This window comes from Ischnura elegans, chromosome 13 (assembly GCF_921293095.1).
Source record: "Ischnura elegans chromosome 13, ioIscEleg1.1, whole genome shotgun sequence".
Taxonomy (NCBI): domain Eukaryota; kingdom Metazoa; phylum Arthropoda; class Insecta; order Odonata; family Coenagrionidae; genus Ischnura; species Ischnura elegans.
Window position 1 is genome coordinate 7,954,608 of NC_060258.1, and position 61,072 is coordinate 8,015,679.

General features: G+C 37.7%; 1 protein-coding gene across 1 annotated transcript; it reads right to left on the reverse strand.

The window, feature by feature from the left end:
- Positions 1–15,210: 15,210 nt before the first annotated feature.
- LOC124170142 lies at positions 15,211–41,651 on the reverse strand. Its single transcript, XM_046548833.1, has 4 exons — positions 41,562–41,651; positions 21,961–22,322; positions 19,963–21,119; positions 15,211–15,353 (listed from the first exon to the last, which is right to left on the reverse strand). Exons 2-4 carry the CDS (start codon positions 22,130–22,132, stop codon positions 15,336–15,338), a joined length of 1,347 nt encoding a protein of 448 aa, XP_046404789.1. The 5' UTR covers positions 22,133–22,322; positions 41,562–41,651; the 3' UTR covers positions 15,211–15,335.
- Positions 41,652–61,072: the final 19,421 nt, after the last annotated feature.

The following is a 61,072-nucleotide window of genomic DNA, read 5'->3' on the forward strand; positions in this document are numbered from 1 at the left end:
GAAGTATACATAGTACCCAGAGAAGTGGGACACTTTGAATTCATGGTCACACAGCAGGATGAGAATCTTTAGAGTTATGTTTTCCCTTTTTCAGAATGCAAAGAGGTGTGCCTACCAAACAAGATGACCAACCACAGAAGTCGTACTTATTTATTTCTTTAATCTGATGCATGTGTCTTTAGAGACACTGCATGAGATGAAACCAATAACACTTTTGTATATGTTTAGTTTATTTTCTGTTTTTAATTTCATTTGTTGTTTGTTTTGTTTGTTTGTATATTTGTTTTTATTTTGATTTCTTTTATTTCTTTGTTTGAGACAATGCTATGGTGATAAAAGATAAATAATGGATTGTTAGGGAGAGAGCCATCTTGAAGTGGATGTAAAATACAATTGAGAATAAACAGAGTGTCAAGTGATATTTACATTGAATTTAATCGCTGTGATACGTTAAAGCCAAGAGGAATTTAAAATGCACAGGACAAGTCAGTACATATGAGGATATTATAAATGGGGATCACAGCATAAATTCATGCATGGAGTAAAACAATTTGTTTTGCAAAAACACTTCTAATTTTTTTGCAAAAGTCATATAACAATCAATCCTTTTCAATAGGGTGGTTTCCTATTATTTTTTTATTGCCTAAATCGAAAGATTATTACTCCTGGAGTACATATTTCGCTTTTAGAATTTTAAATGATGATATCTATTTTTTGCGATTAAGTGAAAAGCAAAAATTTTCAAGCGCCCGAAAACGCAATGGCTAAGTATGAATGCTGGGTAAACCCCGTGCGACGTCGTTCTGGTTCCCGCTGCCACAAGTGAGGTGACCTTGGGGAGAGGCTTTGAGCGCTGATACGACGCAGGATGCTAGCAGGTGGCAGAGTACCCTGCTAACTGGTAGCGCTTGGCTTAAATAAGAATTACTAATACCTTATCAAACGAAGAAAACTTTCCGACCTTAGCCAGTTTTAATAGGTTTTTATTAAGACATGTTTCTCTGAGGTCTGTGCCTCATGCAAGCATTGGTAATCTCAGACGATGCAAAACTACTATCTACTCGTATAGAAACTAGGTCCCATATGACGTCACGTGGAGTGGCATCGCATGGGCGCCAATCTAGCCTTTTTCAAATGAGGTTAAAATTGACCATTGCCATTCGTCTGAACTGGGGTTTCTAAAACAAAATAATTTGTATATTATGAATACACTAATGGTTGGTAGCGAATCGCAATCAATGCATTTCGTTTTCTTTGATGAAGGAAACTACCCTATTCAAATCGTTCTTATTGAACGACTAGACTTTGGAGGATTTGATCCTTGCATCTTTCATTTTGAACGATGTGGATTCGGCAGATCTCAATCTTCCATAAAATCGTCCATTTTGAGCGATTCCAGTGGAAAACGTAGATTCAATTCATTCGGTGAAATAGGCCAAAGCTAAAATGCTACAAACAGCTTTACTGATGTAAAGCTATCTATCAGAACTAAATCGATAATAAAAAAATGATGTGCTGCTGTACTTTGCAAATTTATATCTGGACTTTAATACATGCCACAATAATGAATAATACGTCATATTAAATGAAATTTTATTCTTAATTCAGATTTATTTTTTCTTTTTTGAAAAATTCAAAAATGTAGACATGCCAGTGCAATAAATGACTCCGAGAACAATAAATTTAGCCGTTTTGTCAAGTTCATGAACTTTGAAACTCAACCTAGGGAAGACTCCAAGTCTACAGCAATCATCTTCCACAATAAGTTACAAACATAAATGTAGATTAATGAAATGGCTTTTGCGTATTTATAACGCATATTTTGCTGTAAGATAAGAAAATGTTTAAACATCATCTAGTCCTACAGTGTACCACGTAAAGTAAATTAAATTGATAGAAACACCTCTTAATTTATTCGAATTTTTTCTATGATCCGAAAATGCATGATTTTTATGTAGTATGGACAACATGTTTGGCAACATGACATTAATAATAGTTATTGAAATTCGCAAAAATCTATATTTTTCTTGATTATGGTTACAAATTTGACCGTGGGACACCGGATTAATATTATATTGCATACGAGCGTGCTGCGAGATGTGTCCCCCCCTCTTCCCCCGCTCTTTTCAATGCAGGTCCACAGAGGGATAGGCGCGTTTCTAATTTTAAAATGTAGAAAAAAAAGGCAGGGTCTTATGTACAAATTTAATTGGAATGTTCACGTACAAATTGAGGTCAGAGGACCTCTTTAAACACAACATTGGATGTAATTACACTATCCTCTGTTAAACGCACATGATGACACATACTTACGTATCAACAGGAGACTTGAATGTGAAATCAGCCGCATTTTGATAATAGTTATTTAAAGAATGCGAGATATTGTTGCAAATGAACAAATTTATCAGTTTTTGCGCCGTTAACGTCAGGAATATTTACCGGTTTTTTGTTTTTTTTTTATTTAAAAACTAATTTTAGGATACAATAGCAATATTTAGGATGTAAGATATTCCGTCGCATGTTCTCTGATAAATTCTGTGCATTTCGGTACCTCATTTGTAGAGTTAGGTTGCATATAAGTTGAGAAAAAGGTATCTATACAGTAGAAATAATATAGAAGATATATGTTAGTGCGAAGGCTTCCGCGGTGCGCTGGTACTGTAGGCTGCATTTTCCGGGTCTCACCGCGTCGTGGTTGCTTTGGTGACAACAGTTTCTCCTGCATTCCAGCAGACGTCTTTAGGTCAATACCGGATCCGATACGTGGACGATACATTTGTCATCTGGCCACATGGAGAGCAAGAATTGGATAATTTTCTACGACATCTCAACAACCAACATGATTCAATCAAGTTCACCATGGAAGTGGAAAAGGACGGCTGCCTACCCTTCCTAGACGTACTCGTGACCATAGGCGGATCCAGGGGGGGGGGCACGGGGGCACGTGCCCCCCCCAGACCCTCAAAAATATGCAAGATTTTTAATACGGTCCCAATATCATTGCATTCGTTTTGTATTGCGAGGTATCCTTGTGCCCCACCCAGAACAAAATCCTGGATACGGCCTTGCTTGTGCCCCTCCCAGAAAAAAATCCTGGATCCGCCCCTGCTCGTGACGAAGAAACCTAATGGAAAACTCAGGCATGGAGTCTACCATAAGGCAACACATACGGACCGATACCTGCATGCCTCCTCACACCACCACCCTACTCAGAAGGCAGCTCTAATCTCGACATTAGTGCACAGAGCATACTCCATCTCTGACCGAGTATTACTTCCGTCCAAAAAACGACATTTGGTGACGGCCCTGGCCAGCAACGGATATCCCAGTGACATGGTCCTTAAAAGGACCACAAAGATAGAAAGAAAACTCAAAAATGAGACACCAAGTCCTAAAACGAAGAAACCCAAGGCAGCGGGTTATGCGACAATCCCCTATGTGGCTGGCACCAGTGAAAAAATCGCGTTACTCCTGAAAAAATTCGACGTTACAACACACTTCAACTGTGTTAAGAAGACTGAAGAACTTCTTCCCACTCCTAAGGACCGTATCTCACCTCACGCCTGTGAAGGAGTTTATGAAATTGAATGCATTAGCGGTATGTCATACATCAGACAGACCGGGAGAGCTGTGAAGTGCCGCATGTAAGAACACAGAAGAGCGGTGAAAAATAAACAATTCCATCTGTCGGCTGAGGCTGAGTACACTCTGAGAGAACCTGGACACGAAATCAACTGGGAAGAAACAAAAGTTATCGCCAGAGAATCCCGATATTTTCGGAGAATCATCCGAGAGGCGATTGAAATTTCTAAACATCCTCATAATTTCAATCGAGAGGATAGCTACCAATTCCACAGTACATGGAAGAGACTCTTCGCCCCATACCCCTACGATATTGGCCGCAAGGCGACCAATCAGGGAGGACCTACACCACTGGGCTGCCTATATAACGGCGGCCAAAACACGGCATAATCACTTCGACCTGAAGACGCCTGCTGGAATGCAAGAGAAGATATATATTTCATCCTGCCGTATATGCAACACGCAAATACAGATTTGTCCCGCGGCGCTGTATGCAACACAGGATAATATTGTCCATGCATATTCGTTGCAGGCCGGCCAAAACGCATCGAAGGAAAATAAATAAGTCTCGCTAATCCGAGCGAAATTTTCGAACTGGAAACTATCAGGCAATCAGTACGTTAAGGAAACGCTATAATAGGGTTTTAAATAGCGAAAAATGTGTATCATAAAGTACTTTATCCTACCCATCCTCTTGCAAAAATGCACAAAATACATGAATACATTACGGGCAAGGGAGTTTGGTACCAGTGGGAATAATCATGACGTCTGTTACTGAATAATAGCACGCAATTTACAAAACTTCTTTAACGATAATTTTAGAAGTAACATTGTTGATTAACATTTTTCATGCTTCTTAGATTATATTTTTAATATTTTTGCCTGCTTATGATACGTTTCTTTGGTTTAGTTATGGATTTCACAGGCTAGTAAACTTTTTTTCAAGTATAGAATAGAAAAATGTGTGGATTTGATATACCTTGAGCAAGTTATTGGCAAGAAAAAAATCGATACTTTTAAGTGAAATTAATGGGTAATAAATGGGAAGTCAAATTTGAGATTGAGATTGTATTTTTCATCAAAAGCAGTTATTCAACGTTTAAAATGGTACCTCAGGTGTAGGTGCAGTATTAATGGAACACATGTGAAATGACAGAGAAATACCTTTCTGTAATAATACATAGGATTAGGGATTTATTTTGCGTCTTAACTTAGAAAGAGACGTGAAACAACATAAACAATACTGATGGTCGTCAAGGGGACAGGAAGCAAGAAACGCTAAAGTTCACGCATTTATATGTTCTTTTTTCAAACTTCACCGTTATTTACTTGGGAAACAAACCTCGAATACAAGAATAAGAACGTGTATATATATTTCTTTCCAATGGTATATGTTTCAACTACATGCTACCATTATCACTAATATAAATATGCAAAAGAAAAAAAGGTCTACAGGCATTATTAATGACCTCTACATGTATTTTTTATCGAAACTTTAAACTCGAAGCGAAAACGCAACGGCTAAGTAGGGATGACTGGAAAAGTCCGTGTGACGTATTTCTGATTCAAGCTGCCCGCGTGTTAGGTGACCTTGGGGCGAGGCTTGAGCGCTGATACGACGCAGGATGGTAGCAGGTAGCAAAGTACCATGGTAGCTGGTAGCGCTTGGCTTAAATAAGGATTATTATTACCTTATCAAACAAAGAAAACCTTCTGACCTTAGCCACTTTTAATAGGTGATTATTAAGACACGTTTCCCTGAGCTATGTGGCTCATGCATGCATTGGTAATCTCAGGCGATGTAAAACTTCTATCAACTCGTATAGAAACTAGGTCCCTGTGATGTCACGTGGAGTGGAATCGCATGGGCGCCAAATGTGGCCTTTTTTAAATGAGAATAAAATTGACCATTGCCATTCGTCTAAACTGGGATTTCTAAAACCAAATAATTTGTATATTATGAATACACTAATGGTGGGTAACGAATCCCAATCAATGCCTTTCGTTTTCTTTGATGAAGGAGACTACCCTATTCTGCAGCCGTTCGGCAAGTTTTCTGGCTGTCTCTCCGCAGTGCACACTAGGCGGGAGAATCAATAGAGGCAATGCAGTTAATGAGATTGCAACTAGCCTTAAACTAACAACTAGACGTCAGAAATGACTTGAGCGTGTGGTGTGGAGGAGGTGCAATTACCCTATCTGCTCAGTACCTGCCTGTCGCTTTTATAGTGTTTTTACTGAGCTATTGGGGGTTGAAAATAAAATCTCCCTCGTAAATTTTGTTAATCTACTTCAGGTTGCCATGTTTGTTCGAAACAATCCTCATCTTTTCCCTGTTAACGCCAATCTACACAATCACAACACACGCTCTAAAAACAACATACACACCCTCCAATACTCCTACAGAGTCTGTTTAAAAGGTCCATACCACTCCATTGCCACTGTGTACAATAAGATTCCTATCACAATCCGTTCCATTTCCTCATCAATCCAATTCAAAGCCAAACTGAAACATATATTTGTTGAAAAGAGCTACTACAATCTAAATGAGTTTTTAACTGGTGTTGTGTATTAACCTATGAACTCAATCCCACTGATAACTGTGTGTTTGCATAGCTCATTTGTATCGTATTTTATTATCTATTAGTATTTTATGCTGTATTATCTTGACGAAACTCATGGATGTATTATCCCAATGAAGTTAATAAATATTATTATTATTATATTATTATTATTATTTATGAAAAAATGGAGATTATTTTTCTAACAGCCCTAGTATATTGATCAGTAGCTACATCTGGTGCCAGCATCAACCAATGTCTGAGCGAATCACGTGAATTAGATGTAAGGCGAATTAAGAATGGAATAGCCAGGGGAATTATTAGACCTTCCTATCTCTCGACATCTTTAATAAACCAGAGATAGGAAAACGGATGAACTGCAACATTTTGCATTCGTAAACATATGAACCTAGTTTCTGCTTAAAGGATAATGCAAATAACAATAACTAGGGGAATTGTGTTGCTTTCAAAACAGTTACACAGAGAAACGCGCAGTTACTTAAAAATCAGTTATGAAATGCAGAAGGAATGGAAATTAAGAATAACCTTTCAATTGTGATACAATGGAATATAATGACAAATGAAAAACAGCAATACACAGTCATAAATAAAGTGAAAAGATCACAAAAAAATAGTTGGGAATAAGAAACAGAAGCATGCTATGCTATCAGAAATACAAGTCCTATGGTGGGAGTTTAACTACTGGGTACATCAGTATATCAGCCATTACTTACCTATGGAGCACATTCATAAGATTTTTAATGACTGGAACTATTAGAAGAGCTTACGCAATCACAAAGAAGAATTGATGAAATTATTATGCTAAGGACAATCACATGGTCTGATGCAATCAACAAAAATAAAATTCGTATACTTAATGTCAACAAACAATAAACAAGTCCATACAAGAAAATCATTCACGTCACTTGGTGAAGCTAGAGAAGATCATGGTACACAGCTGACTGTTGTAATTAAGAGTAAAGCATCAGAGGAGAGGGTTTGACAATACTGATGGCTTTTATAAAAAGACCATTGAATACAACCATAAAACAAGTTATGCATGTACTTGAGCTGCCAAATAAAATATTACAACAATCACAAATCTTGCTCATGCCCATAGTAGATGCAGAAAATAAACATTACTTATTAAAACATTGCATTACAATTTGAAATAAACTAGCATCTTGCAGCATGGGCATGGTTAAGAATCTGAATACAAAATACAAAACAATTAAAAAAAAAACAAATTGATTCATTATTCTCAGGAAGTTAGCAAGACCAATATGAACTATAGGCATGCAGTAACTCCAAGAGGAAGACGATTATATAAAACCCAAAAAAAGAAATTGCTTTAAATAATTAATGCATAGCAATAACATGCAAAATGATTAGATTCACAAAACTTCGGGAAAAACAACGCTGGCGCGAGATGTCCATTGACATTCACTGTCGATTATAAATACAAGCACACTCATTAGTCTTTCTACTCAACTGACCAGAGAGAAAAATAACAACATCGAAACTGTGCACTTCTGAAAGAACGCATTGCTCCACTCAAACACTATCCAAATTAAAAAAAAAACACTTCAGAAAAAACAGACAGCAATATGGAGGAAAACAAAACATTATCACATGCATATAAGAGTGAATACAAAGATGGGAATTGCCTTAAATGACTGAACAGTCTTCTGAACGAATGAATAAAAAAAATTTAAATGAAATATAAAGTCAACAAATTATAAAATAGATGAGTACTTTGGATTATAATACTTTTCTCAAATAGATTTAACAGCAAAACTTTGTGTTAACACTACAAAAATTAACTAAGGTATACAAATTTGATTTCGTTTCTACGGAAGACTTGCAGAGGGGAATAATCAACATAAACATTATGCAAATAGCAAAACCCAGCATGACACAACAACAGAGAATGTTGCAAATGGATTTAAAAATAAAATGCCATATTGTGATTTGATGCGTAAAATTAAATTGCAGGGACAAAATATGCATAATGTTTTCAGTGGCTTTAAGTTCAGGGTCATTCCATGTCAGTTCATCCAGGCATGACACCCACCGACTCGGATTTTGATGAAACTTGCCAATTTTCATCCTTCCATGCTGGAATGAAACAGTGTAAAATATTTCTTGGCTATCTCTAATAGTTTTTTTTTTCACGACCATTTGAAGTTTGGGTGAAACTGCAGTTTTTCAATGAATGCGGTCTCCAGAGGCACTTGTACCTCCAGAGGGAAATAATTTGTCTCAGCCATAGTTTTCATCCGATTCTTATGAAAATTTGCAGGTTTACTATAGAAGTCATGAGGATTCCAAAAACTAATTGAAAAATATCCTAAGGAATATTGGAAATTCTCTAAACTCGTATGTTTCATAAGATTTTAGAAAATTTTGCGTCAAAAACATGGTTCTATAAAACATCAAATTTTTACCTGAGGCAACATCTGAATCAAGCTAAATTATTTTTTCTAATATTCCTTAAGGTATGACCCACCACCTGTAAAAATAAAATTCATGGCTTTTTGCTTGCTTTGTTGCTAAAAAAAATTTTATGGAAAAAAATCCCTTTTCACGACTCTGGTCGTCAGTGTTGGGTCCTCCTTCAAGTGTGATGAAATGCTTGTGTTAACTGTTTTCTATATCTAAGAAAATATTTACAACATGTATCTAGTGCATAATACATTCAAAAATTAAAACATTTTTTATGTGCAGGTTGTTTTTCTCCCGATAAGAAAAATATATTTTTGAAATAGAATATTTTAAGGAATTCATAGCACTTACCCATCATTGCTGGGGAAAACTTGATTGTTGCTATATAAAACACATCAAAATACGGGATGCATGTCAATACAAGTTAACTTTCTCCATTCTGTATTGACAAAAAACTTCACGAATGTTTTTTAACTCATGAATGTTGTTCTACTTTGAACAAAAAGGTTTTCAAAGTACTGGATAAAGATTTCCTTCCAGAGCATGATTCAGAAGTTCTTGATAAAGCGAGTCATATGGATGTGCTAGTTGGGTTACTAAAAGAAAACTGGTGACAGCAGGCAGTCAGCAAGAGATAATTCAGCTACTAACACTAGCTCCGGCTTCGTGGATTATGAAAAAAATAGCCACCAAAATTAATGTAAGTGAATATACAATTCGGCATGCTAGGGAATTCTAGGAATGAAAGGCATCATAGCCATACTAGATCCAAGGAGGGGCAAAAACATAGAACAAACTGCAGTGGACTTAGTTCAGACATTCTACCAAAATTACGAGTATTCACGCCTTATGCCAGGAATGAAAGATAAGGTGAGTGTGTCCAAAAATTTCCACAAGCAAAAGAGGTTACTTCTAAGTAACCTAATTGAGCTGTATGCAGCTTTTTAATTTGAATTCCCACATGTAAAAATAGCGTTTTCAAAATTCTGTCGGTTGCGGCCTAAATGGTGCGTGTTGGCAGGCTCCTCTGCAACCCATTCTGTGTGTGTCTGTGCTATCCATCAGAATGCATCACTTCTTCTCCACGGATGCTCTATAGAGGAGACCTACAACAACCTATTTGACTACTTGGTATGTTCCAAAGATAACAGGGATTGCATGTTACGGCACTGTTCAGAATGTATGTCTGACAAACAACTTGAAGGAGCATCTGAAAAGTAAATTCGAGGAATGGGACCCTGAAGATCAAGTGACATACAATGGGTGACAACAGATCAGACCCAATAAATTACGTTAACAGTGACTCTGGATGAATACATAAATAGTCTGGTTAACAATCTCGAAAAACTTCTCCCACATTCCTTCATAAACAAATCCCAGGCGAGATACCTAAAAGAACTAAAAAATAACCTACAGCCAGACGAAGCCATTGTTTTGCTGGATTTCAGTGAAAACTACCATTATGTAATACAAGATGAGGTTCAGGGTCATCACTGGAATCAGGATGGTTGTTCCCTACATCCAGCGGTAATTCATACTCGTGGACAGCTGAAGAAAGATCTCTGTGTGTCAAGTTTGTGTGTATTTTGTGACCTTCTAGAACATGATGTAGCTTTCGTATTTGAAGCGCAAAAAATAGTCATTCAGTTTTTAAAGGAAAAGTTCCTTGAAGTAAAGAAAGTGCAATATTTCAGTGATGGTTGTGCTGACCAATATAAGAACTGTAAAAACTTTATAAACCTGTGCCATCATCACCTAGACTTTGTCTTGCATGCTTCTTAGTCTTTTTTTTCAACTAGTCATGGGATATCTCCATGTGATGGGATAGGTGGAACAGTTAAGTGCATTCTTACAAGAGAAAGCCTTCAGCAGGATCTGGGTAATACAATGACTTCCATTGAAAAGGTGTTTGAGTTCTGCAAGTACAAAGTGGATAAAATTTCATTTTACGTTTTAAAAAAAGAACATTTATCAATGATTCGGCAACAATTAGAAACTCACTGGTACCTCGTAAAAACAATCCCAGGTACTCATAGCTACCATTCTTCTATACATTATTGTGACAAAAAAAAATAGCTTTGACACCAAATACAGTTCTGTCCACAATTTCGTGATAAAGCCAAGTTGGGAAGAAATTTTGACAAAAACTTGTACTAATTCTTTTGTGGCCTGCTTGTATGACAATCACTGGTTTTTTGGGCTACTTATGTCAAAGGATGTTGACCCATGTGATATAAAAGTGAAATTCTTTATCATTTTACTGGCCAAAAGAGAAAGAAGATATTTGCAATGTTACTGTAAATAATGTCATTTGTTATGTGGAAACTCCTACCACAAGAGGCTCAGGACGAATGTATTACTTCTCGGAGAAAGACATTGAACAAAAACAAGAACGTGTGAACCGACGGCTGTAGGATTTAAAAGGAAAACTTGGAATTACCATTACTGGAAAAAAAATGTAACTCTAGTGTAACTGAAATATTAGCTTTCTCAGAGATAGGCCTCATTGAAGACCTTGGATACTATCCTATTTAACTACAAACTGATGCACAGACAAAAGTGACTATATATTGTGATTATTCATTTATAAGTTGTGCAACATTAATGAAGTAAAACACATTCGTGAAGTTTTTTGTCAATACAGAATGGAGAAAGTTAACTTGTATTGACATGCATCCCGTATTTTGATGTGTTTTATATAGCAACAATCAAGTTTTCCCCAGCAATGATGGGTAAGTGCTATGAATTCCTTAAAATATTCTATTTCAAAAATATATTTTTCTTATCGGGAGAAAAACAACCTGCACATAAAAAATGTTTTAATTTTTGAATGTATTATGCACTAGATACATGTTGTAAATATTTTCTTAGATATAGAAAACAGTTAACACAAGCATTTCATCACACTTGAAGGAGGACCCAACACTGACGACCAGAGTCGTGAAAAGGGATTTTTTTCCATAAAATTTTTTTTAGCAACAAAGCAAGCAAAAAGCCATGAATTTTATTTTTACAGGTGGTGGGTCATACCTTAAGGAATATTAGAAAAAATAATTTAGCTTGATTCAGATGTTGCCTCAGGTAAAAATTTGATGTTTTATAGAACCATGTTTTTGACGCAAAATTTTCTAAAATCTTATGAAACATACGAGTTTAGAGAATTTCCAATATTCCTTAGGATATTTTTCAATTAGTTTTTGGAATCCTCATGACTTCTATAGTAAACCTGCAAATTTTCATAAGAATCGGATGAAAACTATGGCTGAGACAAATTATTTCCCTCTGGAGGTACAAGTGCCTCTGGAGACCGCATTCATTGAAAAACTGCAGTTTCACCCAAACTTCAAATGGTCGTGAAAAAAAAAACTATTAGAGATAGCCAAGAAATATTTTACACTGTTTCATTCCAGCATGGAAGGATGAAAATTGGCAAGTTTCATCAAAATCCGAGTCGGTGGGTGTCATGCCTGGATGAACTGACATGGAATGACCCTTCATGCATCAAAAACCCGATGTAAAAATGGAAACTGTTATCAAAAATACAAATATCGTAGCCACTAAGAAAAAATAATGATGTGAAAAGGATCGCAAACGTTATGTATGCACGAGATAAGGGTCATTCTAATTTCAAATCAACCAGGCCATGACACCCACCGACTCAGATTTTCATGAAACTTGCCATGGTCATACATTCTGGTATGATTAGAAATTTTGTACAATTTTAGCCTCCAATAGGGTGGTTTCCTATTATTTTTTTATTGCCTAAATCAAAAGATTATTACTCCTGGAGTACGCATTTCACACTTTTAGATTTTTAAATGACGATATCTATTTTACGCGATTAAATGAAAGGTGAAAAATTTCAAGCGCACGAAAACGCGACGGTTAAGAATGAATGCCGGGAAATCTCTCCGTGTAACGTCGTTCTGGTCCCCGCTGCTGCAAATGAGGTGACCTTTGGGCCAGGCTCTGAGCGTTGATACGACACAGGATGCTAGCAGGTAGTGGAGTACCATGCTAGCTGGTAGCGCTTGGATTAAATAGGGATTATTATTCCCCTATCAAACGAAGGAAACTTTCCGATCATAAGCAGTTTTAATAGATGATTATTAAGACATGTTTCCCTGAGCTTTGTGCCTCATGCATGCATTGGTAATTTCAGACGATGTAAAACTCCTATCTTCTCGTATAGAAACTAGGTCCCTGTGGCGTCACGTGGAGTGGCATCGCATGGGCGCCAATCTGGCCTTTTTCGAATGAGGATAAAATTGACCATTGCCATTCGTCTAAACCGGTATTTCTAAAACCAAATAATTTGCATATGTATAATGAATACACTAATGGTGGGTAATGAATCGCAATCAATGCCTTTCATTTTCTTTGATGAAGGAAACCACCCTATTGTCAAGTAAACAATATTGGAGCATGCAATATCTCTCTATAGCGTATGCTACTGGCTCTTAGAGTACGAAACACATTAGCATCCATGTGAATGTCCTCCCCCACGTACTGCTAATTTCGTGCTATCTGAACTATTCCAGCAGAGGGAGTTTTACTTAAAAAAATTTTATTTAAAGAGCCAGTAGCATACGCTATAGTGAGATAAGGCATGCTCAAATATTGTTTAATCATGAGTCTAACTTATATCTCCTCTAAATTGTGTAATTTCTATGTGCCTTGAAAAAGAGCCATTTTTCCCCATGACCATGAATGAGTATTTTTTTTACTAAAAGGAACGTCGGACTAATGACTTTTTTTCACCAGGATCTTTGCTCATGCATTAATGATTACTTTAAACCGAACCATGAGTCTGTATTCACATTGCCTTTCCCTGCGGATGCTGACAATGAAAAATGGTACCAGCGAGATTTTTTTGTGAACTTAATTTTTTTGCAGCTGAATTACTTCATGCAGTGAATATTAAATGGTAATCGTGGGATCATTATGGATCAATTATCTTTAGAAAAAAAATCATGCCTTTCCATCTCAAAGGAAGGGAGTTATGGATGAAAATAAAAATCACCATGCATTGTACATTGAGGCATTTTAGGGGTCACGCCCAAATTTCAATTAATCATATTTCATTAACAATTGACAATTGGGGGTCAAAATTGAACACAATCTCTAATTGTACCAGAATGTATTACCATGGCAAGTTTTATGAAAATCCGAATCGGTGGGTGTCAGTTGATCGATATATTGGTTGATTTGACATGGAATGACCCCATAGTAAGACTCTGAACACGTTTCCTTACACACAAATAAAATCACAAGCCCCTAAAAATCTAAAAAGTATTCTGATTTATTAAATGTCATACCTCAATACTTAAATCTGCAGCACAGCACAAACATTAAAGTATTCAAGGAACAGAATTTATAGCACTAATAACACAGGTCTGCGACATAAAAATTGTTTCAAATTTATTTGAGTGATTTTCATAGTGTTTTCAACGCTGATTTAGGGAAAAAAAAAGAAAAAATTCCATCACGCACAGTCATTGCATAACCCATAATGTATAACAGTCATGAGCACTACCATGGACTACAAAAACACAGCTGATCAATGATCACACGAATTATCCAAACATTACACTAAGTATAATAACAAACAATGAATATTATAAATACAAGGACACGTGTGATTTAACAATTTGATATGGCCGCTGTGCAAAAGTAGAAAATGGACACAGGCAAAATGGAAATATGTAAGGAGAGAGAGGGCCCACAAGAGGTGAGGAGATCATGAGAAGTTCTGAGTAATATACAGTGCCATATAGAAGAGAGAAGGCATTAATAAAATGTGCATGGATATAACATAATAAACTAGGGTAGCATAGGCAATTGCAAACTATATAACATGCACTCAAAAGACTGATCAATACAAAAATATAGCTCAACAGTCACTCCTACAGCTAAACTAGATAACAGAATACACATTGGAAATTAATTTTGAATAATAATGCCTACAAATACAATTTGGCATACAAAATGCAATGGGGTAGCCAGTGGGTGAAGTCCAAGGGGTCCAGATGCTCCCCAAAATATAAAAACACAATTTTCCTTTTCTTTCCCTGGTTTTGGACCCCCCCTCCCCTTTAACTAAATTTCTGGCTACGCCGCTGACAAAACATGAACGAGAAGAGAAAGTCATTTCAAACAGAAAGAAGATGAAATGCTAAAGTTTGATCTGAGGTTTCCACGGCATTTCTTCATTTGAGTCTTTTGGCTTCCGGGCGTTCTTCCGCGTTTAGATGTCCATAAGTGATGACAGTTTCTCCAACCATCCCGCTGACGTCTTCAGGTCAGAAAGGGTCTTCCAATGGCCACACTGTGGATTTCGATAAGCCTAAAGTCTTGTGTAATGAAAGCCATTACTACCCTAGGCTATTCCGAGAAGCTATAGAGATAGCAAAGCACCCTGAGAACTGCAACAGAGAAGACGGCTACACATTAGCCAACACATGGAAAAGGGTCTTCACAATGAACGACCAATAAGAGCCCACCTGAATTCCGACCAATCAGAATCGGCCTCTTTATTCCCATAGGTACCTATATAAGACGGCCAAATTTTATGCATCGCTACTTCTGACCTGAAGACGCCAGCAGGATGGCTGGAGAAACAGTCGTCACTTATGGACATTTAAATGCGGAGGAACGCCCGGAAGCCAAGACCCAAAGGCTAAAACGATGGAGATGATCCTCGTCTTTGGTTCTGGAACTCCCTCGTTATCTCTTCTGCAATGTCCATCAGGCCACATCATTGCTCTGAAAGAAAAAAATAGAGATTGAATACAGCATTCTGCCGATTATCCTAATGGCTAATGATGGGGGAGAGATGGTACGAGTAATCAGAAAATACGGACAATCCACACTTTCAGTTTAATGTCTTAACGGTGTAAACAAGCTGCCATGTTGTTTATTTAAATGAATTAAAATTAACATTAGTAGTGAGGAAGCAATAATGGGAGGCAATAATGGTAGTGAGGGACGCGGAGAGGAAAAGGGAAGTCATGTATGGAGAGAAGGAAGAGATAGACGTGTTGTAAGAGATTGGGAGATAAATTAAAGTAGTGGTGTATTGAGAGACCGGAGGAAGAAATACGACAGAATTCAAGATCGGCAGAAAGAAGAAGAGGACGCAGCGAAAAGGCAGGCGCCTACGAGAGACAAAGAGATTGGAGGAAAAGGGATGCGGCAGAACTCAAGATCCCCACTGGTGCAGTTCATGGCAGTGGTTCAGTGAGTGGTTGTACGGATAGTGCAAATGGGATTGTGATAGTAATGGCGGCTTGTTGATGTTGTTTATGCTCACGAGTTTTAAATTGTAAAATTTCTTTATAAAGTGTTATAAAAATCATTTGTTAAGTAAGAGAAGTGGAAAATTAAACAAAACGTTACAATGGGCAATATATTTTTCTGACGTAATCGGGCAAGGTGAGTCCAATGGACTCTTTTAACTTATGCTTTTAATTTAAACTATTAAACAGTGAAAAATATTTCTTTTCACATCTATTTGTACGCATTGTGCACTATAGAATCATTTAACAGAAAATTGATTATTTTTTGTTTAACAAAAGTTTTACATTACTAATTAATTTCATACATAGTCAAACAGCGAGTACAGTGGACTCTTTTGACTAATTCTTTCTGTTTTCACTGCATAAAACACCAAATATTTATCGTTACATGTTCATAGTGATAATTTTACATTATATTGACAATTCAAACCAAATATTTGTAAAATGCACATTACTTTTTACATTTCGTGCAAACAGACTTACCTTGCCCGGATTTGTGGGAACTCAGGGAAAAAAATTATTTTTTAAGTTACTTTAATTCCAAAAGAAGTTTGAATTACTCTAAGTCATAGGAAATATACAATTAGAAGAAGTAAAAAATTTACAACATGCTGACATTTCAATAACATAATAAAATTCTCAAAAATGTGATATGCGATGAGTCCAAGAGACTCACCTTGCCCGTATTAGGGTTAACGTGCATATATAAAGCTGCAATTCCACAGTTTCATCAAAATTCACGGCCCAAACTGTGATAGGTGTGGATATTTGGCTTATTGGACGTAAAAGTAAAAAAATTTCATCGGGAGGAAAAATCTGAAAACTTAAAAAAATTGATTACTTTTCCAGATATATTGACTTCAATTAACATGGGAGCCTTACGGGACTTAAACTTTTCCGCTTTTATTATGTACTTTTAGACGTCTGAGGAACATGATATTCAATGGACATTAACTAGATTTTTTGGTTAATTTTTTGGTATGGTTGTCATTCCGACAAATTGATATTTAGTATTTTTTCTTATGTTTTAACGTTTCCAATGCTTTTCTTATGGGAAAACTTTAAGAATTTTTGGAGCATCTTGCAATAATCGTACGACAAATTCCTTGACATATAAGGTGGAGGATTTTTTGGTCAATTTTTTGGCTATCTTGGAATTTTCATATGTCGAAACAATTCCGAGAAATAAACGATTTCAATTTTACATTGTCGTGATGGGCGAATTTTCAAACCCGGATTTCGGCCTTGAGACATGTGCCATACGAAAATTTGGAATCTCCGCGAAAAACCGTAAAGAGTGATTCACACCCTAACGAACTACCCCATTTTCCCCGTAACCCTTTTGGCTGATTCATAATAAAATTCCGAAAAATATCCTGCATGCGAAAAATCATTGTCGGGTCATTTCATGTCAAATCAACCATTATTTTGACCAAATGACACCCACCGACTCGGATTTTCATGTTTTTGATGGGGAGAGAACGAATGATCGGAAAATGTTCACTATTTACACAAAACTTTGAATTAGCCGGGATTCAAACCCAGGTCTCTCAATAGGGTGGGGTTTCTTGATGAATCGAAACTTGCAGCATTTAGGTGGTGGACGGGCTCCATATTAATAATGAAAAACACTTTGTTACTTCCACAAAATTCACAATTTCTATTTCATTTCCGGTTTCACCTATTACACCATTTTCAAATACATCTACATCAAATACATACGTGTATTTGAAATTGGTGTAATAGCCGAAACCGGTAATAAAATAGAAATTGTGAATTTCGTGGAAGTAACAAAGTGTTTTTCATTATTAATATGGTTTCCCATTGTTTTTTACTGCCTAAATCGAAAGATTATAACTCCTGGAGAATTGGATTGGGCATAAGAGGTAGATGCTTGTACATATTAAAGTTGGAATTTTGAGAGACAAACCGGATGATTTGTAGTAGTTGCCATTGTCTTTGTGTTATACAGTAGATTCCGTTTAATGGGTCCTCCGATTACTTGGGGCAGCCGCTTAATTGGGGCAGATCTTGAAGAACAGAACCCAATAGAGGAATATCCCAGAGTATTCTCCGCTTAATGGGGAACTTGCATGGGTCGCCGATTGCTCTAAAAACTATTTTGAATAAGTAAAATGGATACATTAGCTCCCAGAAATACCTTAAGTTTCACCATTCATCATCAAAAGAAATAAAAAAATTGACTTTAAAATCGAGAAAAAATTCACTGAGCCGACCACTGCGCGAAGACACCCGAGCGTTGCCGAGGCTAGACGTGACGTCATAGGTGCCTAAACAACCGTAGGGAGTTGGTAAATACGCTGAGCGCATGCTGTAAAATTTGTTTTGAGGGAGTATTTATCCATTCATCGTCACTTTATTTTGTTCTGTTATTCTTGGGCAAGTTTTCCTATTGCTATTGTGCAACGATCATTGCTTGGGATATTAATAATGCAACCTCGGGATTATGAAATACAAGCGTTTCACTTCGTATGTTTTAGTTATCAGAAAAATGGATGATAACATTGCCGCTCGTCCTAATAGTACACTTGAAATTCATCTACATCTAGATAATTTCCCGCAAGCCGCCTAAAAGAGGTGTGGCAGGGGGTGTTAGGACACCAGCCTTTTTTTTGGGACACCAAAAATCGAATCCACGACACCACAAAAAATGGTCCTAGAGTTCTCCAATCAGCGAGCAAAAGTTGCATTGACTGGAATTCACCTCATAATACAAGCACAGGCAGTCCTAAACAACGATTTCTCCTGTACCTACGATTAAATGGATGAAGTTATCGTATATAATAGCATTGGAGACATAATTAAACATCAAAATTGTTCTAATTAAATACTTATGATGAATGATATGCCGTCGATAACATCAACTTACAATTAACGTATCCCCCTTCCAACAGCCGTGGCTCAGACTGCTACAACAATGTTACCTAGATATTATAAAATATTTGGTTTCACTGCTCCAGTTTTATATTTTATGCCCTTACTCAGATATTAATATTATAAATAATACAAAATATGAGGGCTTTCGAGCCTCTATTGTCAGATATTTATCTTTAAATAGAAAACAATCAACACGTCTCACAAACGGAGCTCTCACAACGGCAGGCAACTGTTACAAGCAATCACAACAATAGCATCGTGTGATGTTTAGGCACCTTTAATGTCATCGAGGCTTCGTCAGCAGTGGCTTGGGGGGTGAGGGAGTTTTTCCCGCGCTTTAAAATTTGTTATATTTATCATTGAATATCTCGCGAAGGAAAACTCAGATTTCATGCAGTTTTCTTTGTTGAATTCAGAAAATAATTTTCTGTCCGCCTGTGAAATAAAAAAAATTCATGCAAGTTCCTCATTGGGACAGCATGCCGCTTTATTGGGCCATGGGTCGGCGACGTAGACTCCATACTCGCGACGAAATTAAACTTTTTTGTTTCCAGAATGCTATTTTTATATTTTCCTCCTTTGATTTACTCTTATTTTTCTTTAATGTTCCTATTCTTGCCCTATTTTGAAATCTCTTGTTGTATACTATCCGCAAGAGGATAGGACTTTTTTTAAAAAGGAACCACTTAAAGACATTCATTTAGCGTGGCCCAAGGCTGAGAAAAATATTTTTAACTAAATTGTTATTATTCTTAAAAATGATATTAAATTAACTAAACTCGTTGATTTATTAATCAAATTTATAGTTTAATAAACTTATGTTGCATTATAAACATTCTTTAGTCTTCTTTTTATCATTTCAACGTTTGTTTATGCCCATATACAGGATAGTTCGCCTAATTGGGGCAAAGTGCACAAGTCCCAATATGTCCCAATTAACCGGAATCTACTGTATATGAAATTCTGGACATGTGATTGAGGTTTTTTTATGTGGTCCTTAAGAACCTCTTATAAGGTAAGAGGGATATAGAGGAAAATGTAACGTTAATTTCACTTTCACAATCTTAGATTTTTTAATGACGATATTTATTTTTTAGCGATTAAAGGAAAAGTAAAAATCTTCAAGCAGGCATTGGTGATGAGCGATATATCGCTCGTCACTAATCCATGCTACTCACCTTAGTCTTGACTAGCATCTTCGGCACCACGTGGTTTGAGTAGAACGCAAAGAGGAGTGGCACATTGTCCAACAGCCGATATCTTCCCGCTGCGGATCCGCTCCGAGCAATGATCCCAGGAACTGTAGCTGCCATGTAACAGTCCTTTGCCAAACTAGATATCTTTCTGTACGCATAATGGATCCATCTGTCCAACAGAAATCCTCTACACCTCTTCTCCTCGTCCACCTCATCCATCACTCTCTTCCACTCGTGTTCACTCTCTGAATCTTCTCGTTCATACGGCCTGCCCCCGTTGCAGAACAAAAGCTTCTGAGATAGCTGAGAGAGGGCCCTGGCGAACCAACCAGCGACCAAGTCGTAGCTAAATCCCTCCCCCGCACCCAGATAAACGGTCCCGGATTCCAGGTCGGCGAACACGGTCCAACGATTGCCTTTCCCCGTGAGCCCATTCAAATCGGTAAACTTCTGCTTCATCTTCCGGATGTTTGTGGACTCGCTGTCCACCAAAACCTTCACTTCACTCTCTACGCTCAGGTGCTTCAGCATCAAGGCGGTGAAATCGTCCCGATCGTAAATCCTCTCGTAAAACCAGCGCACTCTGTCGAATCGGTCCCCTTGCACCATGCGTGTCTTTCCCAACATGGCCTCGATGCACTTGTGCCTCTCTTCAATTGCGTCGGACGAAAGCGCACTCGTCTTATCTCCAAGACCCGCCACTGCGTCGGTCGCACTCTCCCCGGTCCACGGTTCTGCCGCCTCGTGGGATGGCAAAAGCGGATAATGTCCATGCGTTTGGTCCTTTGCTTCCGTCACGGAAGAGCTCATCTGAGCAAAGAGAGACTTCATCTCCTGCCTCAACCCATCCACACAAGTCTTCAGAGACGCAATTTCAGAGTCTGACCTGGACACCTCGGACGATGTTCCATGGAGAAGGCTGGCGGTTGGGGCACTTGGAGATATGTTCCGGCGCTGCACCATTGCCTCGTCCCTTCTGTGCACCAACGTCACCAACTTGAGCACTTGCAGGCGTTGGGGGTCGTTAGGGAAGAGGCGAACCATCTCCTGAGCCGCAGAGAGAGGGCTCTCGCGACTGTCATCCATCAGATGTGGGTCAGCTCCTCTCGCAAGTAGCTCCTCAACCCAATCAGCCTTACCTGTTGAAGTTTATGAATTAATCGATTGATAATTTATATAAAAATAAATGAGCAAAGGGTTGTCAAGGGCTGATAGTTGTTGACTAGTTACCGGGATTAGATGAATAAACGTTAGATCAACAAGGGAAAATTAGATAAACAATTAGATCAACAAGGGAAACTGTTGAAGTTTATGAATTAATTGATTGATAATTTACATAAAAATAAATGAGCAAAGGGTTGTCAAGGGCTCATAGTTGTTGACTAGTTACCGGGATTAGATGAATAAACGTTAGATCAACAAGGGAAAATTAGATAAACAGTGGAAATTTAGATAAACAATTAGATCAACAAGGGAAACTGTTGAAGTTTATGAATTAATCGATTGCTAATTTAAATTGAAAGAAATGAGCGAAGGGTAGTCAAGGGCTGTTAGTTGTTGACTGGTTACCGGATTAGATCAACAAGTCAAAGAGACAACAACAACTTGTATAATTAAAGAGAATAATTAAGTCCAATAGGTTTTGGGCTTGCTGGCACTTCGTTAAACGTGAAAAAGAGTCAAGTTGTGGACTGTAAAACAGAGAAGTTAAAAAGTGAATTGAAGTTGGATAAAGCAAAACGAGATTGAGTAATTGTTTTAACAAAATGTTAATTTGAATCAACAAGGGAAACTGTTGAATTTTATGAATGAATCGATTGCTAATTTAAATTAAAATAAGTGAGCAAAGGTTGTCAAGGGCTGATACTTGTTGACTAGTTACCGGATTACATCAATAAGTCGAAGACACAACTACTAGTTAAAGAGAATAATTAAATAAAGTAAAGTATAATTAAAGAGAATAATTAAATCCAACATTACCGAGTCTCACTCCCTCGTGCAAAGGCGTTCTTTGCCACATGCCACGTATATCCACGTCCTTCAGCATGTCCACCAGGTCTTTATGCTGCAGCAGTGATCCAGTTGACAGCCCTGCAAAGAGCCTCTCCTTGACAAATGCCTCGGAATTTACTGTAGAAATGTTGCTCGTCATCCTTGCGAGATAATAAAACAATTGTTGTAAGCGTTTGCTAGATTCAGCGGACAGGAAGTTGAAATAATCGTTCCAAGCGTCAGTTGGACTTAACAGACAGGAAGTTGCCAATGGAAACAAGGCCTGGTGGCGACAGTCGGCAGGGAGTAATACACGATCTCAGCGTTGTCAAGAAAGGATGAAATATTGACTGCAATGAAAAAGAATGAATACCAAATTAATACCTTAAAAGTTGTCAACGGCAGTGTTGGAATATAACAACTAGCACAAGAGTGATTTGGGAAAAAAAATAATAAATATATCTCGATTTTAATTTCCCCTGGTGAATTATATCGATAAATAGGGTGGTTTCCTATTATTTTTTTATTGCCTAACTCGAAAGATTCTTACTCCAGTAGTACACATTTCAACCTTTTAGATTTTAAAATGACGATATCTATTTTTTTAGATTAAATGAAAAGGGAAAATTTTCAAGCATGCAAAAATGCGAGAATAAATACTGATTATGATTGACGATAAGGATTATTAATACCCTATCAAATGAAGGAATTTCTGACCATAGGCATGTTTTAAAAGGTGATTATTAAGGGATGTTTCCCTGAGCTCTGTGCCTCATGCATGCATTGGTAAGCTCACACGATGTACAACTCCTATCTACTCATACAGAAACTAGGTCCTTGTGACGTCACGTGGAGTGGCAACGCATGGGCACCAATCTGGCCTTTTTCAAATGAGGTTAAAATTGACCATTGCTATTCGTCTAAACCGGAATTTCTAAAACCAAATAATTAGTATATTTTGAATACACTAATGGTGGGTAACGAATCGCAATCAATGCCTTCTGTTTTCTTTGATGAAGGAAACTGCCCTATTTTTATTGAGTTTGCAACAAGGTTAACTCATTCGTACAGGCCAACGTTTCAGAAGACGACATGTCTCCTATTTTCAAGGTGTGTTACTCAAACAAAGTCCAATTTCACACATTTAAATTTTATTGTAAAATTGGACTTTCATTGAGTAACATGCCTTGAAAATGGGAGACAAGTCCTCATCTAAAACGCCAACCCATACGAACAACTTAACCTGGTTGACCACCCAAGAAGAATTCATCAATTAATATCGTACGCAACACAGAAGAAAATGGAAAATTCTCTAGAGTGGTACTTTTTGAATGCAATCACTCACAACCATCATTTCAACGAGGAAATACCAATTCTGATGCAGACCAAAATACATTCACCTTCACCAAATAGTTGCAAGCATTTGTTGAGTTGAGGTAACAATGCATCGCCAAGAGTGGTGGCACATATATATACATGTTAGCAAGTGCAAGTCCTACGAAGGGTAGGAGAGAAGAGAAGCCTCATGAAAACCTTAATAAGAAGACGGAACAACCTTATAGGCCACATCTTGAGACATGATGGCCTGATGAAGACGATCGTCGAAGGACAAGTGGAAGGCAAGAACGGAAAAGGAAGACCTCGAACAAAATATATGGAGCAAGTAAAGAGAGATGTGAAAGAGAAGAAATACGTAGGAGTGAAAAGATTAGCTGATGGGAGAACTGAGTGGAGAGCTGCGTCAAACCAATCCTAGGATTGTTGACCAGTGATGATGATGAGCAAGTGCACACCCAAAGATGAATGAATTATATAAAAAAACTATGTATTCCTTGGCAAAGAGAAAGATAAAAATCTAGTCAACAAACGGATGGATTATGAAGCTCCGATCACTACACCTATCTCGTTGGCGAATTCACCCTACACGCGTGTGATCCCTTGGCATCAAGCCGGCTGCATATTCGGTCTACAGGATCACTTGTGGATGTTCGGGTGGGACAAGGTAAGTGTGGGAGGAACGCCATATTCAAATGGGTGCTGGCAGAAGATTCAACATGACGCAATGCGCCGTAAAGTCCTACAATGACAGGTTACAGGAGTTACTGAATTAAACTTGTCTGTTACCCAGGCATAGCTCAGACCCGGTGAATGGTAGAGATGGGGTGGTTCCCCAAAACCTTGGTTGAAAGATAGACAGTTAATATTTTTTTTAATAGGGCGCCAGGTGTATGCATTGGATGCACCACCAAGGAAGGTACGTCACAACCTTTTATGACGAGATGAAGTAGAACAGATACAAGTTTTATTTTCACAAGGATTTAATGTAAATTCACCAACATTCTTGGAATATGGTAAGGAGTTTCCCCAATTCACAATATTGCCTCCAATCAGGAAGTTTCCTCAAAGTTATCACACACTCACACTGGTCACACTCTCCGACAACATTAACTCTTCACCTTACCACAATTTGTAAGATGAAATAAAATAAAACAAAAATATGACTCCTGTCATTCCAAAATTAATAATCTGCTGCATGCACCCGCAAACTTGGGAGAGGAAGAGAAAATCCACACTACAGCCACATGGCGATGTACGCCATCGAGAGAGGAACAGCTCTCTGCACTAAAATGGAACCCTGCAATAAGAACATTGCATGTCAGGGAATGCGGAGAGAATTGACTCAGAGGAAACTTAAGAGTGGGCGGTGTGACTGGACTTGCCGATGCGGGCAAAGCGAGAGGCGTGGCGGAGAGGACAGTCTAGGAGCGTGTCTCATCAGTGAAAGAACGATAGCCTGCGCACGTCGCTGGGTTGGGAGGGCTCCCGGGAGGGGAGGAGGGGAGGGGAGAGGGGTGTGGGATGCCAGAACTTGTTTTCTCGGACGCAAGACGGATCACGGAGAGCTCAAGACGGATCGCATAACTAAAATTTTCCGACAGCTGGTGGTCATGCGCAGAAGTCGCGGCGGAGACCGTGACAGCAAGTGTGCACGTGCATATTTGGTGAGTGACTCGCAGGTAGTGTAGCGGTGTAGCTGCCACCTACCTTACCTGCGGTCATGATCCTAGTCCGTCAGTGCACTCAGTGCCATCTAGTGGCATTCATTTGAACTTCATGCCCTTTCTTCATCATCGTATACCTTCTCTAATGTACACCTTGGATATGTAGCCACCAGCCGCAGCTGGTCGCCAATGGATATGATCAGTAGTGTTGCGATGGTCAGTGAGGAGAAACTAAATATCCCACCACGAGGATGATATGTTCCCATGAAAGGATGAAATGTCGTCTGAAATGAAACCAAATAAATTCAAGTTTTTATCTAAAAAGTTTTCAATAATACAATAAACTGCCTAATAAAGAGTACAACCATAAAATATGATACAGAAAACGCCCGATTATTTGGCTGTAGATTATCCACGCACGAGTTCACGCTCCAACGATGTTTTCCGCGATCTTTATAAAAAATAAAATTGGGCACAAAAGCACCAAGATACATACATTTTAATGCAAGGATACACCAGGCTTATTATTTCCAATAAAATCCCATCCGTAAAACTTAATTATTTTATTTACTCGCTGACATGTGGTAGATATAGAAAAAAACTACAGGACAGGGGTGCCTAAGATATCCTGAGTAACCTTTACTTTTGTTGTGATAAAAAATAATCAAGTCACATGCAAAGTTTAAGATAGGTTCGATTAAAATGATTATACACATTTTTGTGGAATATTTGTCAAGAAGAGTCTTGTGGATAGTCACACAAAAAAAGCTCTAACCTTTTTCGACCATTCCTAGTGGGGACTAGTGATGAGCCAAACTGTGATTATCCAATAGGGTTGTTTCCTATTATTTTTTTATTGCCTAAATCGAAAGATTATTACTCCTGGAGTACATATTTCTCGCTTTTACAATTTTAAATGGCGACATCTATTTTTCGCGATTAAATAAAAAGTGAAAATTTTCAAGCACGCGAAAATGCGACGGCTAAGTATGAATGCTGGGAAATCTCCGTGTGACGTCGTTCTGGTTCCTGCTGCCGCAAGTGAGGTGACCTTGGAGCGAGACTTTGAGCGCTGATACGACGCAGGATGCTAGCTGGTAGCGCTTGGCTTAAATAAGGATTTTTAATACCTTATCAAACAAAGAAAACCTTCTGACCTTAGCCACTTTTAATAGGTGATTATTAAGACACGTTTCCCTGAGCTATGTGGCTCATGCATGCATTGGTAATCTCAGGCGATGTAAAACTTCTATCAACTCGTATAGAAACTAGGTCCCTGTGATGTCACGTGGAGTGGAATCGCATGGGCGCCAAATGTGGCCTTTTTTAAATGAGAATAAAATTGACCATTGCCATTCGTCTAAACTGGGATTTCTAAAACCAAATAATTTGTATATTATGAATACACTAATGGTGGGTAACGAATCCCAATCAATGCCTTTCGTTTTCTTTGATGAAGGAAACTACCCTATTTTGAAGCCGTTCGACAAGTTTTCTGGCTGTCTCTCCGCAGTGCACACTAGGCGGGAGAATCAATAGAGGCAATGCAGTTAATGAGATTGCAACTAGCCTTAAACTAACAACTAGACGTCAGAAATGACTTGAGCGTGTGGTGTGGAGGAGGTGCAATTACCCTATCTGCTCAGTACCTGCCTGTCGCTTTTATAGTGTTTTTACTGAGCTATTGGAGGTTGAAAAAAAATCTCCCTCGTGAATTTTGTTAATCTACTATAGGGTGTCCTCATATTTTCCCTGTTAAACAGAGATTTCTTAAACTAAATAATTTTTATATTATGAATTTAGATTGATTTTTTGATTTAACCTTTTAGATTGTTTAATGATAATATCTATTTTTTGCGATTTAATGAAAAGGGAAAATTTTCAAGCTCACGAAAACGCAACAATAAATACTGATTACGATTGACGATAAGGATTATTAATATCCTATGAAATGAAGGAAACTTTCTGACCATAGGTAGTTTTAAAAGGTGATTATTAAGAGATGTTTCCCTGATCGCTGTGCCTCATGTGTGCAATAGTAATCTCAGACGATGTAAAACTCCTGACTGCATCTGGGCCCCTGTGACGTCACATGGAGTGGCATCGCATGGGTGCAAATCTGGCCTTTATCAAATGAGGTTAAAATTGGCCTTTAACATTCCTCCAAACCGGTATTTGTAAAACCAAATAATTTGTATATTATCAATACACTAATGGTGGGTAACGAATTGCAATCAATGCCTTTCGTTTTCTTTGATGAAGGAAACCTCCCTATTATCAGTTTATATTTTTTGAGATAGGAACATATATTTATGTTGTAAACTGACTGAATAAACAATTGTATGACAACATAGAGGGGTGATATAAGATGAGGGGTCCGGGTACCTGCTCCCAGATTCCTAGGGGCAAAGGCCTAAGCTCCTCTGCGTTGCATCCCGAAATTAACATTATGACTTTGCATACCCACGACTGTCATAAAAGGGGGAGAACAAGTAACCAGGTATTTAAGGCATTCATCCAGAAAGTCATTGCTGCACTCATTAATTTATATCTCCTGATCCAATGGTCATCCCAGCTTGGATTATTTACTATCTTGTTAAGAGTAACATGAAGAATCAAATAAATTTTTTCCATAAATTTTGGAGGTGATATGTTTTGAGATATTTGAGGTCAAAGGTCAAGGTCACTGACCTTAACACGTTCCGTGCTGATGACGTAGCGTCTACGTCATGGCAGCCACTACCGAGTGACTGATGACGTAGACGCTACATCATGATTCCTTTTTGCGTTATATTCCGCCCTGAGCGCCAGCCACCACTGTTAGGGCATGGGAGAGGGTCAGTCACCACTCTTCGCCTGTTTGCCGTGCGGAAAGCTCCGAAAATATTTTTTTTTTCCGATTTTTCCTGAGTTTTTCTACTTTACCCGGTTTTGCTCTGCAAGGATGTCTTTGGGGGTGGCTTTTTACAATGTATTTTTTGATTACTTTCATTTTATAATGCAAAAAACAGTTGTATATTCTCACAATTGTTCTTATACCTTAAAAAAACTTTTGCAAATATTCAACGCGAAATAAAAAAAAGATCCTTTTGCAGTTGACGAGGACAGGTAAGATACTTTATCACAAGTTATTTTATCTTTCTTTATGACTGTTTACGCAATGATTAAATTGTGTTTATTTAATTGGTTTTTACATGAAAGAATACAAATATTTTTCCCCTGTTGTTATTTTTAATTTTGAGCGTCAATTAACGCTATCGTGGTAAATTGCATAGCTGGTTGCCTAATTTTGGACGTACTCCAGGTATGTGTATTTTAATCCTTACGATAAATAATAAATGCTTCCGTTCTTATACCTTTAAAGTTTTCGAGTGAATTTTATTTGCTATGATTTCATCATGGCAAAATTTGTTGTTATCCCTATGTTTATTTGCTGCTAAGCTTGAAATGATAACCATATTTGCATAAATTTTACAATAACTTCAGTGAAGTCCTGGTTCCACATTGCAATTTATTTTTACTATTTACATTTCATGCACAATAGCCAGACTTCCCCATCCTTATGTTCACTAGCATTTGAATTTGAGACTCATTACTTGTTTTTTTCCATGATAGTCGAAATACTTACAAGCATTTTATTTGGCATCCTCCCCAACAAAAAAATGCCTAAGAGAACAATTTCCACTGACCCAGACACATGCCGCCGAACGCGGAGAAACTGATCCGGCGCGAGGATATAAAATGGGCAATGCGTGTCCTGAAGGAAATTTACTGGATGGAAATTTTTAACCATAGAAGAATTTCCCCACTTTTTGGCCTTATTTTTCATACAAGAAATATCAAAATTTCCTGTATCTCCAATAATTGAAAAGCTCTATCTTTATAAGACTTGCATTGCTTCAGGAGAGAGAAGTCGCTTGATCAATTCATGTCAATTCTCCAAGACCTTCAACTCAACGAGAACCTGTCTACGTTCTCTGACACTCCGTATCCTAAGGTGGAAGGATAAGAGGGAAGTGTGGATGATCAGCACTGAATTCAGTGCAAAAAAATGAACAAATCTACGGAAAGACGAGGGTGCACGCTAAGAAAGCCGCTGGCGGTGGTTGAATATAGCAATTACAATTGTGGCATCGACCATTGGAATCAAATGATGTCTGACTTTCCCATTGAAAGGAAATCCATCAAATGGTACTAAAAATTGGGAATCCACCTACTGAATTACTGTTGCTGAACCGTTATTTTTTATTCAAAGAAAATATTTGGAAAATTCCTCCCATCGACTTTCTAATTTCAATTATAGAATGTCTTATGACAATATCTGCACCTTCGATCCCTATGAGGAGATAGTAATCCTAGCCCGCCTCAACCAAAACCAAGGGCTTATTAGGACATTTCCCTGATTATATGAAAAACACGAAAGAAAGAAGAGACGAAAACAGAAGAGATGTAGGCAGTGCTTCAAGAAGAATGTCCGCCAGGACACATCATATTATAGCCCCACCTGCCTAGCTGATCCTCGATTGTGTCTTTAATGTTTCCAGAAGTATCACAAAAATTTGCGATGCAGAAAATTATTTACCCGGTGGGAAAAAATTATTTTTTAAAATTCATACCTTTTATATTTTCTATTTCAATGTTTCTTTTTAAAAAAATGTTATTATTTTATGTATAGTATTTAGTAACTGAAAAATTATTCTAATTATCCTGGTCAATTTCTGATTTGTAAAAAAGTTCCATTGCAAGAATTCTTAGTTTATACAAATTTTCCTTTTCATTTATAAACTAATGTATATCATTATAAAATCTTATGCAGAGGATATCATATCGTGCAGTATAATTTTTCCATCATAGGGAGCATCACTTTTGCTGGATATATAGGTAATACTCGCAATATTTTCTTTAGAGCGATCAAACATTTAAAATCGATTTTCAATGTATCATTTCCAGATTAAAAAAATAATGTTAGCTGCATTACTATTTCCATTAGTTTTTTCCGTAAAGTGATAAGTCTGAACGGGTTTTCGCTACAGTACTGACATAGAGAAAAGAAATATGGAAAACAATTATGTGTGTTGCGGGGAGGTATCATAGGTTTGACAGGATACTTAGAAAATTTTAATATCAAATTTTTAACAAATGAAGGGTTATTTTTGAAAAAAAAAGTGTGACAACATGTACCCAGTATCACAACTCATAAGATCACGTCGTTAAAATAATAATAAAAAAATACAAATTTTTTGCCAAAAAGTCAGCCACAGGACCTTTTCTTTAAAAAACGGTCAGCACGGAATGTGTTAATCACGAGAATTCCTTAGGTATGATAAAATTGCATATCACTGCAAAGCTTGTTTCAAGACCTTTCCAAAATTACCTGATTCACTGTTCTTTCTTCATTAGAACTGAAGCTACAGCCGTTTATGTCATGGGTGTTGGTCAAATTTTCCACACATTTTCAGAACTTCAAGTGGCCATTGCTCTTATGATATTAGAGATAAAAATCAGTAATTTGGCATTTTGAATTCTCTTGTCATGTTTACATATTTATACATTTATAATTTCTCCATGGCAGGCGTTGATACTGCAGATGAAATGTGTGGAATGTGCACAGTATCTAGAAGGTGCAGGCAGTTAGTTCTTTTTTCCAGAATTTTAGATGATGCTGGAATAAATGCTCATAAGATACACCTTTAAAATTGCCAAGGAACTCAAATTGTCTCTCGACTTTTTAAAGGGACGTTGGTCTAAATTTAGTGAGAGAAAATTTTAAAAATTTATATGCTTTTTCAACGAGTGAGAATGATTAAAAAAAAATTGAAAGTATGCAACCCGCGTTCCACCCAAAGTGTCTGACTGGGGTGGCGCACGCTCACTCTCGGTGCGATATCTCGGGAACCAATGGGCAGAAATGAAACAAATTTGAGGTGATACTTTGCAAATGTCTAACGAGTCGTCGTAGGAGACAAAAAAGTGATAGAATAATCAGGGAGTGACATCATCTGCACTTATGTCCGAAAAACACCCAAAAATACCAAAATTTCAAAAAATTTAAGTGCAATGCGGCAAGTTTTCTCGGTATCCATTTGCAAAAAATAATTATCATGATTTATTTTCTTGCTAATTTGAACAAAACTGGGGGGCGTCCCAAAAGCAATTCGAAAACTTTAAAAATAAGAAATATACGTATCATCAGAAAAAAAAATAGAAATAAAATATATTTTTGATAAGTGAACAGTTTCATACATTTTCTAGAATTAATAGAAATATGGTATAATTTATACCTATATACTACCTATTTATTCTAACCAAAAATTTTTTCGTTTTTTTTTCAACCTCGGATGGCCCAGCAAAAATTCAATACAACCGTCAGGCAGGCACTATTCAGGTAGGGGCAATTGCTTGTCCTCCATACCACAAGCTCAAGTCAATTCTGACCATAAGTCGTAAGTTTAAGATTAGTAGCAATCTCATTGACTACACTGCCTCAATTGATTCTCCTGCAAAGTATGCACTGCGTAAAGACAACTAGAAAACTCACTGAATGGCTTCAGCATTGACAAGTCTTGACCTTCATGCCAATAAAAGAGAAACTTTCAATGCACTGTGGCTAGAGTATGAAACAGTGAGGAACGTTACTTCCATTCCCATTCAAAACAAAAGAAAAGACTTCTGGTCAATGGCAACGCCTGCCATCTCAGTGCTGATGCAGCCCAACTGCTCCTTGAGCAATAGGGTAGTTTCCTTCATCAAAGAAAATGAAAGGCATTGATTGCGATTCGTTACCCACCATTAGTGTATTCATTATATAAAAAATTATTTGGTTTTAGAAATACCGGTTTAGACGAATGGCAATGGTCAATTTTATCCTCATTTGAAAAAGGCCAGATTGGCGCCCATGCGATGCCACTCCATGTGACGACACAGGGACCTAGTTTCTATATGAGTAGATAGGAGTTTTACATCGTCTGAGATTATCAATGCATGCATGAGGCACAGAGCTCAGGGAAGCATCTCTTAATAATCACCTATTAAAACTTGCTAAGGTCGGAAAGTTTTCTTCGTTTGATAGGGTATTAATAGTCCTTATTTAAGCCAAGCGCTACCAGCTAGCAGGGTAGTCTGCTACCTGCTAGCATCCTGCGTCGCATCAGCGCTCAAAACCTAGCCCCAAGGTCACCTCACTTGCCGCAGCCGTAACCAGAACGACGTCACACGGAGATTTCCCAGCATTCATACTTAGCCGTCACGTTTTCGGGAGCTTGAAAATTTTCACTTTTCATTTAATCGCGAAAAATAGATATCGTCATTTTGAAATCTTAAAGGGTGAAAAGCGTACTCCAGGAGTAATAATCTTTCGATTTAGGCACTTAAAAAATAATAGGAAACCACCCTATTACAATGGGACATTTTCCATCACCCGCCATGCAATGCAGACCTAGTGTAACTGCCATCTTTACGCTGAACTGAGGAAGTGCCTAGGAGGGAAGCGTTTTCAAACAGGCAATGATCTTCAGGATAAAAGTATAATTCATTGTAAATCATAGGCGACAACATCCTAAGAATGATGCTAACATGAATAAGCTATAGGAAAGCTTGTACACAGGCACAACCAATGCCTTAAAGGAGGCGATTATGTCGAAGGGAAACTATAAGGGTACTCATTAATTAGCATAGAAAAATTTTTTAATCAATCACTTTGTCTTATGTTCATGATCCATCAGAGGATGTAAAAAACCACCCTCGTATGTATACAAGTGTTTCTAATGGTGACAATAAAATACAACATTTTATAAGAATACAGTAGATTCCATTTAATTGGTCCAGTGGTTACTTGGGGCAGCCGCTTAATTGGAGCAGATCTTAAAGAACAGAACCCAGTAGAGGAATATCCCAGAGTATTCTCCGCTTATTTGGGACAGCATGCCGCTTCATTGGGCCATGAGTCGGTGACATAGACTTTATACTAGCGACGAAATTAAATGTTTTTGTTTTCAGAATACTATCTTTTTAATTTTCCTCCTTTGATTTACTCTTATTTTTCACAAATGTTCCTATTCTTGCCCTATTTTGAAAGCTCTTGTTGTTATACTATCCGCAAGAGGATAAGACTTTTCTTTAAAAGGACTTGGTATAAGACACTCATTCAGCGTCGCCCGAGGCTGTGAAAAATATTTTTAACTAAATTGTTTTAATTCTTAAAAATTGTAATTAATTAACTTAACTCGCTGATTTATTAATCTAATTAATAGTTTAATACACTATTGCATTATAAACATTCTTTAGTCTTCTTTCTATCATTTCAACGTTTGTTTATGCCCATACCCACACAGCAGAAATACGTCTCGGATACGTCTCTGAGACGTCTCGAATATCGCATATGTTACGTCTCAGAGACGTTCTGAGAGCTTCGGAGACATCTCTGAGATGTCACAATGTCCAAAAAAATGATCTATGTGACGTCTCTTGAGACATCTCACATAAGTCTCTGAGATGTCACATTAGTGTTTGTACTATGGTATGCTTAAAAATGTAGGCAAAAAATAATTAAATGCAAATTATACAGTTGTGACCTACTTATCTCGATCATTTTTAGCGATGAATTTTTGATGGATGACCTTTTGAAAATAAGAAACCCATATTAAATGTCGTGATTTTAATAATCAAAACTGCGCAATTGCAACGAAAAATATATATGGAAGGCATTGATGGCGTTTAAATAAGTTTTTTTTTTAATTTCCTGAATGGCTCACGATTACATCTCTGAGACATTTGCGATATTCGAGGCATTCGAGATCATAGTGAGACGTCTCTGAGAGGTTCGTTGCTATGTGGGTATATATACAGGCGAATTGGGGCAGCCGCTTAATTGGGGCAAAGTGCACAAGTCCCGATGTGTCCCAATTAACCGGAATCTACTGTATTACCCCTTAGAGCATAGAATCCCACCAAATTTTATGCAAAAATGTGGTCAATCAAGAAAACCAATTTTATGCAGAATCAACTATTAAATATTCTAAAACAAATATTAAATATTCTTGGAAATGATGTACCAATTTAGTTTTTGATGAAAATTTTAAACAAATTTCGAAATTCATTAGTAATTACATACAAATTTTTGGGGTCCGACTGACACCACACTCACCTACTTAATGGTTACGAATTTCTATTTTACCTTTTCATTTAATCCCTGTTGGAAAATAGTCCTTATGTTATCTCAAACTATTCCATGGACTTAAAAGACCTTGGCTACTTTACGGTATTTTACTTAACATGACATAATATGTATAAGTTTTTTGCTCTATAGAACTTTGGAGCTAACGTTAATTAATGTATCAATAAGCAATTTTTTAGTACATATAGTATAACTAATATACTTGATGGACGAATTGGCATTCTTTTATGAGCCTATTGGGAAAATTCATTTAACATTATGATATTAACATATATTTTATGAGAACAGAACACCCTTACTAATATGAGAAGTTCTTTGGCATATGCATGCATGAGATAAATTTTCTTTTGTCTTCTGGGAAAAGTATCACTAATTCTGCTTGGAATATAGGCAAGAAACCTAGTTTCTATCTTTGTGAACAAAACAGAACACCCTTCCTAATATACGTAGGAGTGTTCTGTACTATTATAATATCATTATGTATTTTGTAATATTATGCATCCACACATCACGAATAATGAAGCAGATACATATTGTTAAGGTGATTGCCTGAAGTTTTGAGAGTCAAGGCATAGCTTGTTCTTATAAAATAGATATGATTTCAAAAGTGACATGGTTCACATTTAAGCAATTGATTCTAATATAAATACATCTTCAAATGACTTAACAAATTACTTTACCATTACATTTTTTTCTTTAGGACAGAGAGCAAAATAAAATCAACCAATCACCGAGCCATTCTGTAAAATACTGGTACGAACAATTAAATATGCATTGCATATTACTGCATATTTCAAAGCTTTTCTCAGTACTTAAGAACTGGTTTCAATGCAGGAATTCCATCCTAATATGCGTCACTATCGTTCAATGTTGTCCGTGTAATAACAACTCACGTTCATCGCTTTCAACGGTTAGTTCTCTGGATACGAGCATTTCTAAGTCTTTAAATGAAACAAGTTTACCACTCTCTCTCTACGCGATATTGTTTTTAATTAAAATTGGTAAATTAGTTAAATATACATCGATTGGTAATAAATGACGTTACTGATATTAGGCTCATGCTATGTACTTCAAAAACGGAAAAGGTTTAATAATTCAAAGTTTGCATGATGCTTGTACTTCCATAAAGAATGCAGAGATAATGAACAACTAGCTTACCGAACACATTAACCAAATGTGATTAACATTTGCCCGGAATTTGTTACCACAAATAGAGTAGGTCCTATAATCGCTCTGGTGGTATATACAATAGAAAACCATATGTATTGGCATCATAAACCATAAAGTACAAATGGCAATCTTTGATTTTTCGTTCGCGTGTTTCAATTAACAGGGTTTATTCCCAGCAATGGAACTCCACTTTAATTCGTTGCATTTACAAATAGTCGTTGATAATCTCCGTATATTAATATACAGAAATTCTCCGTAATATTAATACAATATCCGTACATTAATATTCTGAGATTATGCTTTAAGAATGGAACATTTGTATCACTCGCACTAGTGATTGATTACATTATACAGCGCAACTTATACTTGCGCAATATTCCCACATCGCCGCGAGTAACTATATGACACGCTGGCGTTTGCCCATAAGACTCAAACCGATAAAACTGGCGTGGCACACGTTTCCAAGCCTCATAACATCTCTTGAAAATATACGTAAATAAATATTTCACCATCCCCCCATACATTTAACAATATCGAACTTCTTTTGTTTATCTCAAGGAGACTATACACAGGAGGCTCGATCAATTGTATATCAGGCTAATTTCTGCTGCCCATTCCGTCGCATTTTAATGGGCTTTCAAAAATGTACGCGACGCGGTGATGACAGCAATACGATCATTTATTACGATATTTTGGAGTACGCTGCTTGTAATGGCGAAAAATATCTTTGAAAAATTATGAATTTGATAGATCACGTTATCAAGTACATAATTTTCGGTTAAAACACCTAGTTACAAGGAATTACCTGGTGAAATTAAGACCACTTTGTCGGTCAGCGACCTGAGTGGCAACTTTTGTAAAGCCCGTATGACACTTGCCAATTTATTGGCCAATATATTGGCCAATAAATTGCCCCAATATTGGTTAAAATATTGGGCTTTACGCATCGTATGACACGTACCAATATTTACACCAATATTGGCCGTTATAGTGTTCTAATATCCCGCTAGAGAACGCCATATAACACAAAATGACAAAAGAGCATCTCAAAACGCAGATTAATTGCTATGTTAGTTGCCAATGAGCTACAGAATGGGAGGTGGCATAATAATTGTAAATTTAATAACTATTTCGAGGGGCTGCAAAGATATTCTCGAATTGCTCGAAATTTCATTCGGGTGAGTTCCTTGAATGATGAGAGATAGGCAATATGGTGATCTCATAGGTGAGCCAAGATAACGTAGCGGCTCGTTTTGGCTGGAATATGTTCATCGAATAAACAGAGATTGTGTCATCAATTGGGACTTTCACCCGAAACTTTAGCGCTCAAATCATGAAAAATAGTTTAATAATTGTAAAATAAACAAAATATAGACGCTATCGAGGAGAAACACGACGTTTTTATTCATTAAATATCCGAAATGTTATTTCCGAATTACCCACTTTAGACAGTTGATGTTTGTGAATTTATATTCTCTCATAGTACACATTAATTATTTGAGCTATTTCATGGGTTGCTATGCTTGTAAAGTTTTTATATATGATATTAAAATTCCGAGGTGAAATGTTTTGCAAAGAGCTTCTAGTTTTGGCCACTAGGAGTCGACAAGACTGAGTTCTGATTGGAGATTGGCCTCGAGAAAATAGAACCTGTTCTAAATTGTAGATTGGCCAAGAAATTGTGCCCAATATTGTGAAACTGAGATTGGGCTAGAAATTGGCGTGTGTCAGTGGGTACACAATCCAATATCCAATGGATTGGCCAATAAATTGGCAAGTGTCATACGGGCTTAAACCCATTTAAAAACGATAGGCGACCTCAGATTTGGAGAAAGTTTTGACGATCCTCTTTCGTCATATTCATACTTTCACTTATCACATTCACTTTTGCCCCGTTCACATTACCATCATTCTTAACCAGCGTAGGATGACGTCATAACCAACGCGCGTTCACACTTACCATGGTTAGACCCTGGCGACATCTGATGAGTGGTAAAGTAAGTGCAAGTGAAAAATGAATATACGAGAGCGTATAACCTGTTGGAAGGAAATAGAGAATGTGCAGGGAAAAGTTCTTGTGTTAATTGCAATGATTTTCAACGTATGTGCATATTATTAGCTGCTTATGAATTAAAAATTGCATTCCAGCGTCGACAATCATTGTTCCTTGCTACGTAGAAGGTAATATAAATGTGTTCGTCCAACTAATCATTTCATCGATAGTGTGGCTTGCATTCTCCTACTGCTCTATTTAATACGAATAAAAGCGAATATTAGTGATAATTAGGTTGATATCAACAACATATACTACTACTTTCCCTTGATTCGGATGTGTTGACAAATCATTGATGTAGGTGAAGAAAATCGAGGACCTAATATTGAGACTTGAGCCTCAATAGAGACACACTTGTGATTTGGGATGGATATACACTTTTCGCTGCATTAAATTCTTCGCAATTATTGTTTTCGGATTTGACAAAGGACATGATACAATCCGATGCTTACCGTAAATTAAAACTCTTATACCTCTTCTTCAAATGTGGACGAATAACTTGCAGAAATGTGACGATTATTGAAATTTAACTTATGAAATAAGAGAAAGAACGTGGTACTTTTGCGATATGTAGTATCACCCGACGTTTCTAACTTTATTTTCTATAGTTATATCTGACAAGCCATTAGCCTGATATTTTATAGTGATAGTGGAAGAACTTTTGTCCAAGGATGAACATAAGTGATCTTTTTCAAACTGGGACTAAGCACTCTTACCAAAACATTTAAATCATAGTGACTTTCGGATTTCTATTATTGTAGTTTCGCACATTTTACTTGATTCTAGCAAAATATTAATATAGATTATTCAATCTGTCCGAACAATACAATACGAGCTAATAGCTAATTCACTACGAACTATATAGTATATCGCATAACTTTCATAAGTAATCAGGTTTAAAATCTCATAATATACAAAACATTACGGAATGAATCAATAACACTTTCCTTAGAATTAATTCTGACGAATATAATTCAACAATAACGGCCGTCTCCTCTTCGAATACTTTATTTTCTGTTTTCTTTCCTCCTATCCACGGCCTTAGAATATGAGAAGGTCTGGACACTCTCCGTTCAGGCATGGTCATTTAATGAAGCCGTTTCCCGTTGAGGCCGGTAGGGGCGCCACCTATCCTGAAGGGCAAGTTTCCTACGTATCTGTATACGATACTTCAGTAATTATGAACTAATTTATGGCAAAAATGAATATAAACACATCGACAGTGGTTACTAGTTAACAAGTTCATATGCACTTAACATCTTATAGCGAAAAATACCTAGAAATCGTTCTCATACGTGAGTATTAATCAAATGGAAGGCGTTGGATTTCAGCTTCGTCTGCTTCCATACCTTTGTAAAATCAGTTACAGCCATAACGAAAGATTGTCAGCAGTTAAAACCTTATGTAGTGAGGAAAGGTATTTTTAAGGAAATAATTATTTATAGCTCTCTTGTGGTAAACGTTAATATAAGTTGTCATAGAAGCTACGTACGCACCATTGCCTCTGAGCCCATCGGCATGTTTCCACGGCCTTATAAGAATATAGATGTTATTCCTTGCTTTCAAACACTATTAACAAATATAATATCAGAAACGCAAACGGCTTCTTACCGAGGCCGAAGTGAAATACTTCTTATGAAGTGACGTATGTTAATGTTTTTAATCTCCTGAGTCTCGATCAAGTGATAATGATAATGGCAGGGCACAGCAAACCCAAAAAAATGATTCTATCCTAAGGATCAGGATAGCATAGGCGGATCCAGGGGGGGGGGGGGGGCACGGAGGCACGTGCCCCCCCCCCCCCCCCCCCAGACCCTTAAAAATATGTTATTTATAATACGGTCCCATTATCATTTCGTTCGTTTTGTGTAACAAGGTATCCTTGTGCCCCCCCCCCTGAACAAAATCCTGGATACGGCCTTGCTTGTGCCCCTCCCAGAAAGAAATCCTGGATCCGCCCCTGGGGTATAGAATAGGCATATTTAATCGTTGAACAGGGTGAATAATTTCCGGAAGTACCATTATTACCGTTAAAGGCTATTTTATAACGATGCTTGCCTACTCATCAAAGGAATAATTTGAGATTTAAGGAAGTAAAATACCATATGAAAGATAAGAACGAAAGAGATTTTGCAAATAATTTCCGAATAAACTTCCACGAAAACAGTGCAATGGATATAATCCGAGGGATTTGCGGATGTCTGATCACTTTCAGGTGCTGGCAAATCTGAAATATTATCCCTCGCCCAAAAATAAGATGAGTAGTACGACAGAAACCACAGGCTAATACTGCTAATACGCGGTAAATGTACTTTTCATGAGAGTTGCACGTACCATCGATAACAGCTGCATTAAAAGAAATCATCGAAAGAGGTATTAAGAATGAAAACGATACACATTTTTCCAACTTATATAATGTACACACACATCAAATCTACATTTCCAGAATGATTACACAACGCTATTGAAACTGAGATTATTTATACAATCAATGCAAGGTAATGTCATGAAAAATAAATTTAAATACTCACAATTTAACATTTCTATTAATTCTTTCTATTACTAATTTCTATTTCTAATTACTAATCATTCTAAGAGATTCAATTTAGTAGGAGAGAATGATGAATAGTTGATGAGAGCCGTCGCACATCTTGCATTTTCTCTTACTTCATTCATCCACTGTGAATGACATTGACCACTGGAACAGAAGAACCTGTAATTTAAAATATGTATAAATTTTGGAGCTTTAGCACACCAAAAAAAGGAATCGTACAGCTATTTCATCTCTTCTCAGGGTCCTTGGGGACTCTAAAAAGCGAAATCCCCGAAGTCTTGTGGCCATAACCAGTGGTGCAACGCGGTACCACACACGTCCACGGAATTTTCCTTTTTTCAGTAAATCCGCGATATATATCCACGAAATATTAATGTAGAACAATAAGGAAATAATGCAGAAGACTAACATTCGAAAATGAATGAAAAATAAATCTTAATTAATTACAAAAATGACTATTTCCACTCACCTGTAGTATGCGCTCAACAATGCGGAAATTAACTTACCCGCTAATTCTTGCCCTCCAGAATACGTGGCGCCGCCCCGGCAAACGTGCGGCAGGTTGAGGAAACGACTTCAATAAAAGACCGTGGGTTCCCAATGGAGTGGGATAGGAAGTGTCATGGGGCTGCTCCTATCCCACTTCGTTGCTGCTTCGCCTTCTTCTTTTTCTAACCAGCTTTTAACCAACTTGCGTTCACACACGCATGAACTACCGCCAACCATGGTCGGAAAACGGTGGTCAGAATCCCAACCACGGTTAAAAAACGGTTAACGGGAACTTGCGTTCACACCTCGTTTTGTAACCATGGTCGGGGCTAACCGGCGTAAAAAGAACGTAATGTGAACGGGGCACAGGAATGACATCTGAGAAGTTCTTTCCTCCCGTAAATCAATTTACGATCTTATAAGGTAAAACCATGGTAATACCACTTCTCTATTCCTTCCATATTTCCTCATTTTCGTCACCAAAAAGAAGTTACTTGGCTATAACTTTGAAAAAGTCGCAGAGGGATTGCAGTGCTGGATGATATTTGCTATATTTCATTTAAACGGTTATTACTAAATGCCAAGTAATTACTGTTTCTTTGAGAAAGGCCTGCAACGCATATCAATTAAATTCATACCTTTAACTGAAGAGGCTATATCGAGAAATATCATTTTTATCACCATATTGCTCATTTCCAATGGATGGCATTAGAGAGATACGATTTCCACTAATTGCTTAATTTTGATTATGAGGTTTAAGTTAATGTTTCATTTCGTCTTTATAGCATATTGTGCGTTTGTAACGCGGATACAATTGTGTTTTGTTGGCTCTTCTACTTGCTTCGCCCACAAGCTGTAACTGAAATCTCGGACAGTGGGCAAAGTTTCTGTCATCTTGTCACAGCTGGAACATTTCGAATTCCAATTAAAGATATTTTACGTCCGATAAATACGTTTAGAAGTGTCGATATGAATTCATAGTTCACTATGTCATAGTAATCACTTCCTCTAAGTGCACCAAACAAAAGAGGTAACACGCAAGTGCGATGACGTATTCATTTTCAAATCAAACCAGCGCAATGAACGAGTGCTAGTACACAGTTCCACATGCAGAGCAAAGAAAAATTTAACATTTGCATTCCGTCTCACCAGGAGAATATTGGAGGCACTGCAAATACGCCTTTTCTGGGTGTTATTGCTGGAAAATCACCGCGAAATGAAATGATCACAAAGTGAACCCTAGAAAGGAAAAAAAGGGAGGTGTTCATTAATTTCATCGGCAAGCACTGCATGTATTAATGAGAACTTAGTTAAGTATCACAAATTCCATGACATTGATAGTAAATCGTATAATAATAAATAACTTGCCCTCGAGTATCGGATATGTTCACGATGTGTGCCAAGTTGAACTCGTAAAGTTGGCCCAGAGGAGGTCATCCCAAATTTTTAGATAATTGCCGCGCGGCCCATTTGAATATGCTCTACACATTTTATTATTGGTAATATTATTAAAAATAAGAGCAATGCTTATTATTACGTCTTAAAATGAAATAAAACAGAAAATGTGCTATTTATGTATGTGAAGCGAAGAAAACACATTTTTCTTGAAAACAATTTCCTTGCAAGCAAAAAATGTTATGGGTTTTAACTAAACAACAAAATTAAAATGCATATAAAAAACTCCTATTCTTAGAAAAATTATATTTATTCGTGAATGTAATTGGGGTAGTATTAAGTCTCAAAAACACATTCCTATGTTTTTGAAATTTTATTCATTCGTCGCGAGCTCACATTACTAATTAAGCGGTTAGACAAACAAATTTAAAAATTAAATTTTAAGTATCCGACAAATCAAAACTCCTGATGAAAATGTATTAAAATATGATACACTTGAAATAATTAAAGAGGGAATAAAATATCCATGTCAATTTTAAAAAGCTACTACTTAAAAAATGGAAAGGAGGTGAAAATTTTAGTTGGTCATTCGCGAAAAAAATTATAAAATTATCAATTTTTATTTAAAAAACAATGCTTATTTGTTAGGCTGGCAGCATAAAAAACCGGCGAAAATTTACCAAAATAACAAAAAATCATGTTTCATAGAGCGATGTAAAAATTTTTTAAATTCTCGCGGAAGAGAAATGACATATTTAAGAAATCGTTAATGCATAGGCTAGTTTCCTTTTATTTTTTATTGCCTTAATCGAGAGATTATTACTCCTGGATTACGTATTTCATGCATTCAGAGTTTTAAAGGACGATATCTATTTTTCGCGATTAAATGAAAAGTGAACATTTTCAAGCGCGTGAAAACGCGACGGCCATGTAGGAATGCCGGGAAATCTCCGTGTGACGTCGTTCTCGTTCCCGCTGCCGCAAAGTGAGGTGACCTTGGGGCGAAGCTCTGAGCGCTGATACGACGCAGGATGCTAGCAGGTAGCAGAGTGGCATGCTAGCTGGTAGCGCTTGGCTTAAATAAGGATTATTTATACCCTATCATACGAAAGAAACTTTCGGACCATAGGCAGTTTTAATTGGTGATTATTAAGAGATGTTTCTCTGTGCCTCATGCATGCATTGGTAATCTCAAATATTTGTAAAACTCCTATCTACTCGTATAGAAACTAGGTCCCTGTGACGTCACGTGGAGTGGCATCGCATGGGCGCCAATCTGGCCTTTTTCAAATGAGGATAAAAATTGACCATTGCCATTCGTCTAAACCGGTAATTTCTAAAACCAAACTATTTGTATACTATGAATACAATAATGGTGGGTAACGAATCGCAATCAATGCCTTTCGTTTTCTTTGATGAAGGAAACTACCCTATTACTATTAAAACGTTGATATCCCCAAGTACCAAGTCAAATATCTTATTTGCTGTCTCAATGATATTCTTGAGGCCTTCGGTGATGTATCTGTGAGACTTCTCCTAGATGTCCTTGTGTCCTAGAAATGGTCTTTCGAAATTTGAGAGAGACTGAGGAATCTAAAAGAGAACATTACATTAGGATGAGACATTAGAGGTTCATCTGAGACTCTCAGGAACGACTCTGATAGGTCTCATTCCATGGTCAAAAAAAACTGTTTAGACTGTGACCTTGTCCCACATAGTCAAAATATCTTCTAGATGTCTAATAATATCTAGAATGTCTTCAGCTAATGTCTAGAGAATATCTTGTAATATCTTCAAGATATTTTGTAGATATCTGAATTTCTGCTTTTCCGATATCTACAAGATATCGTTGATAAGATATTTTCTAGACATTCATATTCTAATTGGATTCATTGGGAAAATTCAGGGTAAATGATTCGCTAATGATCCCAGCCAACATAGGAGGATTTGTGGGGGGGCAAGGGGGACGTGCCCCCCACCCAGATGGTTTAAAATTAGGCAAGAATTTCAACACAGTTTATCATTATGATCGTTTTATTTCGTGTATTGAAGATCCTCAATCATGGAATAGCAAGTGGGTGGGTCTGGGGGGTCCGGTTCCCCCCCAATTTTCAAACTTATTTTCGTTGATAAGGCAAGAAATGTGTTTTCATATTTGGGGGGGGGCGGACCCACTGGACCCCCCCCAAAATATAAAAATTGATGACTTTTTCAAATTTTCCTTTTATGAGGCAAAGTGAATGTGTTTTTATATTTCGGATTTAGGGGGGAGGATGGGGTGGAAGGGATTATATTCTTTTATGAAGCAAAGTAACGTGTTTTAATATTTCGAGAGGGGTAGGGGAGGTGCGAACTCCCTGGTCGCCACTGTGCAACACAAGAATATTCTAGGGATGATTAAAGTAGGATATATTATTTAAAGTATCCAAGACATTGAAGATATTTTCTAGACATCTAGCAGATATTTTAAATATCCAGGACATTGAAGATATTTTATGGACATCTAGAAGATATTTAAGATATCCAAAACATTGAAGATATTTTCTAGGTATCTAGAAGATATTTTGTGCTCTGTGGGGTATATATGGCGGATATAGTACCAGAGTCCCTCACCCCTACTTTTCTCCGTTATTATTAGGATAAATTTGTAATGGCCTCATGAAAATATAAATTCCATATTAAATGTCAATATAATAATAATCACAACTTCGAAATACGTCAGAAATATAGGTGAGGATGAACACCATATTCCACCGAGAAAAAAATCATTCGTCTTGACCAGGGTTCGAACCCGGATACCCCCAATTTCCGGTCGAGTGCATTATAGCCAGTTACGTAAATATTGTTACATCCCGACTTCATTTTTCAATCGATCAAGTCTCATAGTTTTTTATGCGTTTCTTTTGTTTTGGTCTATTCCATTTCCGGTCTATGCATCCTTTTTATCCGTCGAATTTGTGTGTGATATAAATATATATTTGTACCTTTTTAATAAAATATCAATTATTATGAGTCATGTTTTCTCAATCCAAATAAACAATCTTTTTTCTTCAAGTCAGTTTATTATTGCATAGTGGTTAGTTAATTTTTAAAGATTTTGCTTATTGGGTGCTTGATAATATAATTCTTGTTGGAGTTAAGGGGTGAATAAGTAGAGATCTTATTGTGGTGGTCAGAGGGTTTTCCCTTCAGGAAAGCTTCCTCAATATATTTCATTAATTGTAACGCAAAGGTTCCTTGATAAGAGTTCAAATACAAAGCAGTACTATAATGTATCCCTGAAAAATCTTGATACTGAAATCTGTATTTAATCCCTGAAAAATCTGTAGCGTGGGGCGAGATATATATATGTATTAAATCTAGATATAATACGAGAAAAAGAGGACATAGCAACACCTTTGCAACAGATTAAATCTAGATATTATTGAGATTTCGTGGATTTCAAAATACGATTTTAATACAGATTTAATCCTTTCTGTGTTTGTAGGGTCTCATTCACCTTTTTAGCGTGAGTCTCTGGAACTTTCCTTTATGCCCGTACTATTCTGATTTTGCTGCGAGTGGGGATCGCATTTTTGATATCCGGTGCGCATTTGCACTTTTCAGGAAAGAATGGCGCACCAGCGGAAAGTTCTATAGAGCGTTCCACATTTAGTTGACAGTACGGGCTCTTATGGAGAATCGTTTCCCATGTTTAATCTCCTTAAGGCCGGGAGCGCGGTGTTGTCAATGACAGCACGAAAATAAATGTTGCGTTATGCACTGATTAAAAATTGCATTCTAATGTAGAAAAAGGTGCTGCATTCATTGGTGCCAATAGTTTTTCGATAAAAATTATAACAAAAGCTATAAAAAACATTTCATTAAATTTCCGTCAGAAACGTGTATTTTTTTACTTTATCTTCTTCTCGTAATTTCTACCTGACCGTTGTCCGTATTGAATTGAATCTCCTGCACAAAATTCTTCACACTATTTTCTCTTTGAAAGTCTTCACCAATTGTACAATTATTGAGTTAATATGTTGTTATGCCGACGTAACACCCTTTAGGACAAGAAAATTTTGATATTTGCTAGGTAAAAAGTTGTCGATTACTAACTTACGTTTCTTACGTCGTAGGTCCCTATATGCTGCGTATCAAATGGGAAGAAAACTACAAAGTTATTTTTGGTGAAAAAATAATTAACTTACATCAATTCTGATGCGAGTTACAGAGGTTTTGATCTTAAGAAAAAATATTACGGTGCCGCTGGGCCGGGCTTCTTGCTTTTTCTTGCGCGCAGAGGGAAAATTCTCGGGCGGAAAAGGATTATTTGTCAATGCATACTGTGAAATTTACGAATATTTTAGTTTGATGTCCTAAACAGAGAATACTCATGCGTCGTAACGGCAGTGTTTTTATCTCAATACATTGATACACGAAAGTAAGCAAGCGGCTTGGAAATAAGACGCTTTCGCCTCGGGTGTTTCGGGCGTGTTCTAGAACGCACGGAGGGGGTGGTCGGATGCTGCGATTCCTTAATTAAAAACTGCACGCATCATTCATTCACTCGAGGTCACTTTCGTCAAGAGTTGTAGTGCGCGTAGCGGACGCCCACAGTGACGTGGGAAGGGAAGCTCTAAAGGGTACTTTCCATCTTTGTGTTAACTCTAACCACTCTAGTCAACTCCGAGACAGCCACGAAAGGAAATCGCCGTATGCGGAGTTGTTGATGCGCGTAGAACTTGGTGGAACACGAGTTCAGAACACAATTACTTTCCTTAAAAGGAATTTACTCCTCATAAAATGGGTAGACGTTTTACGGTGAAAATAATGATGCAATAGGGTGGTTTCTTTCATCAAAGAAAACGAAAGGCATTGATTGCGATTCGTTACCCACCATTACTGTATTCATAATATACAAATTATTTTGTTTTAGAAATACCGGTTTAGACGAATGGCAATGGTCCATTTTTATCCTAATTTGAAAAGGGCCAGATTGGCGCCCATACCGTGCCACTCCACGTGACGTCACAGGGACCTAGTTTCTATAGGAGAAGATAGGAGCTATACATCGTCTGAGATTACCAATGCATGCACGAGGCGCAGAGCTCAGGGTAACATGTCTTAATAATCATCTATTAAAACTGGCTAAGGTTGGAAAGTTTTCCTCGTTTGATAAGGTATTAATAATCCTTATTTAAGCCAAGCGCAACCTGGTAGCAGGGTACTCAGCTACCCGCTAGCTGCCTGCGTCGTATCAGCGTACAACTCGCCTCAAGGTCAGCTCACAGGGCGGCAGCGGGAACCAGAAATGCGTCACACGGAGGGATTTCCCGGCATTCATACTTACGCGTCGCGTTTTCGCGCGCTTGAAAATTTTCACTTTTCATTTAATCGCGAAAAATAGATATCGTCATTTAAAAATCTAAAAGCGTGAAATATGTACTCCAGGAGTAATAATCTTTCGATTTAGGCAATAAAAAAATAATAGGAAACCACCCTATTATGATGCTGGGTACACCCTGGATTTGATTCACTGATCTAGGGTGCTCCCTCGACCGCTACACATAGGGAACTGCCGACTACTTGGTTGGGATTGCATAAGTATGCCATCGTAGCCTGTCCCCAAAATGACGGTGTTTGCGACCTCCGATGAGAAATAAAGAAGTCGGGGTATCCCACAGACTCGTTTAAAAAAACATCTGCCCTGGGCACAGCATGAGCGTTTACCTAGGGTGGGGCAGGAGGGGGCAGCTGCCCCCCCCCCCCCAGGAGCAAAAATCGAAAATGTCTTAAATAATAGTAATCATAATCATATACTTTATTTAACGGGTTGATAGAAAACCCTTTCTATCATTGTACATTTATTACTAAGTATTAAAAGCAAAAATATAAAAAAAGACACAACAATGGCATAAAGGAAAAACTTCAAAGTAAAAATACCATAGCAATAGTAACAACTGAAATAAGACAAATTTTAAATAATAATATAGATATTACGTTGCATAAAAAAGGCAAAGCAGTCTAGAAACATTGCTTCTAACATATCTTTTGAAGGTTTTTGAAGAGGATGCAAAAAAGTCAATATTTCTTATGAGATTTCATTTGCATCACTAATAATTGCACGATCTAGTGGCATGTAAAAAGAGTAATTATAAAGTAGATAAGGAACGTTAAACAAATTACAAAGTCTCGTAATCACCGAAAATATTATTTTTTTAAGCAAATAATTTGGGAAACTAATGAAAAGCTGTCGCAGCTTGCTTATAATGTTGATTTCATTCACCTCTTCCATGCTTAAATCTTACCTACAACTTGAACAACAATGGCTTGCACACCACTCCCCCAGTTTTGGTCCTTGGTAGTACCCCCTTGAGTCGCATCACGATCTCCAATAAGGTGCTTTCCTATAATTTTTTTATCGACTAATCGAAAGATTATTACTTCTGGAGTACGTATTTCACGATTTTAGATTTTTAAATGACGATATCTATTTTACGCGATTAAATGAAAAGTGAAAAATTTCAAGCGTGCGAAAACGGGACGGCTAAGTATGAATGCTGGGAAATCTCCGTGTGACGTCGTTCTAATTCCCGCTGCCGCAAATGAGGTGACCTTGGGGCGAAGCTCTGAGCGCTGATACGACGCAGGATGCTAGCAGGTAGCTGAGTACCCTGCTAGCTGGTAGCGCCTGGATTAAATTAAGTAAGGATTATTAATACCTTATCAAACGACGGAAACTTTCCGATCATAAGCAGTTTTAATAGATGATTATTATGAGATGTTTCCCTGAGCTCTGTGCCTCATGCATGCATTGGTAATCTCAGACGATGTAAAACTCCTATCTGCTCGTATAGAATCTAGGTCCCTGTGACGTCACGTGGAGTGGCATCGCATGGGCGCCAATCTGTCCAATCAATTCAAATGAGGATAAAATTGACCCGTTGCCATTTGTCTAAATCGGTATTCCTAAAACCAAATAATTCGTATGTTATGAATACATTAATGGTGGGTAAGGAATCGCAATCAATTCATTTAGTTTCCTTTGACAAAGGAAACTACCCTATTCAGATGGTACGATTGTGGACCCAAAAATAACCGCTCTGAAATCGCTGCCCACGCAACTCTAATAATATTTTGGACTTTTCCACTACATGGGTGATATTTCATCATTTCTGAGTCAGTATGCGGAACGCCGCGGATTAACACAGTTGTAGCCAGCCCCTGTGATCGTTTACGTATCTGGAGTTTTCTTTTTGGTATATCTGAAATGGCTTATCTACATCTTCACAATACCCCGCAAGCCGCCTACAAGGCGTGTGGCAGGGGGTGTTAGGACACCAACCGTTTACAGCTAATAAAAAAAATGAAGTGCTCTTTCGAAATTGGGACTAGCGTTTATTAAAGTCCTTCATAGTTCTGGGGAAAAACGAATTTGCATACCTATCCGTTCGGCAAAACATCTCTCTTAAATTATCGCTTCTATCGGACCTGGAAATGTAGGGTGGCTCTAATGTTATGTTCTCCGTGTCGCTCTTGAAGATATCCATTCTCAATTGTTCAAGCAATCTAAGCCTAGCAGGCGCGCCGACTTACAAAAAATATTGGGGGGGCCCTAACCGGGGATCTTGCCCTGGGAAATTTTATAAGTAGTGAGTTTTAAGTTTTTTAAGCATTTAAGAAGAGTCATATGACCAACATTAGAACACTGATAACTCGAATCTCGATATCTGAACACTCCGGGGAAAATCCGGGGACACATTATTTCCTCACACCCATAACGAATTTTTGAGGGGGCTCGGGCCCCTTCAGGCCCCATGGAGTCGGCGCCACTGCATAATATAACTTAATTAATTTCTTGAATTATTGGGGGGGCTCCACCCCCCCAAACGAATTATTGAGGGGGCTCGAGCCCCCTCAGGCCCCATGGAGTCGGCGCCTATGAAGCCTAGCGCGCAGCCTCCGAGTCTCCAGCGGCTCCCAGCCTAATTCGCTCAACATCTGGGTAACTCTGTCTGTACGCCCGTAGCAGTTTTTGACGAAACGCGCAGCCTTCCTTTGTATTTTATTCAGTTCGCGGATTAAGTCTTTCTGCACCGGATCCCATATGATATCGATGCATATTATATTCGAGAACAGCGTGCAGCGTTGAAACTTTGTTCACTACTCGGTAAAATTTAGTCGGACACAGTTAATCTTTTATCTTCAGCAGTGGCGTAACTCGTAACTAGGCATATGATTTGGGGGGGGAGGGGTGTGATGGCCTAGGGTGAGGACCCCCACCCACTCCAGGACAGTGGCGCAGCGAGAGGGGGGATTTTGGGGGATAATGAATCCCCCCCCCCCTGAGCTCAGAGAGATTTTTATGTTTAATCCATTTTACTCAATAGGGTAGTTTCCTTCATCAAAGAAAACGAAAGGCATTGATTGCGATTCGTTACCCACCATTAGTGTATTCATAATACTCAAATTATTTGGTTTTAGAAATACCGGTTTAGACGAATGTTAATGGTCAAATTTTATCCTCATTTGAAAAAGGCCAGATTGGCGCCCATGCGATTCCACTCCACGTGACGTCACTGGGACCTAGATTCCATACGAGGAGATAGGAGTTTTACATCGTCTGAGGTTACCAATGCATGCATGAGGCACAGAGCTCAGGGAAACATGTCTTAATAATCACCTATTAAAACTGGCTTAGGTAAGAAAGTTTTCTTCGTTTGATAAGGTATTAATAAACCTTTTTTAAGCCAAGCGCTACCAGCCAGCAAGGTACTCAGCTACCCGCTAGCATCCTGCGTCCTATCAGCGCTCAGAGCCTCGATCAAGGTCACCTCACAAGGCGGGAGGGGGAACCAGAAATGCGTCGCACGGACTTTTTCCCATCATTCCTACTTACGCGTCGCGTCTTCGCGCGCTTGAAAATTTTCACTTTTCATTTAATCGCGAAAAATAGATATCGTCATTTAAAAATCTAAAAGCGTGAAATGTACGTACTCCAGGAGTAATAATCTTTCGATTTAGGCAATAAAAAAATTATAGTAAACCACCCTATTGGATTGATGTAACTAATATAATAGTGTGTGAGGAATAATAAACCACCCAGCCTTAATTCCTAGCTGCGCCCCTGATATCCACATCCGATCGTGATTGCTGGTGAAATATATAATCAGGTCTGGAAATATTTCAATTTCAAGTATTTGTAAAATGCATTTGGAATAAAACTATTTTTAAATGAGTATTAGAAATACAATTGCTGTCTGTACTTCTGCCGGCGTCAAAATGATGTGCCGCTGAACTTTACAAATTTATATCCGGGATTGTGTGCATGCTAAAATAGTGAGTGTTGCGTCATTTTAAAGAAAAGTTCGTTTAAAATTCTGTTTTTTTTTGTTTTATGAAAAAGTAAAAAATATATAGACCCTTTCATTGCGACTCCACGCAACGTAAAGTTAGCCTGTAAGAACGCAACGTAAAGTTAGGGTGGTTTCCTATTATTTTTTTACTGTCTCAATCGAAAGATTATTACTCCTGGAGTACGTATTTCACGGATTTAGATTATTTAATGACGATATCTATTTTTCGCGATTAAATGAAAAGTGAAAATTTTCAAGCGTACGAAAACGCGACGGCTAAGTATGAAAGCCGTGTATAGTCCGTGTGACGTCGTTCTGGTTCTCGCTGCCGCCGAGTGAAATGACCTTGGGGCGAGGCTTTGAGCGCTGATACGACGCAGTATGCTAGCAGGTAGCACAGTACCCTGCTGGCAGGTAGCGCTTGGCTTAAATAAGGATTATTAATACCCCATTAAACGAAGGAAACTTTCCGACCTTAGCCAGTTTTAATAGATGATTATTAAGACATGTTTCCCTGAGCTCTGCGCCTCATGCATGCATTGGTAATCTCAGACGATGTAAAACTCCCATCTATTCGTATATAAACTAGGTCCCTGTGACGTCAGGTGAAGTGGCATCGCTTGGGCGCCAATCTGGCCTTTTTCAAATGAGGTTGAAATTGACCTTTGCTATTCGTCTAAACTGGGATTTCTAGAACCAAATAATGTTCATATCATGAATACACTAATGGTGGGTAAGGAATCGCAATCAATGGCTTTCGTTTTCTTTGATGATGGAAACTACTCTATTACTATTAAAACGTTGATATCCCCAAGTACCAAGTCGAATATCTTATCTGCTGTCACAAAGATGTCAATGAGGCCTTCGGTGATATATCTGTGAGACTTCCTCTAGATGTCACTGTGTCCTAGAAATGATCTTTCGAAATTTGAGAGTCTCTGAGGAATATACCGTTAATAGATAAAATTTTCATTATGTAATGCGATTGTTATAACATTTTTATACCATATAAGGTATGGTTATTTGAAGTGAGCATAATATTTATGGTGAAATATATTTTGCTGGTACCATATGGTACCGATAGGCGTAATCATTAGTGGCAAAAGAATAAATATTGAACCTAATGACTCAGAATTTCATTGACATTTAGTTACATGATTACCACAAAAATCGCAGAAACTTTTTAATACAGGCGTTAACGGGTTAACGCCCGGGCCGGTCTTCCAGGTCCAGAACTGATGAAAATGTAGAAGAAAAACTGGATCCATTTTTGCACGAGGATAAGAGGCATTCTATTTACGAACTCGCTGAACAATCTTTATTTGATTTTATTGCAGTGAATTTTAAGCTGAAGATAAGAAAATTAGACTAATCGAGGCGAAATAGGGTAGTTTCCTCCATCAAAGAAAACGAAATGCATTGATTGCTATTCGTTACCCACCATTAGGGTTTTCATAATGTACAAATGATTTGGTTTTACGAATCCCAGTTTAGACGAATGCCAATGGTCAATTTTATCCTCATTTGAATAAGGCCAGATTGGCGGCCAGGCGATTCCACTCCACGTGACGTCACAGGGACCTAATTTCTACACGAGAGGATAGGAGTTTTACATCGTCTGAGGTTACCAATGAATGCATGAGGCACAGAGCTCAGGGAAACGTATCTTAATAATCACTTATTAAAATTGTCTAAGGTCGGAATGTTTCCTTTGTTTAATAAGGCAGTAATAATCCATATCAAAGCCGAGCGCTACCTGCTAGCAGCCTGCGTCGAAAGATTATTTCTCTTGGAGTGCGCATTTCACGCTTTTAGACTTTCGAATGACGATATCTTTTTCGCGATTAAACGAAAAGTGAAAATGTCCAAGTGTGCGTAAAGGCGACGACTAAGTATGAAAGCCGGGAAAACTCCGTTTGACGTCATTCTGATTCCCGCTGCCGAAGGTGAGGTGACCTTGGGGTGAGGCTTTGAGCGCTGATACGACGCAGGATGCTAGCAGGTAGCAGAATACCCTGCTAGCAGGTAGCGCTTGGCTTAAATAAGGATTATTAATACCTTATCAAACGAAGAAAACTTTCCGACCTTAGCCAGTTTTAAAAGGTGATTATTAAGACATGTTTCCCTGAGCTCTGTGCCTCAAGCACGCATTGGTAATCTCAGACGATGTAAAACTCCAATCTACTCGTATAGAAAATAGGTACCTGTGATGTTACGTGGAGTGGCATCGCATGGGCGCCAATGTGGCCTTTTTCAATTGAGGTTAAAATTGACCATTGGCATTCGTCTAAACTGGTATTTCTAAAAACAAATAATTTGTATGTTATGAATAGACTACTGGTAGGTAACGAATCGCAAGCAATGCATTTCGTTTTCTTTGATGAAGGAAACTACCCTATTGCTGGTGAAATATATAATCAGGTCTGGAAGTATTTTAATTACAAGTATTTTTAAATATGCATTTGGAATAAAACTATTTTTAAATGAGTATTAGAAATACAATTGCTGTCTGTACTTCTGCCAGCGTCATAATGATGTGCCGCTGAACTTTAAATATATATATGGGATTGTGTGCATGCTAAAATAGTGAGTATTACGTCATTTTAATGAAAAGTTCATTTAAAATTCTGATTTATTTTTGTTTTATGAAAAAGTAAAAAATTCAGACACCGCAGAGCAACTCCTCGCAACGTAAAATTTGTAAACTTTATGAACTTTGCAACTCAATCTAAGGAAAACTATAAATTTTTTAGTACTCATCTTCCACGAGAAGTTGCGAAAATTATTGGAGAGGTATTATACGAAGTCCTAGTCGTACTTCAAAACGATTATTTAAGACGCATTAAAACGCATAACGTTGGGATTAGCACAGTTCGCCTTCATAGCCTGTCCTCCAAATATGACGGTGTTTAAGACCTTCGATGAGAAATAAAGTGGAAATGGAAGCCCAAACGATTCTACAAAAACATTTAAAGGGACAACTTACAGTGCGCGGAAATCGAAAAAAAATTGACGCAACCAATTTTTACCACTACGTATTGATCCAAAAATTGTATAGTATTGTTAAAGATCCGCAGAGAAAAAAATCATCCTCCTTGACCGGGAATCGAACCCGGGTCTCCCGCTTTCCGGGCGAGTGCTATCAGCCATTTAAGCTACCGAGGCGTCATTCTTGCCTGTGGCTAATAGGGTGGTTTCCTATTATTTTTTTATTGCTTTAATCGAAAGATTATTACTCCGGGAGTACGTATTTCACGCTTTTAGATTTTTAAATGACAACATATATTTTTTGCGATTAAATGAAAAGTGGAAATTTTCAAGCGCGCGAAAACGCGACGCTTAAGTATGAATGCCGGGAAATATCTCCGTACGTCGTATTTCTGGTTCCCCCTCCCGCCCGGTGAGGTGACCTTGAGGCGAGGCTTAGCGCTGATACGTCGCAGGATGCTAGCGGATAGCTGAGTACCTTGCTGGATGGTAGCGCTTGGCTTAAAAAAGGTTTATTATTACCTTATCAAACGAAGAAAACTTTCCGAACTTAGCCAGTTTTAATAGGTGATTATTAAGACATGTTTCCCTGAGCTCTGTGCCTCATGCATGCATTGGTAACCTCAGACGATATATAACTCCTATCCTCTCGTGTAGAAACTAGGTCCCTGTGACGTCACGTGGAGTGGAATCGCATGGGCGCCAATCTGGCCTTTTTCAAATAAGGATTAATATTTACCCTTGCCATTCGTCTAAAGCGGTATTTCAGAAACCAAATAATTTGTGTATTATGAATACACTAATGGTGGGTAACGAATCGCAATCAATGCCTTTCGTTTTCTTTGATGAAGGAAACTACCCTATTGTGGAAATTTGCGTGTGACTCCCGTAAAAGTTATCACCGCGGCTAGTCCCGGCATACTTTAATACTTGTATAGTATTGCTCTAGAATGCCTAGATACCCAAATACATTTACTCTTTTTTATTTATATAAGGTCGTTAGATATACCTTCAAAAAGTGACAAAAAATCGCGAAATTCAAAACCTCCATTTTTTTGCAAATATTTACTTCAATGTTAGTTGCTCTCGTGTGCGGAAAAAAATAAATATTGTTCTATTGGTTATTGCATAACGGTAAAAAATGTCTATTAGATACTATTAATACTTAGTTAGTAGATCATTTTTAGATGAAATTTGACGGCTAGGTCCTTTCGCACCACTACTGTGTCATTTAATTACAAAACTTATGTAGAAAGAGATCCATTGCATATGATGTCCTCGTACAAACAGTGAGCATAATTAGACTTTATTAAAAATATTTATTTCTCTGAGGAACCGAAATGTATAGTTTAAGTTGGTTGGGTGGCCTCCTGAAAGGGCTTCTGGGTCTCCCCCTAGATTAATCCATCTTCGCGCTTCGCGGTTCTTAACACAATCTATCATGATATGTCTAATAATTAACGGGCACCTACAATCATCACATTGGGGAGGTCCTTTCTCTTCAGTAAAGAGATACGCATGGGTCAGGGGGCTGTGCCCTATCCTCAATCGTGTAAGTACTACTTCCTCTCTCCGATTACTACGAGAAGAGGAGGGCCACGCTGCTACTATGTCCTTGATGCCACGGAGCTTGTTATTATTAAGAGTCCTCCACGACTCCCTCCATTGCTCCAATACCGCATTCCTTAGTGATGCTCTTAGGTCCTCGTAGGGAACCAGCGTTGAGGCAGAGTCCAGGAGAGCTGATAATAAAGGAGAAAAGTCGGAGGGGTACAAAAGATCGTTTACCACCCGCACATTTTTGTCGTGACGTGCTCTTAAAATTTCTAAATGAACATTTAGAAATTTTACCCTTACCTTTAGAAATTTAGAAATACCTTTTGTACATGGCAGCTCTTCTCTGCACGTGTTCCAACTCTGATATTAAGCCTTTTTCATGAGGGTCCCAAACACTGGCAGCGTATTCTAAATGGGGTCTAACGAGGGAGAAGTAGCTAATGTCTCTCACTTTGTCGTCGCACTTTCCTAATATTCTTTTAGCAAAACCCACTTTACGATTAGCTTGACCGACACCACAACCTTGGTAAAGGGAAAAAGTTGGACTTTCTGGAGCATTTAGAAATATTAAGAGCATGTCGCAATTAAAATGTACGTGTGGTAAACGACCTTGTGTACCCCTCCTACTCCTTTATCATGAGCTCTCCTGGACTCAGCACGTAAACCCGCTGACCTTGAGGAATCCAATTCCTCGTTAGCTCTTTCCCCTCCCGCCATCAACCCCTCCTCCCTGTCTTAACCCCCCCCCCTCCCTGGTATATATGAGCAATTCCACGTAAATGTCATACTGACTGGTTAAATAAAAAAAGGGTATGATATGGATCAAAATTTGTGCTAAAAAGTCTAGACTTTCGTTATTAAGTGCTGACACTAGCATGAGTCGCGTGTGTCTCTGATAAGAGAAATTTTTTTGTGTGCTCACCACAGTTTTTAGCCACATACTAAATTTAATGAGTCATCTACGCGCAAAAAACATCTGTTTCGCTAATTGATTTTTACGGTCACTGTATTAACAACTTTTCTCTATTTTGAGGTTTGTTCATTATTTTGAATGATTTTAAGGGTTTTTGCACAAATTTGTTTTGTTTATTTTGAATTAAAGAAGTTATTTTGTAAAATATTTTGGCAGTGAATAAATTTATACCAGAAGGGAATCACAAAAGTCAGTCCGTGACATTTCTGGACAGTCCGTGACGATGCTTTTCAAGAGGAATTACTCCTCTGTAAAATCAGTTATTCCCACATAGCAACGAACCTCTCAGAGACGTCTCACTATGGTCTCGAATGACTCGAATATCACCTATGTCTCACAGATGTCTCGGAGATGTAATTGTGAGACGTTCAGGAATTAAAAGAAAAACGTATTTAAACGCCATCAATGCCTTCCATATATATTTTTCGGTGAAAATCTGCAGTTTTGATTATTAAAATCACGACATTTAATATGGGTTTCTTATTTTCAAAAGGTGATCCATCGCAAAATTTGTTGCTAAAAATGATCGAGAAAAGTAGGCCATAACGGTATAATTTAAATATAATTATTTTTTTGCCTAAATTTAAAGCATACCATAGTACAAAGTCTCATGAGACATCTCAGAGACTTATATGAGACGTCTCAAGAGATGTCACATACACCATTTTTTTTGGACATAGTGACATCTCAGAGATGCCTCTGAAGCTCTCAGAATGTCTCTGAGACGTAACATGTGATATTCGAGACGTCTCAGAGACGTATCCGAGACGTATTTCTGCTATGTGGGTTGTAATGGGCTTTGCAGCATTATGAAATTTGCATTTGGTGTTCTGAGATGTATTTTACTGAAACTCTGATCACTCTTTGTTTCAGAGTAACCCATAGAGGTTTTACTCTGAGCTGAAAGTTGTTTTCATTTTTGTCAGTCCGTGACGGTGAATTTTAAGTCACGTAAGTCCTGTATTTTTCAAGACAAAGTAGTGTATCAACCAAAGTTAAACTTCACACCATTGTGCTGCAATTTAGAAGTTGAAAAAGTTTTGTATGTCAGTCCGTTTGCGTTAGGAGTGTTCTTAAAAGTTCAAAAACGCATTGTGACGGTCAGTCTGTGACACGTGGAATCGCCCATATAAGCTCGCAAATTTTTGTATATGTATTCACCTTGAAAATGACATAGTGTATTGTCGAAACCTGGATCGGTTATTAAAACTTCTGTGGAACATACAACAGTGTATCTTTATCATGTTTCCTGTATGTATCCACGTTAACTCGAGGTTAGGCCTACCCATTTTATAGTCTGCCCCACCCATGTTATGGGTGTAGGAGCCGCTGCTGATAAACGCAATCTGATTAGGGCGAACTCAGGACAGTGCGATATGTTCACAGTGCAAGTGGTAGCCTCCAATGTTCCTCACGCTATTTCACACCACTCTGCCTGTGGACCTGATAACATGGCTTAGTATTAACACGTTCTGTGCTGACCGTTTTTAGAGAAAATGCTCTGTGGCTGACATTTTGGCAAAAATTTGCAATTTTTTATTATTATTCTAACGGCGTGATCTTATGAGTTGCGATACTGGGTACATGTTGTCACTCTTTTTTTTCCAGAAGTACTAACCCTTCATTTTTTGAAAATTTGAAATTAAAATTTTCAAAGTATCCTGTCAAACTTGTGATACCTTCCCGCAACACACCTATATATTCCCAATATACATTTCTTTGCTCTTTGTCGGTACTCCAGCGAAAACCCATTCAGACGTAATCACTTTCTGGAACAAAACTAATGAAAATGGTAATGAAGCTAATATTATTTTTTTAAATCTGGAAATGATACGCTAAAAAACGATTTGAAAATGTTTTATTGCACTAAAGTAAATATTGCGAGTATTACCAATATTTCCTGCAAAGTGTTGTTCCCTACGATGGGAAATGCAAATGAACTATATGATATAGTCTGGAAAAGATTTTATAATAACAAACTTAGGTAAAAAAAAAGGAAAATATGTATAAACTAAGATTTTTGTAGTGAAACATATTTGTTTTACAAATCAGAAATTGGCTGGCATATGAAGAAGAAATTTTCATTGACTGATTTTTATGCATCAAATAATATCATTTTTTAAATAAACGGATTAACTTAGAAAATATAAAAGATATGCATTTAAAACAATTTTGTCCAGCTGTGTAAATAATTTTCAGCATAGCAAATTCTTGTTAAAGTTGTGAGGTTCTCCATCTCTGCCGACGTTTCGATGGTCGTGTCGTCCATCACCATCAGGGCTTGTCTTCAAGTTGAGTGATCTGACTTGTATAGTACAGGCTCCTATAGTATGGTGTCATGAGGCGGCATGGATCCTTGTCTGTCACGAATTGGTTTCTAAGTTTTGCAGGAGGGTAAAAACCAACCACTACACCACCACTGAAGAAGAAGGAGAAAAACCAATAGGGTGGTTTCCTATTATTTTTTTATTGCCTAAATCGACAGATTATTACTCCTGGAGTATGTATTCCACACTTTTAGATTTTTAAATGACGATATCTATTTTTCACGATTGAATGAAAAGTGAAAATTTTCAAGAGCGCAAAAATGCGACGGCTAATTGTAAGTATGAATACTGGGAAAAAGTCTGTGTAACGTATTTCTGGTTCCCCCTGCCGCCTTGTGAGGTGACCTTGGGGCGAGGCTTGAACGTTGATACGACGCAGGCTGCTGACAGGTAGCTGAGTACCCTGCTAGCTGGTAGCGCTTGGCTTAAATAAGGATTATTATTCCCCTATCAAACGAAGGAAACTTTCCGACCTTAGGTAGTTTTAATACGTGATTATTAAGACTTGTTTCCCTGAGCTCTGTTCCTCATGCATGCATTGCAATACATGAGGAACTTCCAACTCAGAAGGGTCTTCCAATTCAGAAGTGTCTGGAAAAGGGCATTCAGAGAAGATGGTAGAAAAATTGACGGAGAATCATTTTGATTGCGGCAAATCTTTTAACATGGACAACTTTTATAAAAGTGTTGCCACTTCTAGATCCCATCCAAATGGGAAAACTTACATGACAGGGTCACTGCGGTGACTCACATGACAGGGTCACTTCACCATATGAAATTATAATCACTTTTTATTTCATTGTTCTAAGCTGATTAAAAATCACAACATATCATTCCAATACCTACATTCCTTAAAAAGAATCAAATATAATATATTGAGGATAGGAGCACAACATTCAGAAAATAAGTTTAAGAGGACTTATTTTCTGAATGTTGTGCTCCTATCCTCAATTTATTATATTTGATTCTTTTTAAGGAATGTAGGTATTGGAATGATATTTTGTGATTTTTAATCAGCTTAGAACAATGAAATAAAAAGTGATTATAATTTCATATGGTGATAAGTATCTATAGTCACGTACATCGAGAACACAGCTATCGCTACTCGCATAATATCATTTGATTACTTCCAATACATCACATTTCATGAAATATAAGTTCTTCATGATCTTCATTAACATTGTTAAACTTTCAAAATGTTGATATTTTGAAAGTTTAACAATGTCAGATAGTTTTTATTTGCCCTAAAATTGTGTTAAAATTATGAAAATCCGATGACGAGCTACGCCCGTTATTGCATGATTTGGCATCGGAAGTCCATGATGAGCTAGACTTGTCATTTCAGCGCCAGGGGTTATAATATCATGCCTCTTGAGTATTCTAGCTATTTTGCATAAAACGGTCGAGATGAAAGGTAGGCCAGCAAATGCTATAGGGTAGTTTCCTTCATCAAAGAAAACGAAATGCAATGATTGCGATTCATTACCCACCATTAGTGTATTCATAATATACAAATTATTTGGTTTTAGAAATCCCAGTTTAGACGAATGGCAATGGTCAATTTTATCCTGATTTGAATAAGGCCAGATTGGCGCCCATGCGATTCCACTCCACGTGACGACACAGGGACCTAGATTCTATACGAGTAGATAGGAGTTTTACATCGTCTGAGATTACCAACGCATGCATGAGGCACAGAGATCAGGGAAACATGTCTTAATAATCACCTTTTAAAACTGGCTATGGTCGGAAAGTTTCCTTCGTTTAATGGGGTATTAATAATCCTTATTTAAGCCAAGCGCTACCTGCTAGCAGGGTACTGTGCTACCTGCTAGCATCCTGCGACGTATCAGCGCTCAAAGCCTCACCCCAAGGTCACCTCACCTGCGACAGCGGGAATCAGAATAACGGCAAACGGAGTTTTCCCGGCATTCATACTTAGTCGTCACCTTTTCGCACACTTGGAAATTTTCACTTTTCGTTTAATCACGAAAAATAGATATCGTCATTCGAAAATCTAAAAGCGTGAAATGCGCACTCCAAGAGAAATAATCATTCGACGCAGGCTGCTAGCAGGTAGCG

What these genes read in the sequence shown, in the direction of transcription:
- LOC124170142 (XM_046548833.1), bottom strand. Translation starts at nt 22,132, where the DNA reads ATGACGAGCAACATTTCTACAGTAAATTCCGAGGCATTTGTCAAGGAG. An exon ending in GCACGAGGGAGTGAGACTCG is followed by an intron (nt 21,120 to 21,960) that starts GTAATGTTGGAT and finishes AAACTTCAACAG; the next exon opens with GTAAGGCTGATTGGGTTGAG.